Genomic DNA, 72,089 nt, shown 5'->3' with positions numbered 1-72,089 from the left:
CGGGGACAGAATGCTGCGGCCGTCACATTGTTGAGGCCAGAGGTGATGGCAGCTGGGATGGAGGCCGGGGTGTTGAAGGGAAAGAGTAACCCATGGCATTGAGGGACGTTTGGAATGTGGTTACTTGATCTCAGAGAAAGAATGAAATGTGATGTGTTAGACACTCTAATTGCTTCATTCTAGTTCTTATGACATCCCTGTGAGGTAGGTGTGGTTTCCAGAGGTCAAGCAACATGTCCACAATTAGGAAGAGGCACAATTCAAACCCAGGTCTGTCTGTCCCCAAGCACCTTGTTTTTCACTATAAGATCATACTGCTTTCCTAAATGAAACGTAAGGATTCATTGTGTGTCATGTTTAAATGAAGGACCATGGAAGTTATACTAATTCTGAAAGATTTAAGTCAACTGATGTAATGCAGACTGAAGAAAGTTGATGGTTGAGATCCTTTTTAAATTTATTTTTATTGATTTCAGAGAGGAAAGGAGAGGGATAGAGAGATAGAAACATCAATGATGAGAGAGAATCACTGATCAGCTGCCTCCTGCACACCCCCCACCAGGGGTCGAGCCCACAACCCGGGCATGTGCCCCGACCTGGAATTGAACTGTGACCTCCTGGTCCATAGGTCGACACTCAACCACTGAGCCATGCTGGCTGGGCTGATTTGCCCTTTTTTATGCCATGTGTTGTCACTTCTGTGTCCCGTGAAATCATTCTTTCTGTTTGTGTCCCCTCTTCCCTATGGAGCCAAGACTGCACAGCAGTGTCCCCTTCCTATGTATTAAATGGCATTCTGTTCTTCCTTAGCTATTGTTCTCCTGGCTCTTTTGCACAAATTACATATTCCTCTTAGCCTGGCTTTAATCATCACAACCTCGAATCCTCATCAAACTCTCTGCCCTATTGCAAACCAGTGCTTAGGGGACACTCTTATCCCCAGAAGAAATGGTATAATTTTCATAAACATGGGTCATTCCTCCATTGCATCAATGTCAAATATGAAACCACCACTTAACAAGATGTACCAGAAATGAAGAATGTCTGAACAAAGACCGAGGACAGTAGTTCATTGTTGTTGTTGTTTTTTTTCTTCTCCTTTTTGTAGTTCTGTGAAATGGCTCTCCCAAAATATTCCTGGTGCTTTATTTACTTCAGCTTTGGGTTTATTTTGGGAAAACTTTCCTGAACCTGACTCTTAGGATGTGATTCTTATCCTGGTCACATCCTGGGGAGTTGTTTTGTGATTTGTTTGAATGGGCTCTGGTTTTTCCAGGGAGCCCCTGGCACTGAGGAAGAGGCAGGGACCAGAGGATGTCAGCCCCCGTCGCAGTACAAAGACAGAGATGACAAACCGTGAGCTCGGGTGGAAGTACCCGTCTCCCCCCAAAGGAAGGCCCGTGTCTCCTGGGCTCACACGCTCCAGACAATGGCAGAAGCGAACCCAGCTCAGACTTTATCTATTCCAGGGACTGATGTGTCTCAGGGTTTCCAGCATCTGAGTGATGTGTGAATATTAGGAATTCAGACACTGGATGATTAAAGCCGCCAGTGCTGGGAATTTTCTCATTTCAGGAAATTTTGATGTGAGGCATGCTGGAACCTCACCAGCAGGCGGACAAGAAGGGGAGGCAGTCCAGACGGGGTGGGAACAGGACTGTGAGAACTGACCTGAAGGCAGTGCAAGCACTTAGCTTTCCTGGTAGACAGTTCTGTGTGGGAATCCTGCTTCGGTCTCAGTTTCTTCACTGGCAAAATGGGGATGATAATATCTAAGTTTCAGGGGTGCTATGAGCATTAAATTTGATAATATCATGCCGGACACACAGTCAGGTCTTGGGACCTGTGAGTTCATGTGTCAACAGGCGTGAGGTGCACTGAAGTATCACCCAGGCCAGGTTGGTCTAGTTTGAGGACAGATGGTGGTCTGTGGTCCATCTAAGCCAGAACCTGGAGTTCAAGGGATTGGGCCTGACTCTGAGAAGTAAGGGAAAGAGGCTGGCCAAGGTCAGGTAGGTGGTGGAGGTCAGAAGTGGTCTGGGCTTAGGGTGGGTTTTTAATCTGAACTTTGATCCATGAGGAAGCTCATATAGATCCAAGTGTATCCCAAACAGTATTGTATAGAGCAGCAGTTTTCAAAATGTGGCCTAAGGATCTGGGAGGAATCTGATACACTTTTAGGGGTTCCTAGGATCAAAATGATTTTCACGTTATGACTAAGATACTATTTGCCTTTTCATTGAGTTGGTGTTTGAGTTGATGATGCAAAAGCAGCAGAGGGTAAAATTGCTGTGCTTTGGTATGAAACAAGGTGGTGGTACCAAACCACAGTAGTGATCATTACAGGATTCACCACCACACGTGTACAGCAAACACAAAACCAAAACCAAACCAAACCAAAGCAAAAAAACCCAGTTTCATTTAAGAATGTCCTGATGAAGTGGTAAAAAGAATCACATTTATTAAATTTCAACCCTGGGTGCTGATCTTTTTAATTTCGGTGTGATGAAATTGCACACAAGCATTTCTGCTGGAGACCAAGGTACAGAGACAGTCTTCAGGAAAGCGCTGGCACAGCGATTTGAGTTGGGGGATGAACATTTTTTCATGGAACACCATTTTCCCTAGAAAGGACGACTGATACATACACTGTGGCTCTTCAGACGTGGGTAGTTGGCAGATATTTTTCTCTCCCAAATGATGAAGTTAGGGCTGTTACTTTAAGGAAACAAGTGATGGTATCTGCTGCCAACGATGAGAATTTGATTTCAAACCAAAAAATGAGAATGTTGGAAAGCTTGTATCCTGCATGATGAGCTTTCAGATTTTTCTCGTCTTTAAGAAACCAAACACCACTTGTCAAGTTTGGGTGCAGTAGTCAGACATCATAAAGATTTCAATAACATGAAATAATGCCCTTCTTGCTAATGGATATAGAAATTTTTTAAAATTTAAAAGTATGTTATTTAGAAGAACATGTAGTGATTTATTATTGTTATTTTAAAGGAATTATTTATTTATTTAATGTTTAGAAGCGTTCTCAATTTTAAGCTCTAATACAGTAACTCTCACGACGTGGCCCACATAAATGAAATTCTGTAGTGCAGTGGTTCTCAAACTTCTGGCCCTATAAAACAGTTCCTCATGTTGTGACCCCCAACCATAAAATTATTTTCGTTGCTACTTCATAACTGTAATTTTGCTCCTTTTAGGAATTGTAATGTAAATATCTGATATGCAGAATAGTCTTAGGCGACCCCTGTGAGAGGGTCATTCGACCACCAAAGGGGTCGCGACCCACAGGTTGAGAACCTCTGCTGTAGTGTCTTCAGTCATTTTCAAGAGGGTTAGAAAGCTTCAGCTCAAATCTCAGTTCTGCTCTCCTTGGCAAATTACTCAACCTCTCTGTGCCTCATTCTCCTCCCGACTGTGGAGATAATTTTAACCTACCTCATAAAGGTAGGTTGTGAGGATTAAAGGAAGCTTAACGTATGTCAAGTGACTAAAACCATTTCTGTCACAAAACAAGTGCTATAGAAGTATTTTAATAATAGTCACTATAACAAGCTCTAATAGTGTGATGGTCTATGTCCCCACCAGGCTCTGAGGCCCTCCAGCATTTGTCTCTGATTCATTCATCTCCGTAGCCCAGCACAAAGCTTAGAACCCACCAGATGGTCACAACATTTGGAGAGTGAACAAATGAGAAGCTGGGAGAGAAGGCAGGGCAGATCCTAGCTCTATTCCCCATAGGTAACCAAATTCATGAACCAGGAAGCTCAAGGCCAAAGTGGTAAGAGTGAAACTTTAAACAGGAGGGGGAGCCATGAACCAGACCTGGATTGAGGTGGGAGCAGGTGGGGGTGAGAGAGGAGGGTCCCAGATGTTTCCAGGCATTTTAAGTGGGCAGCTTTCTATGAGCTGCTGTGTGGTGCAGGCCAGTCAGTGTACCAGGCTCTGTGAAGAGACAGGGTGGAGACCGGCCCCACCTACTGGTGGGGCTGGGTAACACAACCTGCCTGACTCAACCAGGATTGCAAGCCAGACTTGCTAACAATGGGGATTTCTGATTCTGCTGCTGGATGGGGTGGGGAGGTGGGAGCAGAAGGGATTAAGGATAAGAGCATCAGTTAGGGGTTTCTCCTAATTTTTGGACCCTGAGTTTTACACAATTCAGTACGTGCTTGACCTTTTTGTCTTTGTCAATTGTTATTCTGAGTTATTTTTGGACATCCAGGAAGGAAGGGAAAATGTCATTCGGTGTCTGCTGTGTGCCAGGTGCTTTATTTGTGCTTCCCTGTTTAATCCTCACAATTGCCTTGTGAAGAATATGCCAGTGTCCCCATTTTGGATATGGGAAAACTGAGGCTCGGGGAGTGTCAGTCATGTCTCTGTGCTCACATGGCCCATCAGAAGCCTACCTGGGATTTGAAGCCAAGTATATGTGAATACCAAGTCCATAACCTTTTAAAAAACAAATTTTGTATTTTTTTATTACATAAGTAATGCATTTTTTTTGGTCTAAAAAGGAGAAAATACTGATAACAAGTCAAAAATAAAAATTACCCATAAATTGTACCAGTCAAATATAAGAACTATGGTCACATTGGTAAGTCTTCAGGTTTTTTTCCATGTATATACTTGTAACCTTCTCCTCTGCTTAACAATATATTACAGACATCTCTCTATGTCTACAAATGTGTCTCTATATCATTTAAAAAGACCACATGGCATTTCATTATATAAATGTACCATTTATTTAACCAGTCTTCTGTTAAATATTTAGCTTATATTTAATTTTCCACTAGTATTTAAAAAAATGTTGCAAGAAATATCCTTGCAGCTTAATCTTTGTGTACATATTTACTTCCTTGGGATAAATTCCTAGAAATGAAATTGATTATTTACAGTGCATTTGAGTTTTAAAGACACTTCAATATACTATACTGACAGTTTATTCCCTAGGGAAGTTACCAAAATTTTATTTCCCACCAGCAGGGTGGACAATCCTGTTTCCCTGCTCCCTCAACAAGGGAGTCTAAGAAGACCTCTTCCAGTTGGATAGCCCAATGCAAAATACCTGCTTTAGAATCCCATATTCTTTCAATTCCATTTTCTTGCTTCTTGATCCAGTTCTCGTAATGTTCTATACTAGGATCCGGAAAATTTGAATATGTTAGTTACCCAAGGAGACAATCTCTATTTCCTGCCTGAGCTGGGTGGGGTGGCAGTGGCCAGGGAGCCAGGTGGGAGGGAAGGTATGGGTCTCAGTTTTGTTAGGCAATGGAACAGGTTGGATGGAGAGGAATGGGGTGCTGGTAATTATTCTCACACACAGGGTGTTGATTAGTGGTTAGAGGCTGGCCCAACTGCCCTGTGAGTGCTGCCAGGGGTGCTTGCGCCCCTCCCTTCCCAGAACTGTGGCGGGCAGTCCAGATGGAGAGCAGGTGCCAATAAGCGCACCAGGGCAGGTGAGGTCTATGGGAGGAGGGATGGGCAGGCACCCCGATAAGGGGCAGACAGCAGGGAGTACAGACATGCACCCCTGTAGGCAGCAGCTTCAAGAGGACCAGGTAGTAGTGGGATTTCAAATGTAGGGAAGAGTGCTCTGGGCAGCTGAATATCCTACCCAATGGCCCCCAGCGGTCACCGCCGAAGGGTCTGTCTCACAGCGTGACATTCGCTCCTTTGGTGAATTCTTCATAATCCTGCGGGCTTTTAGGCTTCCGCATCTCCTTTGGGAGGTTTCTGGCAGCGTATCTGTGACTCAGGGGTAGATGCTGCTCCTGAGATAGAAGGAGGTCTCAGAAGCCAGATTGTTCATGTAACTTTCTAAATCAAGATTACAGGGATGGAATGCTCTCTTTGGCATCATACGCGTATGCGTTCCCTGCAAGCAGACCTACCGGGAAGGCTGTGTGGTAAGCACGACATAGGAGCGAGGAGAAATAGACAAAGTGTTGAATAGCGTCTTTGTAAGGCTTCTGAATTATTTGTCACGCAGCAGGGGCAGTCCTGCCAATGAGGCTGTAATATTACAAGTTTGACTACGTCTTCGGGCACTGTCCTTAGGTTTGACTTTGTGACCTTCTCTTTTTTCAATGGAAACGGTTGGCCAGCTGTGCTGCAGTGTGACTCATCTTTTTTAGGAAGCCACGGGGGTTTTCAGCCTCTCCTGCCTGTGGGATCTTGGAAAGCTATTTCACTCCTCGGAGCTTCAGGGAGTTGCTGAGAAGATTCAGAGGGAATAGTTGGGCTCTACTTTATTTATTTATTTATTTATTTATTTTTAAATATGTATATTTTTTATTGATTTCAGAGAGGAAGGAAGAGGGAGATAGAGACATCAATGATGAGAGAGAATTATTGATTGGCTGCCTCCTGCACATCCCCCAGTGGAGATCAAGCCTGCAACCCAGGCATGTGCCCTGACCGGGAATCAAATGAACCATGATCTCCTGGCCCATAGGTTGACAATCAACCACTGAGCCATGCCGTTCAGGCTGCTCTGGTTTTCACGGGTGAAGAATCTGCCACTCAGGGAAGGCATAACTTCTCTGGTTCTCTACTTGCTTGCCATCTATGTGGCAGACTCCTGTCTGTCTAACTTCAAAAGATGCTCAGTATGGTTTGATGACTTGCTAACGATCCCACAGCCCCGTGGCAAGGAACTAAACCTGGACCTTCTGGCTCCATAGTCTGTGCTCTTTCTATTATACACACACCACCTCCCCAACACCCTAATTTCAGCTGCTTGCCAAAGAAGGTGCCTTTTACAAAGGGGCCCAAGAAATGTCATCGAGTGAACAAGACAAGTGCCTGCTTGTCCTCGGGGTAGTTCTGACCTTTGCCCTGTGCTTCCACTGCTGGGCTATTTTGAGCCTCGGGGTATGAGGAGGGTCTGTGGTGGGAAGCACTGCTGCTTACTGCTTCACTCGGCCAAGAACCACCGAAGGGAGAACTCTGGAACTGCGACCTGCCGAGGGCCTGAGAGCCTCCTGGCTTTCTGGACAGCAGAGGATCCCACATTCATGGTAGACAACAGAGAAGTGGAAATCTTTCCATGAGGCATTCTGGAATGAAGGCAAGTGGGAACAGAAGCCAGCCTGCGTTCCAGAAGACCTCACTGCTGTGGAACACGGAAGAGGAAGTGGGCATCAGAGGCCGGGCATTGGGGAGTGAGACAGGGGTGGGCTTGGTGCTCGGGTGGCCTCCGTAGGGAGTCAAGTTCCTGTACAAACAGACGTTCATTTGGCCTCAGGATCTCTGGGGACTGTCTGGGTGTGAGGGTTCAGGCTAGAAAAACATCTCCTTGGCTGCGAGCTCGCAGTGGCTACTAGCTATTTCCCACATCTCCAACCAGGGCAGGCTGTGAGTTCAAGGACCCAGCCTCGCCGACAGTGATGGTGGAGGGAGTCCCAGGTGCCTCATCCCCAAAGTCTGTGAACTTCAGCAAGGTCCAGGCCTGTGGAGGTTCACCAGCTGAAAACACAGTGAAATCACTTAATTTTTTTTCCTCACAGAAAGATGAGAAGTTAAAGAAGCAGGACTAGACTCCAATCAGGAGCACTTTGTCTCTGATATTAAGTAATTACCAATCGATACAATCACCATTTACGAAGTGTCCACCATGTGTCGGATGTGATTCTTGGTGACAGGGACGCAGGAAAAAAGGAAGACATAGGCCCTGCCTCAGGAGAGTCTTGTGAGGGAGACAGATATCTAAACAGATGAGTAGGCAGCCCTGGTCCTGCAGGGCCTGTGTTCAGACCAAGGAGCTGGTGGTGTAGGAAACCACTGAGGGGTTCCCAGCAGGCAAATGGTAGGGTCTCTGGCCACTTTTGAAGGTGAATTTGAGTGGAACAAACCTGGGAGCAGGGAGACCCCAGATTTCAGAAACATGCAAGAATTTAAGAATGCTACCCAGAAGTCACACTATTATAGGCAAAGTAATCTAGGAAGCACTGACACTCAACTTAAATGAGAACCTGATTGATTTGTCACTTGACTCTTCATGAAACACATGTACAGCTGTTTGAGCCTCCTAAAACTCCTGGCATCACCAAGGTCTCCCGAAAAGTTTACTAGGAGGGGACTCAAGCTCTATTCCCAGGAGGTTCAGGGTATCTTCCTTTGAAAGTGGGATGGGTGAGTTCTCCTCTCTTGAAGGAGGGGCACCATCCTGCCCCTTCCAAATGTCCCTGAGACTTCTCCTCAGCTCTCCTTACTCTTTTCCTGCTCTGGAAGTTGGGTGGCCTCATCAGCATATAACTCAGGAAGGGTGAGATAGATGACTGTGAGGCCTCCAGGGCATAGCCAAACCGGGAGACATTCAGGCTGGGAGGAGACACCAGAAAGTTGTTAGCTGGGAGGCAATCACAGTATCTATAGCTGAAGGAAGGGTTTGGAGGGTCAAGGTCATTAGGCAAGGTGGAGATATAAATGGAAAAAGGGCAATGGGCTCAGAATCTAGGAGGATCAAGAGCAGGTGGAGTGAGGTTGGAGGAAGAGAGAAGGACAGAGAGTTGGGGACCCAGTACACAGAGGACAAGATTTGTGCTGTGTACCCTCTTTTTGCGGTTCCATGTACTAGAGGTTCAGGCATGTGGTTCAGCAGAACCACACAGAGCATTGAAGCAAAACAAAATATGAATAGGAATGTAGGTCTAATAGTGTTTTAGAGAAGGCAGCGCAAAAAAAGTAAAGAAAAATAAGTGTCTAGCAAGAAGCAGAAAAAAAAGGGGGACAAGGAGGGTTAACACCCACTTGTGTTAATGAACTCGAGTGGCTGAGAATACATGGCTTTTAAATAATTTTAAGCAATAAACCTCTACTAAGATTACATAGACACAGAAACAGGAGGAACTGTAAAGTGCAGGCCTAATATAATGAGACCCAGGAAAAGAGAAGCTGGAGGGGGTTTTGTGAAAATATGTAAATTCAAACCAGCCAGCTTGAAGCCTCTAAAAACTTTGTTTTTTCTTGATGTGCAGAAGTTTCCAGCTGAGCGTGTTGATGTGAGCATATTCATAACCCTGCTCTGCCTCACTCCATGGATGCAAGGGTGGGTTTCTAGAAGGGGAGAGATCATTTTGGCTACTTGTTCCTAACCTGGATTGGGATGATAATGTTATGGCCACCTTGATTATTCTCCTTGCCTCTTGCTATCACCAGGGCTGATTGAGACCAGCTGGAGGCCTCTATTATTTTTAAAGAGGCCACCATGACCCAGCAAAGGTAGCAGAGGTGTTCCTTGTGCAAGGACGCTTAGCTGACGGGACAAGGTGCAGCCCATGCTCAGCTGGCTAAACCATGTGCTCTGACATAGAGGAAGGGGTGCTTTTCTTTAGTTTACATAAAACATCACACATGCCAGTGGTGGCTTGTCCTGACCTCAAGCATGATATTCTCAGCCAATCACATTTTCTGTGTATAACAACATATGTTCCCCAATATAGAGTTGAGAAGGAAGGGCAGAGAATTTAACAGACTGACTTGGGCTAGTGTCTCAGTTTGTTAGAGACTGAAGTTAAATCAGCGGATGCTTGAGCTCATATCTAATGTTCTTTCACTGTGCCTCCCACTAGCACAGTGGTTCTCAACCTTGGCTGCACATTAGAATCACCTGGGAATCTTTTTAAAATCCTGATTCCTGGGCCCCATCCTCTGGAAATTCTGTTTCTTTGTTACTAATGTTGTGGCCCCACCCCATAACAAAGAAACAGAATTTCCGGAGGATGGGGCCCAGAAATCAGGATTTTAAAAAGATTCCCAGGTGATTCTAATGTGCAGCCAAGGTTGAGAACCACTGCCTAGCACCTTTCCCTCTCCAGACTCCCATCATGGAAATTTCCAGCAAGCACACCTAAGACTCAGAGGGGCTGCCAGAACAGCAATCCTCACTTGGCAGGTAAGAGCTTGCCTAGTCCTTCTCGGAAACACAGTACCAGGCAGTGGGTGGGATGTGTGTGTGGGGGGGGGGGAGGGGTGGCGGGGGGGTGGGGGTGGAGAGCTTATTTGGGATGTCCTCACTGAACATCTGACCCAGTCTGCCTGAAATTCTGTCTCGACCCTTGCTTAGCCACTTTAGGCTGTGTCCTTGCAGAGGGGGCGAAGAGAGGCAAAGGGAGCTAGGAGGGCAGGGATTAGGTGGGTTTGCAAAATATTAATAAGTATAATCTGTGCCTTTCCCCTGACCCAGCTTGGGCAGCTGCACTGGTCTGAAATTCCACATTCCATTGTTCTTCTAAGAAAACAAAACTGGCTCTATTTAGCCCTAGGAATTGTCTGTGGAGACTTGTTGAAGAGAATTTGCAAACCAGATGGATTTATTGTTTACTGTGTGTAGTTCAAGAGAAAAGTATTATTTCGGAAGGTCATCAGCCACATGTTCTGAAAGGTTTCCCAACCACTGTTCACATTCGAGTCACTATGCTGGGTTCATGTAGTTTTCTCATTTCTTATTTACCTGTATGCTCACTTCTTGCACACCAGCCTTAGTAGTCAGCTATTGGGTTTACTATTCATTTTCCTTCTCTCGGAACTCTGCTTCCTTATGAATCTCTGTGGTTACAAGGATGGGGCTCTGATGGCTACTGCACAGTTCCATCCATGCCACTGTCCTAGTCACAGGTAATTGCACCAGGAATGTGCATCCCACTCAAGCAAGCTTCTGGGAATTAGAACTGGGACAGCGAGAGGGGTCCAGTCTTTCCTTGGGCTCCTGGCTCTGCACGGTATAACCTTGGAAGGTGCTCCTTCCGTGTTTCCTATCACTGGTCAGGAGGGCAGATTCAGAAGCTAGAATAAATACAGGGAGAAGAATAAGACTCATTTCAAAGAGAAGCAGATGAAAGCTGGAGGTAGAAGCCTGTCTCTGTTCCAGATCTAGTTGAGATCCGATTATATTCCTTCCTTTGGGCTTTAGGACATTCCCTTATATACGTGTGATAAATAGCTCATTTTTTTTGCACAAATTACCTCCAGTTGGATTTTATTAACTGCAATTAAGAGTCCTTTCTGATACTTTAGCAAAATATTCCCCAAAGTGAAATCCCTGGACCAGCATCAGCATCTTCACTGGGGGACTTGTTAGAAATGCAAATTCTCAGGCTTCATCCCAGACCTACTGAATCAGAAAATCTGGGGGTGAGGCCTAGCAGTCTAGATTTTAACAGTCCCTGCAGGTACTGTCAAGTTTGAGAACCACTTACCTAGCCATCTCTTGGTAGTGGGTGGCAAGAGCATGGGTGGCTTGACATTGAGTCCTGGATCCATGAACTAGTGATGTGACTCTGGGCAGTTTACCCCACCTCTTGGAGATTCAGTTTTCTCAGTGGTAAATGGAGGATAGTTACATTTATATTCTATAACAGATGTAAAAAAAAGACCAAAGCACACCCCTTTCAACCCTTGAGAAGAATCTGTTTTGTTTTTATCTCTATGGACCCTGTTCTGACATAAGAAGAGAAGTAGCATTGAACTTGGTCGCTCACCGTGGAGACACAACCTGAGCTTTTAAAGAACAACCCATTGCCTAAATAGAACAGGTTAATGTTCAGAGCTCATATGAATCTGTGCACCTAGATCTTAGTACGGGGGTCAGGGTCTTCTATGGCATAGGGCCTATGCTGTCAATGAGCAGTTGGAAATTAAACCCATTTAATTTGAAACTCACTTTGACCTCCTGGGTTTTACTGACCTGTTTTTCTGCTGGTTTGTAAAACCATGCAATATGGATCATCCTAGAATAAAAACAAGGAAATCAACAAGTTTATATTTGAAGAAGGAAAGCACAGGCTTCCATTCCTTAATTTATTCATTCACTCATTCATTCACAAACTCATTTATTCATCCATCTAACACTCATGGAGTTATTTCTTGGTCTAGACCAGCCGTGGGCAAACTATGGCCCGCGGGCTGGATCCGGCCAGTTTGAAATGAATAAAACTAAAAAAAAAAAAAAAAAAAAGACCGTACCCTTTTATGTAATGATGTTTACTTTGAATTTATATTAGTTCACACAAACACTCCATCCATGCTTTTGTTCCGGCCCTCCGGTCCAGTTTAAGAACCCATTGTGGCCCTCGAGTCAAAAAGTTTGCCCACCCCTGATCTAGACAATGTGCTAGATGCTAGGGATTTATAGGTAAGGCCCTTGTGTCTTCTCCCTCCCCTGTCAATTGTTGACAGATAAGAGTATCTGCATGGAGGTGGGAAATGGACAGGGCATGAGGGAATTAGAGTCAGGAGCTATATCTTGCTGAAACAAAGGGTGGGTGTTTGGAAGTACTAAGGCATGAAAGTTAAAGCTGGTAGAGAATGAAAAAGCGAGGAGTCAACATCTGCTTTGGTTTCAACAGCATACTGTTCTGTAATTAACAGCAGCGGATGTTTTGCAAAGACCTCCCAGTTCTTTGGGCCACATTTGAGCCGATTCCAGATGGATGACCCTATAGTAGGTAGATTCAGCGGCCAAATACCATTCATGTTGTTCTTATTCTACAGGGGGTGGGCTGGTTAGCCCTCATTAAAAAAGAATTCTGTGTCTGCTACTACTTGACAGCTAAGTCAATCCAATTCCAAGTGAACTCCTTCTGGTATCCAGAAAGTCTGGCTATTTTTTTGGATGAATCTCCACCCAGTTCTTGGCTTTCATATCACTAAAACTTCCAGTGATATGTAAGATGGGGCAAAAACATGGAACCTCTTTGCAGACAGCTCTTCAACAAATACATGCAATTGGATGCTTCCTCAGACACAGCCTTTAGGGAAGTCAGGGTCTAGTATTTCGCACACAGAAGAGCTATGGATGGTCTGGGAGAGAAGACGGCTACTCAGTGCTTGAGTCTTAAACCACGCCTGATATTTGAAGAGTGGTTTTTCTGTTTGCGTCAATTTTAAAAAATGGCTTAATGAGAGTCATATTGTGTCTTTTTTATTCCCAGACTTTAGATATTAAACAAAACCCAAACCAGAAATAATGACTAGCATGTCATATGGGGTTGATGACACCCTCAACCTCATTTGACTCTTGCCACTACCCTAGAGGAGGAGTTAATAGCATTTTGTTCCTACTTAATAGATGACAAGGTGAAGTTCATTTAATCAAAGTGCCTGAGCTTGTTCTTAATCCCAGTTCCTTGACTCTAGATTTTATACTCACTCTACTGCACCAGGCTGTTCCCAAGGAAAACCACTGTTGCCAGTACATGGGATGACAAAGAACTTGCTGGGAGAACTCAAAAATATGGAAACAAGATTATCCTCTGAGAGTTAAAGTTTAAGATAGGCACAAGAGGATTAGTGAGGAGACAGGATGGCTCCCAGGACTGGGAACGTCAGCTGATCTTAATCCAACCATAGATTTCAAATATATTTGAAGAAGGAAGGACAGCAGAGTCACAGAGGGAAATGTTGGCATTCTGTCCATGCTGTGTGCTAGGAATCACATGGGGTTATCTTAATTGGGTGCTATTAGATAGTTTATGCATCTAGTTCCCCTTGCGCTGATACCCAGCTCACTGGACAGCCTTCGGCGTGTGTGATATGACATCCCAGCAGTGTGGTTGCAGGCAGGGAATGAATGTACTAGTTGTGCCGATGTGTGGGTTCCACTTCCCTATGATTGTGCCTTCTCATTCTCACCGCACAACAACACATAAGGAATCTGGTTCCAGGAAAGAAGGATCAGCTGCTGGGGGCTGACAAAACCAGATTTCTGAGCCTGTGACATTGTAGGATAAATAGAAAATGTGGACAAATTGAGTACAGAAGTCAATAAAAATGCTCCCCTGGGAGGCCTCTTAGAAGCCTGAACTGTCTGCTGCCTTCCCCAGTAGGGCATCTTCTTTGCCTCACAGACCAAAGCCTTAATCAGGGCCCATGACTGTGCTTGTACCTTGGCCTTGTTCTTTAACTGAAGGCCAGTGGTGCCTGCACATTCAGGCCTTATGTAAATTCCTGCCCAAGTCATTGGCTGATCATCTAGTCAATTCAAGACCAGGTCCCAGGAACTTTGAGGAAGGTAGGATGAGCGAGACAGGATCCCTCCAATTCCAGTGCCTCATCTTGCAGGAGAGATGGATTTGTGCATAAGTAACTTTAATAATTTCAGTGGTTTCCTGTATTCCTCAAATTCATTAGCTAATATACAAAATATCATATACATGACGTCACTTGTGTACTTGTTTGTCACAACTGACCTGTGAACAGATGCTGGATGCTCAGCAAATAAAGGGGTTTGCTACACGTCACAGAGCCATCACATGACAGAATGCAGATTCAACCCCAAGATAAGCTGCGGGAAAGGCTGTCATTGGAGGTTCATATGGGTGGGAGTTTCAGGCATGGGCCCAAGTTCTCCTGGTAATTTCCTCTCATACTCCAGTTCTTTCCTGGGAACTCATCAAAAAGAGGGCCCCTAGGCAGCTGGAGGAGCACCATCATCTCCTTCGTTGGGTCTAGCAGAGATTTGGACAAGCAATCAGATCCCAATCTGGAGTTCTAGTCTAATATGAATTAACAAAGAGAGTCTAAGAACTATTTTCAGTAGCAAAAATTACAATAGAAATTATATATTTATCTTTGATAATGCTGTGCACACTGACTAAACTGTTTTGGCTGGACTTTTAACTATTCAGTCTAGTTATACTGGTAATCTCATGCTTTTCAGGAGCTCTGGGTAACTGGTAAGTATCAGTTCATTGAACTTCAATAAACACACCTCAGGTACCTACCTGCTATGTGTAGGGCACTGACCTGTGGTCTAGGCATAAAGAGACAAAGAAGACATTATTCCTACTTCAAGAGACTTGCAGCCCAGGGAGGGAAGCATATCTTAAAACATTGTAACAACATTGTCTTCTCATTGTGGACAATTCAAATAGTAGAGAAGCATTTATTGTTCAGATGCTGGAGAGCCATTGAAGGAATTATACTGGGCCTCACGCAGTAGGATTGGTATTTGGAAAGACCCTCCTGGCTGCAGTGTGGAGGCTGGCCTAGGGCTAGGCTGGCTGGAGGCAGGAAGCCTGGGGGACCAGCAAGGAGGCCCTGGTGGGATTGCCCCAGTGATGAGGGGGCCCGAACTAGGGCAGAAGCCGCTGAGGTGGATTTGAGAGATCTTTGGGAGAGAAGTATGTGTTGGGTGGCTGAAGAGTAGGGAAAATAAAACAACTTTGGCTTAAGAAATGGGCCTTGGTTGACAAACCTTTTCACAAGCTAGTCTCTTGGAAGGAGAGAGTGCAGCTAACCAAACAACCTCCCTCCTAGCAAGGGCTCCCACCAGGTGAACGGTTTGCCATGTTTCCGATTCCAGGAACTGGCTGGAATAACACTTATGCAATGGGAACACACAAGGCCCACATCCAGGAGCCTGGCTGGTGGAGAACTTGGCAAGTCCGGGTCCTCTGTGGGGTGGAAAGTCCTGCTGATCTGCTTCAAGTGAACTGCCCTTGGATGTCTGACTTCAGGGGAACTTCAGGGGAAATCAGAGCTGGCTGTGTGATGGCTGCGTGGGTAACTGTGTGGGTAGCTATGTGGCCCTGGACCACTGGCGACGAGGAGCTGGGGGGCATGCAGGGAGGGGTGTGATCATGGTTCATGGTCACTTCTATGGTAAAATAAACATAGAGGACGCCGTACAGGAGGAAGCCCTGTTCTCTTTCCTATGCAGCAAATAAAGTGAGGGCCTACGAGCCAAAATAACCTGCTCCATCACTGCAGCACTGTGTGAGCCTGGGCAAATCACTAACTTCTTTGATCCTCAGTGTTCTTGCCTGTGAAATGGGGACATGTATAGTAGGCATCTTCTAGGGTTGTTGCAAGAATAAGAGAAAAAATGAGTGAAAATTGCTAAGACTGTGTCCAGGACCTTGGAGAAAGAAAATAAATGATAGTTAGTGCTGGAAGGGTCAGCTCCCAGGAGGCTGGGGTTTGGGATGTGTGTGGGGGAGAGGGGGGAGGGGGAGGGGAAGTGTCAAATCAAGGGACAAGTAAAGAGTTCTTATCAATAAAGGCAGACTAACATTATGCATCTGGGGTGAGTAGGCTCCTAAGTATTTGTTGGCAAACCAAATGCATGGAAATCGAATCCTTCTCAGAGCCTGCAGGAGGTTTCTTAAGCACAGGTCTCCTAATGGGAGTCCTCTTGTGAAACTGATGTTGCTGCTGATGACAGCACAGTGTTCCTGTCTCATCTGGAGCTCTTAGAGGAAAGAGATTATCTGTGTAACTTCAGCACCTCTTTCTTCTTTATTAAACCCAATGGTTTGTAGAATCTCATATTTACATAGTGTTCCTTAAGCAATCCAGAAGTGTGAGTTAGGGTTGGATTCACATCCCTGTTTTATAGGCGTGGAAACTGACGCTCAGAGGAATCATGAAGTCTGACTATACTCACTCAGCTGGGAAGAGGTGCATATAGAATCCCAAACCATATCTTTTGACTCTCAGTCTGGCATTTGCTCTTCTCAGCTGTTAGCTCTTTCCAGGGACTCTCTCCTGCATTCGTGTAAAAGGCGTGGCATGGAAAACCCCCGGAAAGTGGGCAGGAGAGGAGATTGCACCATTTGGCATGGATGTTTCATGACTGATGGCAAGTATGTAGGACAAATACTTAGATGAGGAGACTCCCTTTCCTTGCTAGCCACCCTGGCTAAGTGTGTGGGAGGGAATTCTGAGCCGCCATTAGAATATTAATAACACATTCTTCAGGGAACAGCCTAAAAGTCCTCCCACCCAACTCATCACCAAGTAAGGGTTCTAGCAAGAGTTCTAGCAAGGGTTAGTGAGAAAAGTCCTCCCAAACCTCCTCTGCTAGCCTCTCCTGGCCTGGGTGCCTCTCCTTTAGTGACTCACACCCCAGGAACCTGACTACTCACCTGCTCCATCCAGAGGCAGGACTCCTACCCTTCAGGTAATGCTCAATGCTAATGGTCATGATCAATGAGTGGTTTTCAAATTTGTGACAAGTGATGGGAAATTTACTCCTATTTTATTTTACAAGACCTAAAAGCATTGGAAATAGTTTCCCCATAGACCCTCCGAAGAAGGATGGTCTAGCTTTGAATTCTGGTGCTCCTGTCTCAGGGGAGTGGGGTACTTTATAATGGGGGCTGGAGAAGGTTCTTGGAGAAGGTGACATTTGAGCTGAGACGTGAGTGAAGAGAAGGAGCTAGCATGTAAAGAGATGGGGAAGCACATTGGAGAAGAATGGAACAATGGGTACCCAGGCCTCAAGGCAGGAATAACTTTGGAGTGTTCAAGGAACAGAAAGAAAGTGAGTGTAGCTGGAACCCAGCACATGGCGAGCAAGTGAGGAATGGAGAGGAGCTAATGAGGCAGGAGAGGCAGCTGGGGCAGACACTGCAGGACTCTGGGTTTCTCATTGGTAAGTGCAGATAATCTCCCTCCCACTAAGATTCCAGACAGCTGGAAGACCTTTGCAAACTGAGACAGCAAGCCAAGGCTAGGTCAGATTGTCTGGGTACTGTTGTCCAAGGACTAGTGGAATACTCCAGTACAAGGCTCGCTGTGGGCTGCCCTGTTTTCCTGATTTTCCTATCACCTGACAGGCAAGTGAGCCAACAGCAAAACCAAAAGCGTTTGATTTGGCAAGAGTGCCCTGCTTGTGGCCATCTTATAATTAGCATGCGGGTATGGAGTGAGGTATGCAGGCAGGAACGTGATCGCTGCCATCTCCAGCACCATCATTTTAGGATTGCAAGAGCCTGGGGAAGGGCTGAGAGAATTGAACCTGACACCAGGCCCTTCGGAGTGGCCCATTCCTCCTACTGTCTGCAGGTGGGTAGTCTTCCCTCTTTCAGCATTCTGTGACACAATGGGTCCTCTGACCAAGGCAAAGCTCACTTAGCTTTGTACAATTTTTCAAAACAATCTTTTTCCGACAATCAAGTCCAAGGAAGGTGGAGAGGAAGACAACCTTGTAAGGCTGACTAGGGACCGAATGATTCCAGATTAAAAAATACTATTGGTGCCCAGTCAGTGTGGCTCAGTCAACCTATGAACCAGGAATCATGGTTCAGTTCCAGGTCAGGGCACATACCAGGGTTGTGGGCTCGATCCCCAGTAGGGGGCGTACAGGAGGCAGCTGATCAATGATTCTCTCTCATCATTGATGTTTCTATTTCTCTCCCTATCCCTTCCTCTCTGAAATAAATAAAAATATTTTATTTATTTATTTATTATTCCTCTCTGAAATAAATAAAAGTATATTTAAAAAATACCATTGGCTTGCTTTCCTCTTATCCATGGAGCTTACAGTCAGGCAATTGCATTTGAGCTCTGGTTCCTGGGCTAGTTCAAATATCTCAAAAATTAAAGGCACTTTCTCAGAAACATGCTAAAGTATCTCCCCTGCAGTGTCTCTGAGCCTAGCTATGTCCCACGTGCTACTTAAAGAGGAATCCCACTGTTTGTTTCCTTCTCATGGACATCTTCTGAGCCACCTGGCATGGCCCTTTCTGTGTTCTTGGTTCACATTGCTTTCAATGGACCTGCCTTGCCCTTGAACCCTGATAATCAGCTTTATTTATTCTGCCAACACTGGGGCTTCCTCTCAACAATGAATTCCAGTACCTTGTAGTTTGACTTGTGTCTGGGACCCCATCAACCTTGGTGTTCACCCCGCTTGAGGCCCACAAGCAAGAACTAACAGGCAGAAGTACCCGGTTTGTCACTAGTCTGCCCCATGACCCATTCAGTTCATACTCCAGTGTGTGGTATCTTACTCTAGCTCTAAAGGAATGCATTCACTCAACATGCACACGCACATTATTCAGCACTGTACTGGGCTAGGATTTCAAAGGCTTGTCATAACAGAGAGGAATAGGCTGGAGTTAGAGATTTCTGATTTCAAAATAAAACTGAACTAACTAGTCATGTGACCTTGGAAAAATTCCTTGACTTTTTGAGCCTCAGTTGTCTCATCTGTATAATGGAGATAATCACTACCTTACATGCTTATGGGTAGCTTAGAAATTCAGTGGGATAAAGTACTTAACATACTTGGCATTCAGGTGTTGCTGAATGAAAGATAGCTATGTGAAAACACAGGCATATCCACAGACACACTGGTATATTTTGAAAAGAAAAAACAAAACAAAGCATTAGCCTCAAATCTTGAGAAATTACCTAATGTTTCTCCTGCTTTTTTCAACTGCCCCCCACCATCTTCTTCCTTCTCCCTATCTACAAGCATGTAACATGTGTTTATCAAATGAGGTAGCCAATATGGAATTATTAATTCACTTGTAAACAAGCTTTCTAAAAGGGCTCCAGTGTGCTGCTTTGTAAGAGCTGCTACAAAAGAGCACTGCATGTGCCCATGGTGATGTGCTTGTGTCTGTCTGATAAAACTAAACACTATGTGTGTGACACTAGGGAGGGTCCTTTTACAGGTATTCTCCTGTTTGCATTTATTTTTAAATTGTGGCAAAACTTACCATCTTCACTATTTCTCAGTGCAAGTTCAGTAGTGTTAAGCATATTCACATGTCGTGCAACCAATCTCCAGACCTTTTTCACCTTGGAAAACTGAAACTCTATCCACCCATTAAACACCTCTGGCTTTTCCCCTCTTCCAACCCCTGGCAGCCACCATTTCACTTTCTATTCCTATGAATTTGATTGCTCAAGATACCTCATCTAAGTGAAATCATGCAGTATTTGTATTTTTGACTGGCTATGTATTCTCCTATTTAACCCTCACAACCAACCTATGAAATATGCTTTATTATTATTTCTATCTGATAAAGAGGAAATGAAATCTCAAGGACATAAGATACCATGTACAGGGAGGAGCTAACTCATGTTCAGGTTGTAGTCTACAGGTATGCATGCATGAGTATATACTAAACATTTGTGTAGAAAAATAGACAAGCATACATGTATGCAAACATTGAACTCTCTCCTTACATATAAATATTCACTTATTTATAAATATATCACTATATGTGGCAGCATCTTAAAGAGGAAAGACTTGTTTGGCTCCAAATCTGTCTTGCATGATTGTTGTGAACTTAGAAATAAGGAATATAAAATCACCCCTGGTTACTGCCACGTTTTGCAAGTTCATCTGGGGAAATCTCTGTAGTGAATGGAAAGAAGGCAGACATGGGAGCTTCAACATCCACTAGCTGGGGAGCTCAGGTTCCCTGTCAGTCCTCTTTCAGATGATAATCCTTACTCCCTAGGGTGGCTGGGAGGGTCCTGGGAACAGGCATGTGTGAGGGTCCAGCCCTGTTTCTTCCCTATCCCTACCTCCACACCATACCCATCTCTCAGGAAGCTCCTTCCTGCCTCATCTCTGTGCGCTGGGGCTAAGGAAGACTTGTTTTTCCCTTCCTTTCCTTTTCCTCTCTCCCTCCTTCCTTCCCCTCCCTCCCAACTTTTCTCCTTCCCCTCTTTCTATCTTTCCTTTCCTCTCACACAAATTGTCTCACTTCTTGTGCCCATGAAGGATTTCACTAAGAAAATTCCACCTTCAGGCAGACTGCAGAACTCCCACTGCTGTCAGGGAGATTTCTGGGCCTTTAATGAGGAGAGAATTTGATCCTAAGACTCCTGTTAAGATAAAGACCTGGCTGGTTTATTAACTCTATCCAGCTGGGTACAAACTCACAGAGAAATAATTAAACACTCCCAGCCTAAGAAAGGTCAGGGTCTCAGAGAAAATCTGGCCTGGATCTTGTGAGAAAGGGAAGAAGGGTGATCATTTACCTCTATTAGAAATCATCTCTTAAGAAAGTACTCTCTTCCTTTGTCTTCCACATACCTGGACCTTATTCTGAAGTGCATCTTAGAATATCAGAGTTCATTTATTCATTCAACTGTCAACAAAAGATTGCTGCCACCAATCCAATGCCAACAGGAGTTCCCATTCTGGGGTGCAGTAAAAAGATGCTTTATTCAGGTGAACAGTTTGCAAACTGGGGAAATGCATTCTCAGGTGGAAACTGACAGTGCATTCCTCCAAGATAAATGGGAGGCCTGATTATGTAGAGAAAGTACCTGGTCCCCTATTAGTCTATTTTTAAGCAAATAAATAATCCAAATTTGCATAGTTTGATTGGTCTGCATATCACTGTCTTGATTGCTCAGAATTTTGTATCCTCATTGGCTGTTTTGGAGCCACTCTGATTGATCAGTAAAGATGCAAATGGGGGGATATAGCTGTGCAGTTCTGTTTGGCTGGGGCAAGTCTTAGCCCATTCATTGGTCAAAATATGATTCCAGGGACTCCTTTATAAGGGTTGGATCAAATGTCAGGAACATAGTGCAGGAGGCTTGATAGCCTCATCTGTGGCTTTTTCCTGAAATGCAGCATGTGTAGGAGGCCCCCTGTAAATAACAGCTGCTAGACTCTGATTATGAATTTGGGCCCAGTTAACCACAATAAGTTCTTTTTAACAGGTATATTCCTTTTGGGGGTCAACATAACAATATTCGTTGAATACCTACTATGTGCCAGACATTTTGCTAAGTTTGGGATGAGGATGGGGTACTTGGAGGACATCTAGCTCATTAATACCATTTTTATAGACCCAGAGTAAAGAGACTAATCTAGGATAACAGAGTCAGTGAGGACTTGGTCCTGTTCTCACTGCCATAAAGTGCTCCCTCATGCCAAGCAGCTCTGCCCCCCTTCCTGTCTCCTCTACCCTCCCTGAGCTCTACTGGGAGTTTGGTCTCTCCTTTTTGTAGTTAGCACCTCAGAGTTTTAGCTGTGATAGTACAAGTCCTCTGCAGGTGAAACAATGCCTATCCCCTCATGGCTGGTCCCTTAGCCACTATTGCAGGTAAACTATTTATTAAAATACATAAAATTCAATGAATAACAGAGGGTAAGGGGTAACTTTATTCAACAGGAAGAATTTAAATTGTTTTAGAAGGAAGAACCGTGTTCAAGAGAGAGAGATTAAGGATTAGATAGGGGCATGTGGTATGTGTATATACCATCCAGGAAGGAGGTGATAGTTTAAGGGGATACTGATAAAGCCTGGTCTGTTTGCAGAATGGGAATTAAAGGCCTGGACTTGAAGGGGTATTTAGGAGGCAGGCAAGTGGGGAGGAAGGCAGAAGGGGATGGCCTCGGGGTTGATGTGGGGTGGTAGAGTTCAAATTGCTGTTGTATTAATTTGCTAGCTGTGTGACTTTGGGCAAGTCACTCATCTCAGTTTGTTTGCTCTTCTGTAAAATGATATAACTATTGCAAGGGGGTTGCAAGCATTAAGTGCAGCTATGCAGTTCAATAGCACGTGGCCCATTCCCAGATGGCATGAGGTGCGCAGGATAAATTGGTATCATCTTTACATAGTGGAAAGAGCTGTTCTGTGGGTCTGTACTGCAAAGTCTATAAGACAGCTGAGGGTTAATCACGAAGCATAAAGTGAGAGACTGAAGAATTTGAATAGTGTCTCCAAGCCAGAAGATGTTGGAGGTTTGTGAGAAGTGAGCAAATACTTGTTTTGTTTGCTTTTGTCTGTCTGTTTTTAGAAAATTGTGGTGAGGATATGTAATAAATAGGTGTCTAGATGCAGATCAGGGAGGCGTTTGCTTAAAGGACTGAAGTCAAAAGAGAAATCCCCTAGAATGATGTGGGAATTATTGGAGGGAAAAGGTAGAAATGAATTATAAAAGAACAATAATAGTAATTAACATTCCTTGAGTACTTGCTATGTACTAGATACTGTTCTAAGCACTTCAAACGTTTAGTACATTTAATGTATCAAGTATATTAACTTGTCCTATATTCATTACACATCTCAGGTGAAAATTGTTCTTAACACCATTCAGCGGTAGGGAAACTGAGGCACTGAGAGGTTAAAGTACAAAGAAGGCATGCCTCTCCCTCAGAGCACTTTTAGAATGGACTTTTACAAATTCTCTAAAAAGCATGCCCACCTTATAGAAAATTCAACAAAGATATTAATTCTCTATCTCTTTCATATCCTATGTGAGTATGTTGGTGCTTCCTTTTAGAGTGTTTTAGACTATTTTAGCCACAACTTACATGTAATTGTAATAATGTGCATTTATAGATGTCCTGAGTGTATTGCCCCTTGCCTTTATGATGATAATTTAAAATGGTGGTTTAATATTTTATTGAATGAATACACCAGAGCTATTTTTTTCTGCTCATATGAACATCTTGGGACATAAGTGTTTGACAGCACCTCTTATTATGCTTTAAATTTCCTGATGTTGAATTACTGAATGAGAAAGAGTGGCCAATTTCATGGATCTTAACTCATATTGGCAATTTGCTTTTCTCACAGAGGTGGACATATTCACAATGTCCTTGACAGTATAGGAGGCCATCAATTTCTGTTACTTGCCAGCCTTGAGTATCATTATCATTATTGGTAGATTCATTGGGGGAAATATGGTCAACCACTTTAATTTAAATTTGCATGTCTTCAGTTATTATTGGGGTTGACCATTTTTCCTCACAAGAGATTGATACTTGTGGTTCCATTTTAATGATATATTTGTGTGTGTATGTGTGTGTGTGTGTGTGTGTGTGTGAAGATTATTTTTTTCAAAGCACAATTTTGCATGTGAATGAGTGAGGAGAGGGGAACTGGGAGCTTCTGAGCCCAGCAAACTTGGAGATAGGCTGGGCCTATTCCCAATGGAATATTTGCAACCAGTTTCAATGCTGTTGGGGAAAAGGTGAGGCTTTCTGTCTTCAGCAATAATATCTTCTTTCCCCCTCTTATTATACAAATAAAATGTGTTCATTTCAGAAAAAAAGATAATAATTGAAAAGGAAAATCATCTTGTCATCATTCAGAAATAAGTCCTTTATAATTTTATTATATATGTTTACAAAGTCTCTGAATATATATATATATATATATATAATACATATATATAATATATATATAATATAATATATAGATAATATATATATGGCATGTATACTACTACACACACACATACACACACATACCCCTCTGTGCAATAGAATCTATTTTGAGCTTTTATCCTCCCATCAAGGTGTTTCTATCTCTTCCTATCTATCCCTCTTCTTTCTATCTCTCATAATTGAAATGCCTTTGATCTAGTAGTTGTTTGCATTCTCTATTCAGACTCACTTAAGAGGTCTGTGACCTGGGGTTACACCTTTAAGGTCCTAGGGGAATTCTGTCTGTGACTCTGAATCAAGTGACGCAGTTGACTGCAGTTATTTCTGTTTTGTTTTCTTTTTAAAACAAACCTGATTCTATTAGCGGCCATGTCCTTTTAACCGGCAGAGGACAGCTTGGCTCGATTTGGAAGTAGAAACATGGGCTACATCTTTTGTGATCACTTTGGTGCAACTTTAGTCTACTTTCTCCAAAGACGTGATGAAAATGTCCATGTTGGGCTGACCTCATTATTTCTGTGTTTAAGAATTGAAGTTCCAAGGGAAGATTTCTTTATAGGCCCATTTTATTATGAAAGAGGAGTTCCATTCTGTTCTGAAAAAACTGGGAAAGTGAGCCCCATGGATAACCAGAGGAAGCACATTCCGGGCAGAGGGAACAGCACCTGTGTGAGCGCAGAGGTGGGAATGTGCTTGTTGGAGGCACAGGGAGGAGGGCATGTAGGATAGGCTTTAACGAGAGAGAGTGTGGTGGGGGAAGACAGGAGAGAAGTGCTGACTGTTTAGAGCCTGTAGGACAATGTAAGGACTTTTTAGCTTCTACTGAGCGAAATAGGAAATCATGGAAGGATTTGAGTAGAGAACTGATACATGATCACATTTTATAAAGAATCATCATGGCTGCTGATGAGAAAAGGGTGGAATCTGGAAAACCAGCTGGGAGGTGATGACAGCAATAGTCCAAGCAAAGGGTGACAGGAACGTGCGTCTTGGTGGTAATGGGGTGGGTGGTGAGAAGAGGTGGAACCGTGGAAGGTGGAGCAAGCAGGCTTTGCTGATGGATGGAAGTGGGGTGTGCAAGGACAATATGACTTGAAAGTCTTGTACCCAAGCAACTAGTAAAATGGATTGCCATTTGTGAAAGGGGAAGTCAGGGCAGAGCAGAAATTGAGAGTTTAATGTGGGGCACATTAACTTTGAGATGTCCACTACATGGCCTAGTTGGGAATGTCAGGTATGTTATTAAATATTTGGGTCTAGGGCTGTGGTTCTCAACCTTCCTAATGCCACGACCCTTTAATACAGTTCCTCATGTTGTGGTGACCCCCATTTCATTGTTACAAATTGAATGCAATTGTAGCATAGTGATTAATCACAAAAACAATATGTAATTATATATGTGTTTTCTGATGGTCTTAGGCAACCCCTGTGAAAGGGTCGTTCGACCCCCAAAGGGGTCGTGACCCACAGGTTGAGAACCACTGGTCTAGGGTTTGGTGAGAGTTCTTGGATAGTGAACCATTTAAGAGCCATTGGCAAATACGTAGTGTTTAAAACCATGGGTAAGATTATCAAGGAATTGATATAGACAGGGAAACAAAAAGTGGCCTGAGGACTAAGCTCTCTAGCCATCAAGATGGCACAGGTGAGGGGGACCCTCTGCCGAGGAGGAAATCAAAGGTTGGTAGCTAAGCAATTTGCTCCCCAGTGAGTAGCAGAGATGGGAACCCAAGCTCCATGGGTCTGACTCTGAGTCTGTGTTATTTATCCCTTAGCACTCCTCCAAGTGCAGGAGCAAAGAGGTCTTTTCCTGGAGACATAAAACATGAGTGGCTTGCCAGGGCCTCCCCTCTCACTGCACTGGGAGAGCCAGTGAAGCCCTCCTGTGTGAGCAAACAAGACACTTCGCCTGTGGGTGGAACCAGATGACAGATCCATCAGCTCCACCTGGTGTAGTACTCAGGGACCTCAGGGGAGCAAGAAAGGGCTGGTAATTAAGAAAGATTCCTTTCCTGAGCTGCAGTGGGTCACAGTGACTGTCAGGGTTGAAAGATTGATGGCTTAATAAAGACCACCTGAAAAGGCAATTGACCAGCAAGAGAAAAAAATCATTGCCACCCACCCACCCACTGCCAGTGGCGTCTCAGAGACCCACCGTGAAAGCAGAGCTGCTTGGAACCATCTGCACCGACAGGGCTTGGCCCCATTTTCTGGTTGTGAACAGTCCTCCACCAACCACAGGAGGCATTCCTTAACTCACTGATAAACAGGACCATCTGCCCAGTTCCTTGACTGGACATGTAGAGAGAAATAAGACCCAGGCCCTTGCTCTCAGGAGTTCAGAATACCATGGAGGTCAGGACTACTTTCAAGATTTGGAACAAGGCAAGTGTCCCACTTTTTAATACTGCGTGTGTGTTTTAAAAATGCATTTCTAGTATGTATGGAGAATTAGAGCCCAGCTTGTAGTAAATCCCCAATAAGTTATTCACTGAGGTGTGTGTGGAGAAAGGGCCCAGAATTAGGACAACGTTATAGCTACAGCTTTGCTAAAAAAATTATAAATACCTTCATGACTTCAGGTAAGTCACTCTTCTCTGCATCTTAGTTTGCCCATCTGTTGAAAACGGGTTGAATGAAATCATCCTTGCCGATCTCTTAGATCAAAGACTAGAATTTGTTGAAAAGTCTGAAAAGCCCCAGTTAAAACTCCCTTTTCTAAAATGCTGCTAAATGCCACGATTTGTTTCACAGTAGAGGCGTTCTAGAGGGTTCGAGAAAGAAAGTAGTGGCACCTGCATGCGTGCCAGGTGCTACTGGCCTTTCTGTCTGTGGTGACACCCCTTCCCTGGTGTTCTTCGGATCGTTTTTCAGGTGTTCAGCACGATGGGGACCTTGGCTGGGCAGGTTGCCATACAGCAGCCCAACAGTGGCAAGGTGGAGAGCCTGTGAGTCACCTTTGCCTTTTTCAGTGCCTGCCAGCATCGGGACAGATGCTGGCCAGGAGTGTGCCTGCTGTAGCATTTCCTCATGCCTTGAGCCAAATGGCTGGTTCCCTAGCCCAGAATTCAGGCAAATGGAAGATGTGCCGCAAAAAGGAAAGCCGCTCTCTTTAATACCTCCTGAAAGAGGGCTTGCTGCGTAGTCACGGTCAGTACAGAAAGTTCTTGTTTGGGAGGCCCTTAGGGTTGAGTTTTCCTGAGGAAGACGTGCCCTTGAGGCTGCTCTCTCTATCCTTGTCCTCATCCCATTGGTTCTGGCCCTGGATTTTTCTCCACAGGACAATGCCATAGAAGCCAACGAGCGTCTGTCTTCAGCCTCCTTCCAGTCCATTTTCCATGAAGGAGCTAGAGTTACCTTTTTAGCAAGGGAGAAAAAGAAAAAAAGAAAGAAAAAAGAAAATACTCCAAACCAATGAGGTCATGTCATCCTCTTGCTCATGAGCCCCCAAAGGCTCTGCTGCACTTAGAGTCAATACACACACCCAGCGTGCCGGCAAGGCCCAGACAGTGTGGCCCATTCACCTTGCCAGTCCCTTCTTGTCCAGTCATGTTGCTGTCTTTTCAATCACTGATTCCATCTGGTTTCGATTTCTTGAATTTGCCATGTTTCTTCCCACCTCAGGGGTTTTACCTAATCTTTTCTCTCCACTCAGGGTTCTCTACTCTCTGCCCTTCCCCTCCTCCTCCTCTGATTTTTTTCACCTCCTCAGAGAATCCTTCCCTGACCATTTTATCTAAAGTGAAAGCACTCGCTCTTTTTTTTTTTTTTTTAAAAAAAAAGGTTTTAATTAATTTCAGAGAGGAAGGGAAGGGGAGAGATGAATAGAAACATCAATGATGAGAGAGAATTATTGATGGGCTGCCTCCTGCACACCCCCTACTGGGGATGGAGTCTGCAACCCAAGCATGGGCCCTGACAGGGCATCAAACGTGACCTCCTGGTTCATAGGTTGACACTCAACCACTGAGCCACACCGGCTGGGCGAAAACACTCTTTTTTAGCTTAGCTAATTGTACATTATGATGTGCAGATATTTTATTCATGTGTTTCTCTCTTTCTTTGCCCCACCACTCCTATTAAACTATAAAACTGTAAACTCCCAGGAGAGCGGAAACCATTTCTGTGTTATTTACAGTTGCCTGCCTCTCCAGTGCTTACCTTAGTACCAAGCACATGGTAGGTGCTTAATAAATGTTTGCTCACTGGCCCATCTGGTTCTGCTCAACTTCCTAAAACTACCCCCCCCACCCCTCTGACCCCCCTGGACCACAGTGCTTGTGTGCTCCTAACAGCAGCGTTCTTCCTAGCCTGTGCTCCTGTGCCTGCTCTGTTCCTTCTGCCTGAAACCCCCTTCCTTCTGATTTTCCTCCCGTAAAAGCTCATTCATCCTTCAGTACAGCTCAAATATCATCTCCTTTTTGATGCTTGTCATGACCCCTTTTTCCACAGTCTGTGCACATCTGAACCATAACCTTTGTCGCTCTGCCTTACCTGATCTGTTATATCTAGAGAGACTTCTTGGGAGCAAGGAAGAGATCTAATTCACCTGGCATCCTCGCTTCTTAAAAGTGTTTGTCACATAGTAAGGGGTCGATGAATGTTGAGGAAATGCATATGTTCTGGGAAATTTCCCAGTATGGACTCTTCCTCTCTGAGAGCCCCCTATGTGCATGCCTGCTGTTTGGATATTCTCTCTTGGAAATTTTCTCTGGGGCCCCTGGTTCAAAAAGACCATCTCTCTGAGTTTTGTCTTCTAGGATGAGGCAGTTGGTTTGGTTTAGAAAGCAGTTTATTATTGCCTGCTTTGAAAGGAACCAGCACTTAGCATAGGTCCCCTGATGGGTAGAGTAGTGAGGAGCCAATATTCCCAGGGTAGGACTGGTTGTTAAGGATTCATTCATTCATTCACTATCTATCCAGTTTTCTCCTGCTATGTGTCAGGCACTGTGTTGGGGCTGCGGTCACACAGATGCAAGAGGTCCTGCTCCTAAATTGTTTCTTGTAGAATGGGAAGCCCAGACAGACAGACAGACAGACAGCATAGTGTGCTCAGTGCTCTGATGCAATATGTGTTCGCGGAACCATGTGGGAGCGGGAGAAAGGAGAGCTTTCATCTACCAGAGTGGGGGTTAAGGAAGTCTTCTGAGTGCAGGGGTGCTTTATGTTGACCTTTGATAGGTGAGCAGAATTGGTTTGGTGGGTAAGGGAGGTGAGCAGGGAAGGAAAGGAAGACGAGGGAAGGCAGAGAAAACAGCACTCACAGAGGCATGCAGCCAGGAGTAGCAGGTGTGGTTGGGAAATTCCGAGGAGCTCACTGAGGTCCAGAGCTTTGCCGCTCCCTCTGGCCTGAGGACCAGCAGTCCCGGCATCACGGGAACTTGACAAAACAGCAGCATGTGGAGCTCCACCCTGCACCAACGAGCTCAAAATAATTTTCGCAGGGTCTCCAGGTGGTCCCTGCCCCCATTAAAATTTAAGAAACAGTGGAAAATGAGTTCTTCACACTGCAACATGTATCCCAGTTACTCGGAAGATTTGTTAAAAGAAAAAGCACAGATCACTGGGCCCCACCTCAGAGTTCCTCAGTCAGGAGTTCTGAGTGGGGCCTGAAAATCTGTTTCTCAGAAGTTCCTGGGTGATGCTGTTGCTGCGGGTCCAGAACCCACACTTTGAGGACCACTGGGGGATCGTGAGAAGGGCTCGTCTCTGGGAAATGAGCTTGGGCACTAGCAGGACTCAGGTCCTGAAGGGCTCTGATTGGGAGGGGTGGACTTTCTCCTGGAGCATGGTGGACCACTGTGGAGCTTTTATTTATTTTTATTATTTGTTAAAAAATAATTTTACCATTTTATTTATTTATTTATTTATTTATTTATAATTTTTTAAATCCTCACCTGAGGATTTTTTTTAATTTTAATTATTTATTTTTTTAAACATATTTTATTGATTTTTCACAGAGAGGAGGGGAGAGGGATAGAGAGTTAGAAACATCGATGAGAGAGAAACATCAATCAGCTGCCTCCTGCACACCCCCCAGTGGGGATGTGCCTGCAACCAAGCTATATGCCCTTGACTGGAATTGAACCTGGGACCATTCAGTCCGCAGGCTGACGCTTTATCCACTGAGCCAAACCAGTTAGGGCAGGATATTTTTTCCATTGATTTTTAGAGAGAGTGAGGAGAGAAGGGAGAAACAGAGAGAGCGAGGAACATCTATGTGAGAGAGACACATCAATTGGTTGCCTCCCACATGCACCCGGACCAGGGCTGGGAGCCTGCAACCGAGGAATGTGCCCTTGACCAGAATTGAACCCAGGACCCTTTAGTCCGCAGGTTGAGGCTCTATCCACTGAGCCAAAATGGCTAGGCCTGTGGAGATTTTATACTGGAGTGAGTGGTCAGACTTTTACGTTGGGATGATCACCCTGGCGGCATGTGGAAGGTGGGCTGGATAATGACGAGGTGACTGACTGTCTCTGGATTCCAGGTGGGACTGATGTATTCTGAACCAAGGCAGTGGAGATGGCTTCAGGATAAATTTGGGGGTTAAAATCTATGGGAGCAGAGACTGAATGATTGACTGTGGGGTGAGAATCACACACCCTCCTCCTCCCCAGGACCTGCTGCAGAGCATAGCTGGTGGCGCTCTCGCTGCCTGTGGCGGTTGCCCTTTCATGCCCAGAAAGCAGCCCGTTTTATTTGCCTTCTCTTCCCAAGTCCGCCTGTGGCTTTATCTGACAGGTTTCAGCCTGCAGTGTTTGAAGAAAGGGGTGCAGTAAACCATTCAGAAATAGGATTTATTAATGGGAGGCATGTAATTACTGCCAGACACGGCAATCTGAAGAGTTTATGGCCTAAGTGTTTGGTGTCATTCATTAAAACAAAGTGGGCTCTTGGCATGGACACTGTCACCCTGTGACCAGACCTGCCTGTTTCTGTAATAGCCCATCCCCCCATGTCTGCAAGTCGAGCCCGGCTGAGGAGGCAAAGGCAGATAAATCACCAGGGCAGGGATCTGGCTCCGTGGACGATGGGCCTCTCCTGGTCCCCTTGGAGGGGCGGGTCCTTGGAGGGGATCATGGCCTGTCTGCTTTTTGTCTCCTGGGTTTCTGATTCCATAGGAACATGTCAGCAGGCCCTTTCTCAAAGACAGTCCTGCACACGCGTGTCTATTTCACATCTCAGCAGACCCTCGCGGAAGCCTGCAAAGCGGACAGTGGAAGTTAGCATCGCCTCTTGACCATTGAGGAACTGAGGCCCAGAGAGCTTTCGTGCGTGCCCCAGAGCCACATGGCTGAGGGGACAAGCTCCTACAAAGCCACCTCCACCTGCAGCCAGCCAGGCCAGGCTGTCTTAGGTCTGCGATGAGAACACTGGTTTGTTGTGAGGACAGACCTGGCTGTCAGAGGTACCGGCTGCTGCAGGACTTGGGTTCAAGCCCAAGATTTCTCTTGACTGGTTCTGCATATGTGGGAAAAACGCTCTAAGCCTCAGTTTCTTCAAACAGAAAGCGAAGAGAGGGAAGTAGGCCAGCCCGGGCCCCTCTGGGGCACGTGAGGATGAAGGCTCTCTTTCCCTGACTTGTGAGCACCTCTGGGTCTCACGGAGAGCGGAGGATGACTTGCACAGCGATCCTGATGCTCAGATGAGATAACAGGGAATACGCTTTGGAAAATCCACACACACCATTCAAATGTGAGGTAATAATAGAAACAGAGGATCTGCCACAGCCCTGCCAAAAAAACCCAGCAAATTTTGAGACAAAAAGCAGACCTGAATTCTAGAATTCTCATCATCGTGATTGCTCTTGGACGGAGAAACTTTTCTGCCCTTTCAAACATCTATCTCAAAAGGTTATGTTATTTCGAGAGACTGTGTAAAGCACAAGATGGGAGCCACAGTAGGCAGCGGATACCTGGTGGGATCAGCATGCTAATTAGGAGGCTCCACGGACTAGGAAGTATTCCAGGGGACTGACGTCTTATTTATTTTCCTATTCCCTTGGGGCCAGCACAGAGTCTGGCATATGGTAGGTGCTCAGCGATTATTTATTAAACGGAACCATATTGGCTTCTCTCATAGTCCATGGGTTCTCTGAAGGCAGAGCCTATGTTTTCCTCATTTCTCTCTTTCCACGTCCAAGCCCGGTGTCTGGCACTGAGTAGGTGCTTAGTAAATTCAGACTGGATGGAAATGAAGAATAAGGCAGACATATCCAGTGTCTGCCCTGCACCGCAGGGGAGCCCAGGCCTCCAGGTAGGAAAGGAGTCTGGGGTTTGTAGCCTGAGTAGGAACCGGTCAGATGACAGGCTCACTTCAAAGGCACGTGGTGGGAAGGGACCAGGATGTGGTTTCTCAAACGCCTTTTTGGCTGTGTGGGAGCTTCAGCTGGCGGCAGAGGTGGGGCAGGGGGTGGTTGGCAGCCTAGTGAGGCCTCAGCCGGGACTACAGAGATGGAACAAATGAGCCAGCGGAGAGGAAGCAACTGAAATGGAGACAAAACGTGCTTAAAACCTCTTCCCCTCTCTGCATCTGTGGGGCCAGTGTGGCAGCAGTGTGTGTGTGTATGTGTGTGTGTGTGTGTTAGAAGGAAGAAAGGCTTTGCAGCTAAATAAATCTGAGAGTAGGTCCCCCCAGTGCAAGCCAAACCAAGGCTATGGGAGCCTGAATGTTTTTTCTTTCTTTCTTTTCCCTCTGAATCTCCATTTCCTCATCTTAAAAAATGGCATCAGTGATTCTTACCTTACAGGGTTGATGTGGATATCAAAAGAGTGTTTTGTAAGCAATAAAACAGCCATTTATTAAGCACCTGCTCTCTCCTAGGCACGGAGCCTCGTAGCTACATGGATTTAGTCTGTGATCCCCTTAATCATCTTGCGAGGTAGTTATTATCATCTCCACTCTCCACTTCAGAGCAGAGGAAACTGATGTTCGAGGTATTGAGTAATTTGCTCAAGTGATAGTGCCCAAAATCCAACTGGATTCATTGTGTAAAGATTACATGATGAATATGTGCACGATGATTATATTTTGTGAATCTCAGTCAAGCCTAAAACTCTCCCACAGGGGCAGTTTTTCTTTACTGTCAGCACTTTTCCTCCCTCATCTCCCTTTTTTTTTTTTTCTTCAAAAAATAAAACCCCTGAAAACTTTGGCTAACCTGGCAGTCGACAGGAGAAGGGTGAGTCCGCTAAGCCACTTAAACATGATTTGCTTCTCTGTCCAGGCCTCTCTGGCTTCAATGGGACATAGATCAGGAAATTATTTCTAGGAGTTTATATGAGGGAGAGCTGCTGAAAGTTAAACTCTTGGATGACCCAACAACATCTGAAATATCAAACTACCCTTCCAAAAGAAAACCATCAACTCTTTGGACATTTTTTTGGAGGCTTCCTTTGAAGCGCTAGCCAAAGAGGAGATAAATGTAGAAGATCAGGAAAGCCAATTAACTTTTATTGAACTCTACCACGTGCCTGTGTCTCGACGTATTGTCTTCTCTGTTCCTTATAGTCCCCTGTTTGGTAGGTATTGTTAGATCCATTGGCCACATAAAGATCTTCCAAAGGTAATCATGTATCTGAGCTTAGGCAGTGATCAGGCCTCAACCCAGATTCAAACCTTAGCTGGTTTGGTCCTAAAGCACAGACTTTTATAGCCTACTCTCTGCTTCTCAGTGTGTGAGTCTCCTGATGAGAGCTGTTGCTTCCCCTACACTCCATCTTTAAGGAGCCCGTCCCTTTGTCCTGTGTAGTTCCAGGAAGATCTGGAGAAGACGTCCTACCTGCAGTGTTCGAAGAAAAAGGACTTCACCTTTGAGACTGCAGGAGACCACACCCAAAGGCTGTAGCAGCAACTCGGGTGAGCCCGGCTTTTGGAAGGTGCTCTTTGTGAAATGAACACCGGCTAGATATTTCTATTTTTGGATGTGTGTTCAGGCATCGGGAATAGGCTGATTTTTTTCTTGGCAGGGTGGTTTGGGCTTGGGGAGAGGAGGAAGCAAGAAACAGGGGAGGGGGAGCGCCTTTCAGTTCATCCAATTCAAAGATAGTGTCATGGGTTTAAGCAACCCATGTGCAGAGTCCATTCTTCAGTTCTGTAAAATGGATGCCCTACCTGTCCCACCTCATTTAATTTTTAATGAACTCTTAACTGTGTCTGAGAAAAATCCAAACAAGCTACCAAACCCTTGGTTTGCAATGCCTTCTTCAGAGTTCTCCTTCTGGGGTTGTAGCAAGCTCACAGACCTTGGAGTTCACAAGATACTGGTTTTCCTTTCAGCCACATCACTGATCTGTGTGGCCTTGGGTAAGCCATCTAACATCTCTGGCCTCAGTTTCCTCATCTGCAACATGAGTATATTCATGCCGCTTGTTAAGGTTGGCATGGTTGTAAAGTGCTTGATACTTAGCACACACTCCTTACACATCCGTTACTTTTTCCTCCCTGTGTTTCGAAGTGCAAATTCTTTATCTATGTTCTTTTAAGAAGGGAGGTGGGCATGAGTGATGACCTGTAATTTTTAGGACAACTTGGATCCACCCCGATTGTTGGCAGGGACCATCCACCGCAGTGTGAGACCTAAGCCAATGCCCATTATGTCATTATGGAGCCTGCAGAAGTGATTACTAATGTTACTTTTCCAGTTCACTGCTGAGCAGAGAGGGGAGAGTTTTTCACACTGCTGGCGTTTTGTTGGAGCACAGCGATACAAATCACAGATGGCTTCCCCGGCAGATGTGGCTCTGTGGAACTGCCGTGTGGGTTTACAAGGGGTTTAATGAAAACCTGGCGGCCTTCCAGGCTTAAATCAATCCTCTGGGGTCCTCAGCTCGTGCACACACAGGCCAAGCAGCCAATGTCCACCCTGTTGATGGGGTGGGGAATGCTAGGGTGAAAAGTTTTTACCTGGGAAACAAAGCCAAACTTATCTGGCTGAGTTCACAGGCTTGGGGCCTGGGAGATGGAACAGTGACGTGGAAGGGAAGCTGGTAGGAGGAGGAGGCCTACATCTGGAAGATGTCCAGGTGGCTGCTGCCCAGCTGGGGGTGATCTGGGTCCAGGATAGAACAATGGCTTTCCCAGCTGGTTGGGGCTCACACTCTTTTCTCCCTTACCTTGGACTAGTCTAAAAGGAGTGAGCAGGAGCCACAAGTGGGGGGTATGGAATAAGGAAATCATTTCAGTTTAGTTGATGGTGTGGACTGGACCTCAACTATTGTTACCTTTGCTTGAAATGCTTTTGTTTTTCAAATAGTCAGTTTGGCTATTTTTCATCTCTTTTATTTAGGCTTTAATGTCACCTCCTTGAGAAGCCTTCCTTGATCACCTCTCTGAAGAGAACCTCCCAGCACTTTGCCATATTCTGTCTTAGCTGTGCCTTTGTTTCATAACAGATATTTGCCTGTTTGCTTTCTGTCTTGGTTCTTTAGTAGAATGTAAGCTCCTTGAAGGCAGGAGCTCTGTTCATCTTTTCAACTAATGCAGCCCAGTGGCTAGTGGTGTACCTGGAACATAGCAGACTTTCAATAAGTGTTATTAGATAAAGGAATACATTTTGGGGCAAGGATAAGATAGATTCGTGTTTGCAGCTTAATACCACCATTTATAAGCTGTATAATTGTCTAAATTATTTAATATTTCTTAGAATGAGAATCTTCAGCTATAAGGAGGGATAAAATACAATACAGGATATCTGTTTATATAGAGTAGTGTCAGGCACATAAGAAATATTCAATGAATCAGAGCTATTATCTAGTCACTGAGGAATTAAGTTAACCATGAACAGATATTTTTTTTTTTTGCCACACCCCATAGTAATCATTTTTATATGCGTTATCTTATGGATTCTTTTTTTAAAAAATATATTTTTTATTGATTTCAGACAGGAAGGGAGAGGGAGAGGGAGAGATAGAAACATCAGTGATGAGAGAGACTCATTGATGGGCTGCCACCTGCACACCCCACACCTGGTATTGAGCCTGCAACTCGGGCATGTGCCCTAACCGGGAATCAAACTGTAACCTCCTGGGTCATAGGTCAATACTCAATCACTGAGCCACTCCCGGCTGGGCTCTTATGTGATTCTTCACAAAAACCCTGTGAGACTCTTCCCATTTTAGAATAAAAATCAACAAACAATAGCAGCAACAAAAACAAAGACTTGGAGAGATGAAGTGGCTTGAACAGCTTGTATAGCTACTCAGTGGCAGAGGCAGTATCAATGCATTTCTATTTTTAAAGCCATAATTTCCCCCCATAATTCCAGGCTGCTTCCTATTAGCACTCAGTCTGGATAAATAAACATAAGGAAGCCACATTCTCGGTTCTCTGGGGACTCTGGTTTAGGTGATAAGACATATGTCAGAGTAAAACGAACACTAATAAAAACCAACTTATTTTTAATGCTGCTTTGAAGTTTACAAAGCTTGTTCCAATATTTACAACACATTCAAGTTTTAAAAGATTATTACCCAGGATATATAAATAATTCAAACAAGTCAATAAGAAAAAGACAACTCAATGGAAAAATTGACAGATTATGAACAGGCAATTTAAATGGCCAATAATTACATGAAAAGATGTTTGACATTACTAGTCATGGGGGAATTCAAATGAGAACAGTGAGATAGCATTTCTTATCCATCAGACTGGCAAAAAGAACAGAAAATACCAAAGGTTGATGAGGATAAGGAGACACGGGAACTATCTTACCATACTAGTAGTATTATAAATTGATAAAACCAGTTTTGGAAGCAACTGGCAGTGCTCAATAGAGGTGAAATTGGATACACCATTGGAACCAGGGCTCCTCTAGGAAGTAAAAACCTTGCCGTGGAGAAGCTCTTGTACATGTGCAGAAGAAGATGTACAAAAATGTTCCATGTCAGTATTTTATATAGTAGTAAATTATTGGAAATGATCTAAAAGTACATTCATAGGCAAATGGATAAACAAACTGGTCATTTGTAGATGAAATGTTAAAAAGGAGCTGAAGGAACAAGTTAAAGCTGCACTGAGCAATGTGGATGAATTGCAGACACCCACTGTTAGATATAAAAGAGCAAGTTGAAGAAAGACATGGGTAACTTGACATCATTTATGTACATTTGAAAACCATGTCTAACTCTTGGTATCCACTCCATAAACAACAATTACTATTAGCATCATCATTCAATTTGTTTCAACCATTCTTCAATAACTTGTTTTATTCCTCTCTCTTCACACCTCCCCCCTCTCCCCAACCAAAAACCTGGGCAGATTTCTGTGGGCAAGCACTTGGTTTATCCCTGTTTAGGAATTGGTCTCAGCATTCCAATTAAGCCTGACAAGCCCAGGGACAAGCAGAAAGGCCACCTCCATATCTCTGGAATCCTTGCTCCTGTGAGTGCAGACTGGGATCCTAAGCATTGCTTTTGGGCCCTTTAAGAACAGAGTTGAAATAAATGATGTGTGTGTGTGTGTGTGTGTGTGTGTGTGTGTGTGTGTATCTCTATCTCTATTTCCATTGGAGTCTTTGATAGTTAATTTCATATGTCAACTTAACTAGTCAAATATTATTCTGGGTTTTTAAACTTTGAATAAAGCAGATTTCTATTCATAATGAAGTGGGACTCACCAAATCAGTTGAGGGCCTGACTAGAAAAAAGATTCATTTCCTCTGAGCAACAGGGAATTCTCCGACAGGTAGCTTTTGGACTAGAATTGCAATGTCAGCTCTTTCTGGGTCTCCAGGCTGCTGGCCTACCCTGTCGAATTTGGGCATGCCAGCCTGCATATCTATGTGAGCCAATTCCTTAAAGAAATCCTATATATATATCCTATGGATTTTGTTTTTCTGGAGAACCCTGACTAGTACAGACTCTGACATGTCCAGTTCAGATCCAATCCTCACTGGGCTCTTCTTGCTCATCTTGTATCTCTCATCTTTTACAGTAAAAACCCAGGTTTCCAATAAAGTTAATATATTTACTCATTTGTTCTAATCCAAATACACATAACAATTCAACTATTCTGGATTCTTAAAAAAATGTCAATGTCATAAAAAAAAGAAAAAGAAAAAAAGGGAGAAGGAATGTTGTATATTATGTAAAATTAAGAGACATGACAACCAAATGCACTGCATGGTACTCCTTTGGATTCTAGATTGTAAAAGAGAAAACCATTCATAAAAGACATTATGAAATTCTGAATATGAAATGTATATTAGATAATACTAAATTTTGGAGGAATGATGATATCATTTGAAAGAATATAATTGCAAGAGGTAAGAGATGCATGCTAATTTAGAGATACCGTTTTTTGATGTTGGCAAGTTATACTTAGATGGTTCACACAACATATACAAATATGTACTAACATATAAGGAGAGATTGATAGGGAGAGAGAAAGAGTGGTGTGTGTTTGTGTGTGTGTGTGTGTGAGAGAGAGAGAGAGAGAGAGAGATAGAGAAAGACAGAGAGAGAGAGAAAGAAAGAATGAGAGAGAGAAAGAAAGAGTAAATGTGGCAAAATATTAACAGTTGGTAAACCTAAGCGTAGAAAAAGTAGGAGTTCATAGGATTATTAACTTTTCTGTTGAAATCTTTTGGTTTGAAACTTTTTGAAATAAAAAGATGGGTAAAATTGTAGCAGGTATTATATATCAACTATTGTATATGTAGTAGCAAGAGCATTATATATCAAGTATTAAGTGTTAGTAGCGAGTATTCTATATTAAGCCCTGACTTTATGCTAGGCTTGTGCTTAGTACTTTACATACAGCATTAATTTATTAAATTCTTATTGTAATCCTTTGAGGTAGCTAACATTACTTTACAGTTGAGGAATCTGCAGCTCAGAGAGGTATACACACTTGCATTATGGAGGCTGGCAGGAGGCCCAGAGAGAGGCGTGGCCTGCCCAGGCCACCAGCTAGATAGTGGCCATGGCAGGATTAGGACTGAGGCATATGATTCTTCTGGGGCTTGTCTATTATACCAGAAAGGTTCTTCCTCCTTGTTTTCTTAACCACTGGAGCTCTATTTAGAGGGAGTTTCTGCCAGCTCATTCTAAAGAGAAAAGGTTCTGTTTCCCCATTCTGCTTTGAAAAAGATAAGGCATCCAGCTTCCTGTCCTTGGCTCTTACCCAGATCTTTTATACTCATTCTCAGCAATGCACGCTCTTCCTGGTTTTTGGGTCACAACTTGATCAGATTCCAGAGATGTGAAAACTCAAACAGGCAGCAGACGCTTCGGACTAAGGGCAAGCATTCCCATTCATTAACCGAGGGACAGTGATTCTTTGTCTGTCTCTAGCTGTTCTCACGCTATTCACTTTAAACACAAGCATAGAGTTAGCCTGGTGCAGTGCTCTGCAAACTGAGGGCCATGACCCACTAGTGGGTCTTGAAATCAATTTAGATGGTGGCTGTCAGCATTTAAAAAGCAATTTAGAATCAAGTTAGATAGAAGAGAAAATATCAGTGTATGCTCACTTTAAAGGCAGGGATTGTTTTGTGAATGCACACACACATATACCGAGAAACACACACATATATGTTTGTTTCGAGTGATGGTGTAAATTTCATTTCTTATTATCAGTCACAGTTAAAACAATTCAAAAGCGACTGGATTAGGACAGGGGTCAGCCAATGTCTATTTTGTGAACAAAGTTTATTGGATCACAGTCATACCCATTTGTGTGTGTATTGTCTTTGGCTGTGCTCACACTACAGTGGCAGAGTTGAGCAGTGAAACACCATGTGGCCTGCAAAACCTAAAATATTTGCTATTGGCCCTTCACAGAAAATTGTGCTGGCCTCTATGGCCTAACATATTGAGGCAGAAACTTCTACATTCAAAGTCAAATAAAGCTCCCATTGTATATAATCTCCAGAGTTTCTCCCCCAATAACTAAGTTATAGTAGCCACAGATACATATGCAAATACAGAAAAATAGGCATAAAAAAGCAATTGTTGCCTAAATATCTATTTCTAACCTAATACCTGGCATATTCAGATGCAATGTCCTGCTAGCACACAGCAAACAGGATGACCTTTCCATTCTAGGAAAATATTTCAGTGTTTAAACTCATTGCACTCAACCAGACGTTTCCTCGCACAAATTTTCAAGTGAAATAATTCAATCCTGCATTCATCTTGGGGGCCACATGTCTTATCCAAGTTAAATATTTCCAGAAAATAAATGTCTAGACACCGTCTCATATAAATTAAGCACCCGGTTTTTAAAAGATTTCTAGCAGACCTTGCTTTTGGTGTGTGGGTGAGTATAATTCTACTCCTGTGAGAAATTATGAGTAAATCTGATGAGCCTGTGTCAGTGCACCTGCAGGTGGCTAATGAGCGCTGCCCAGTCATTAATGGACAGTGCATGGGGGGGATGGGGGAAGATGGGGCACACGAGACTCAGGAATATATTTCATAGAAGAGTGAAGAGTTCCCTTTACTTTGATGATATCATCTTTTATAAGAATCTTGGATGAAAAGTACATGTATGTTAAAATCTACCTCAGGGAGGCTTGCCATATTTGTTGAATCTTCTCATTGCAAAATAAAGAATTTGTGAATGACCATACATGAAGGTAAGATTCTGAGGTATCTCTTTGATTGTCCATTTTATTCATTTGAGGTTTTTCAAACCATGGGCTTTGTTTAATTGAAGTGCTTTTGATATTTTAATGCTTTTGATATTTATATTTTCTTTAATATACACTTCTGTGTCTCTGTGTTTTAATTTAGTTTTTTTCACTAAGAATGAAAATTTTAAGAAAGATCCAATATGTAAAAGAAAAGTCAAAACATATTTTTAAATCTACTCTTATTATATTTTATAATATATATTTATATTTTATATAAATATTGTATTTACTTAAATATAAGTTTTTTACTATGTACATATGAAATTATTAAACATTTCTATAAATATAATAAATATATCATAAGTATCAATATTTTATATCATATAAATATACAAATATATATTTTATATACAAATGAATTACATGTATTTTATTATATATATTCTTATTACATATTTTAGCTACATTTATTATTATAAAGAAAAGAATTCTATATGAGGGAATTTATAGTGGAATATACTGACCCACCTGAAATTCTATGGAGAAGTAACTCAAGAAGCAGTCATTATTTTTCCTTTTCTAGGATTTTACAACATCATGCACAGTACTCTTTTGTGCATCATGTTTTTTAATAAGGAGAAAGTTTGGCCTGGTTAGTGTGGCTCAGTAGTTGAGTGTTGACCTATGAACCAGGAGGTCATGGTTTGATTACCGGTCAGGGTACATGCCCCAATTGAAGGCTCGATCTCCAGTTTGGGGCATGCAGGAGGCAGCCGATCAATGATTCTCTCTCATCATTGATGTTTCTATCTCTTTCCCTCTCCCTTCCTCTCTGAAATCAATAAAAAATAAGAGGAGAAAGTTTGGGAGAGTATTAAGGGAAGGGATAAGAGAAAGAGAGTTTACATTTCATTGAGATATATGTAAATGTCCTTTATTCTCCTTAGCTCAAATCTCACAAACAAGAAACAAAAAGATTTCTTGGTATGGCACCATTTCCACTTATTCCTTCAGTGACTGTATTATGGATGTCTACTAAGTGCCAGGCACTAGGTGCCAGAGAGCAGAAAGTGCAAGGCCTACAGTCTAACAGGAAAGACAGAAAATAAGCAAGGTAATCTCAGACAGTGGTGAGGATGTGGAGATGATAACCCATTCTGGAAGATGTGAAATATCACATTGGGTTTTGATTTGCATTTCCCTAATGATTAATGATATTGTGCATCTTTTCATATGTCCATTGGCCTTCTGTATATTCTCTCTGGATAAATATCTGTTCAGGTCCCCTGCCCATTTTTAATCAGATTGGTGTGTGTGTGTGTGTGTGTGTGTGTTAAGTTGCATGAGTTCCTTTTTATTTTGATATTAACCCCTTATCAGATGTATCATTGGAAATTATCTTCTCCCATTCAGTAGGTCTTTTTTGTTTTGTTTCACCAACTTATCTTTTAAAACCCATCTCCAGAATCATCCCATGCTTGAAGTCTTTGGTGACTCATCTGAGAGAACTGGCCATATCCCCTTGATTCTCCCACTCAACAAACTGTGACATTGGACTCTAAGCTCCTTGAAGACAGTGGCTGTGATTCTGCCTCCAAATCATCAGTTTTAGTAAATGTTCAGCAAATGAATGAATAGATGCATTTATCATATCACATTGTAATTAATCTGCCTGCATGTCACTATCATTGTGCATCATTGTGTATCACGAGCCCCTTGAGGGCAGAGACTTAGTCTTCTCATCTATTCAATCTTGTTTTTTCCCGTTTTCTCTCTTCAGTACTGCTACTCACTGAGAAGGAGGAGATGTTTGTTAGATGAGTGAGTCAGGACTCAGAAAACTCATCTGCCTGCATTTGGGTTATTTTTTTTTACCTTTAAGTAAAGTGAGATGACACAAGAGAGTCTATGGTGGAGTGAAAAGAACACCTTATAAGAAGCCCTATGCTCCGGGCTTTACTATGACCTTGACCAGCCACTTCCTGAATTTGAATCTATTTTCTGGGAATGACTAGTCAGCTGGACCAGTGATTTTGAAGACTGAACAAGTCAGTATACATGAAATGCTTGGCACTTGGTGGTGCTCAACCAATGTTAATTTCCTTTTACTTGGTTAGTGTCATAACATGGCTTTGATTTGGGTAGTTCCTTAAAAGCAAGATTCTGTAGGTCTTTAAGCACAATAGACAGTCTAGGTTATGTCCCTCCCTCAGCTGGATATCAAATGGTTCCCTTGAAACCTGACACTAGACTTTGCCAAGAATATATTAGTTTACGTCCAACTTCTACTATTTTAGGACTTGATGACTTTGGAAAGAAGATAACAGCTGACTTTTATGCAGATAGAGAATGGCTGTGCTCTGGAAGAAAGTGCCAAAACCTCAACTAATGCCACTTGGAATAAGCTCAGCATGCTCTGAAGTTGGGCATTCAAAGGCTATTATTTTTATGCCAACATGAGAGTTTATTCAGGAAGTTGCAAGGAAAAAAATCAAATCTTATAGCAGTGAACTCCAAGGAAACTGGAAAATTTTGTAACTGCTGCTTATACATGTTCAACAGTCAGGAAGATGGAAAAAAAGTTGTATTTGTCAGGATAGTCTTGGTAATGCTGTTGTTACTAATAACTTCAAAATTTCAGCGACTTAAAAGAGCAATGGTTTATTTATCTTTATTAATACTACATATGGATTATGTGTGAGCAGGTTTCTGCTGTTCTCACTTCAGAATCAAAGGTGTTGGGGCTGCTACCAGATGCAGTATCACTAGTTATTGTGGCAGGTGATAAAGGTCATGGTGAGTTATGCACCAAATCTCCCAGCTTCCGCTTGACAGTGACATATGTTATATCTGCACACATTTCATTGGCCAGCAAATCATATGGCCTTACCAAGTTCATAAAATGAGGAAGTATAATCTACTATGAGCCCTGAAAAAAGAGTACCAGAAATATCAGCAAACCACAATAAAACGGAGGAAGTAGATTCAAGAGATAATTGGGAAGTAGAGTTAATAGGGTCTGGTTGAAGGATAAAAAGAAATGAAGGAGTCTAGGTATCTGGCTTGGATGTCTGAGTAAAGATGGTGCAATTTGCTGAAAAATATGCTCAGTTTTGGACATGTAGCATTTGCCCTGGCTGAAGGCAACCACGAAGTGGGAATATTAAATAAGGAGTTGAATATATGCAGCTGCAGCTTAGGAGTAAGATATAAGCTGGAGATAAATGTTGGTGTCATCAGCTCAGAAGTGGTGGTTGAAGCTAAGGGAGAGTGGATAGAGTAAAAAATAACTCAGAAAAGTATGACAATATCAAGTGTTGTAATTGAATATTTATGCAATGACAATGGATATGCAGGTTGATCAAATTGTTTTGAAAAACAATATTTAATTACCTATTAAAGATGTGCAAACCCTCTCACTCAGAAATACTGGCTCTGGTTATATATTTTAAATAATTTCAGAGACAATATATAAAAAAAGTGCATAGCAGCATTGCTGTAATAACAAAAAATGGGAAACCACCCAATTATCCATCAACAGGAGAAAGGCTAAATAAATTGTGGAATAGTTTTAAAATGGGATGATGCAGCAATGAAAAATAATGAAGCAGAGCCTCAGAAACAATGTGGATTAACTTCAAGAATATTATGTTAAGTAGAAAAGGAAAGTTACAGAAGAGAACATCTTAAATGATTCTTTTATATATGCTTTTCAAAGGCTTATAAAACTAAACAATAATGGTAAAACTTAAAAAATAAGCAAGGACATTATAAGCACAAAAATCAGGATAGTGGTTATCTCTTTAAGAAAAGGGTAGGGAATAAGATCCAAAAAGTGCACACAGGGGTTTCAAAGATGATTATCTTATTCTATTTCTTCACAAAGGTGGTAGATGAGGATGGCAAGTTGTGCTTGTTTCTTTTTTAACCTAGATCTATTTCACAGTTTTTTGTTTCTGGTCAATACTAATTTTTAAAGTAATAATCTAACATGTAGAAACAAAAGTAGACACATAGACCAGTGGAACAGAATAGAGAACTCAGAATTAAACCTTTGCATATGTGGTCAGCTAATATTCAACAAGGGAGCCAAGAATACCAATGGGGAAAGGATAGTCTTTTCAACACATGGTGCTGGGAAACACGTGGGGAACAATGGAATGGGACCCCTATCTTATACTACTCACAAAAGTCAACTTGAGATGAGTCAAAGACTTTAACATAGACCTAATACTATAAAACTATTAGAAGAAAATGTAGAAAAGTTTCCTCACATTGGTTTTGGCAATGGTTTTTGGATATGACACAAAAAGCACAACCAATGAAAGAAAAATCAATAATTATGACTACATCATACTTAAAAGCTTCTGCACTGCACAAACTATATTGGATGAGTGGTTAATATCCACAGTGTATAAAAAAATGCATACAACTCAACAACAACAACAAAAAACAATCTAATTAAAAAAGGTCAGAAGAACTAACTAGAGTTTTTATAAAGTAAATAAAAAGATGCTCAAAATCATTAATCATCAGGGAAATGCAAATCAAAACTACAATGAGGTATCATCTTACACCTGTTAGAATTACTATCATTAAGAAGACAAGTGATAACAAGTGCTGGTGAGGATGTGGAGAAAAAGGAATACTTGTACACTGTTTGTAGAAATGTAAATTGGTCCAACTAATATGGAAAACAATATGGAGGTTCCTAAAAAAACTAAAATAAATCTACCAAATGATCTAGCAATTCCACTTCCTTTCCTTTCAAAGGTAAGGAAAACAGGATTTGAAAAGATGTATGTACTCCCATGTTTATTGCAGCATTATTCACTATAGTCAAGATGTAGAAACAACCTAAGTGCCCATTGATGAATGAATGGATAAATAAAATGTCATATCCTATATAATAAAAGCCTAATATGTGAAGTGTTCAACCATTCGACCATTTGACCAGTTGCTATGATGCGCACTGACTACTAGGGGGCAGACGTTCCGACTGGTAGATTAGCTTGCTGTTGGAGTTCGGCTGATTGGGACTGGGTGAGACGGGCTGGACATGCCCTGGAGCCCTCCTGTGGTCCCTCCTGGGCCCCTATTGTGCACCAGTGGGGTCCCTCGGCCTGACCTGTGCCCTCTTGCAATCTGGGACCCCTCGGGGGATGTCAGAGAGCTGGTTTCGGCCCAACCCCCACAGGCCAGGCCAAGGGACCCCACCGGTGCACTGGGCCTCTAGAATATACATACATATGTATATATGTGTAATATTATTCAGCCATTAAAATGGAGGACATCTTGCCATTCGAGACAATATGGATAGACCTTGAGCTTATAATACTAAACTAGAAGCCCGGTGCCAAAATTTGTGCTCTGGGGCGGGGGGTGGGTGTCCCTCAGCCCAGCTTGCACCTTCTCCAATTTGGGACTCCTCAGAGGATGTCCAACTGCTGGTTTAGGCCTGATGCCACAGGGACTGGGCCTAAACTGGCAGTTGGACATCCCTCTCACAATTCAGGACTGCTGGCTCCCAACCGCTCGCCTGCCTGCTGGCCTGATTGCCCCTAACCACTTCTGCCTGCCAGCCTGACCACCCCCTAACCACTGCCCTGCTAGCCTGATTGACACCTAACTGCTCCCCTGCCAGCCCAATTGCCCCCAACTGCCCTCTCCTGCTGGCCTGATTGCTCACAAGTGCCTTCCCCTGCTGGCCATCTTGTGGTGGCCATCTTCTGATGACATGTAGCAATCTTCTGATCACCATTGTAGCAATAATTAGCACCTCTATCATATTACATAATTATACATTTTTAGTGGTTGAAATAATTCATTTCTAGTTTTAGCAAGTTTGAGGATGATTATAATACAATATAATTGTCTTATATTGTATAAGTGGTGCAGCCATCTTGTGACCACTTGGGGACAGCCATCTTGTGACCATGTGGGGGTGGCCATCTTGTGCGAGGGTGTGATGGTCAATTTGCATATTACCTCTTTATTATATTATATAGGATGAGATAAGTTAGACAGGGAAAGACAAGCACTATATGCATCATTTATATGTGGAATCTAAAAAAGCCGAACTTGTAAAACCAGAGGACAAAATGAAGTTTACCAGGAGATGGGATGTGGGGGGATAGGACAGATGTTGTTTAAAGGTACAAACTTACAATGAGTAGTAATTAAGTTCTAGAAACCTAATGCACAGTATAGTGAATGTAGACAATTATATTGTATTATAATCATCCTCAAACTTGCTAAAACTAGAAATGAATTATTTCAACCACTAAAAATGTATAATTATGTAATATGATAGAGGTGCTAATTATTGCTACAATGGTGATCATATTACAATATATCAATGTAACAAATTAATATTGTGTATTTGAGTCTTTGTTTATATAATCATATACTAGGATAATGAAAAGATCCACTTCGGGTCAAATAATTTTATTCCATAGCTTAAAACACTTCTATAATTTTCTATAATCTTTGAGATTAAAGTCCAAACTCTCTAGCCTGGCTCCTTAGATCTTTCGTGATTCAACACTTAATATTCTGTCCAGTCTCATCTCTCACTACTTCTCTCACCAGGTTTTAAACTTGTGGTTTTCCATGCCTGGCACTCTTATTGATTCTACTCCTAGTTTCCACCACTCTTATTCCCCAGAATATTCTTCCTTCATACACTAATCTGGCTAAGCCATATTTGACTTTGGTGACTTAAGTCACATGAGAACTCCTCCGGATGCCTTTCCCCTCCCTGTACTCCTCCACCCAAGGGCTGTGTTCCATAAAGTTTGTCTGAGTGCCCATGTACCCCATTAGACCTTGATCATTGCATCTATTTTACCATATGGAGCGATTTCCTTCTATTTTTTTTTTAATTTTCAGAACATGGATTATTCATCTTTGTGGTTTTAAAATATATATATTTAGAGCACTGGTAAGAACCTAGGGGGTGTCATTAAATATTTGTTGAAGGGAGACCTGAGGATCACACAATTTATAGTTTATGGAAGGAAAATTCTCTCCAAACTGTTCCTCAATAAAATGAGATATTCCCCTACACCCTCTCCCCATCTCCAATGTTTAGCACAGAGGCTTGAACAGAGAAGGGATTTAATCAATGTTGACATCTTTGTTGAAATGTGCATTTAAGAGAGGTAGTCTTTTCCCTGGTCAGTGTGTCCCAGTTGGTTGACTGTTGTCCCATGCACCAAAAGGTTGTAGTTTGATTCCAGGTCAGGACACATTTCCAGGTTGTAGGCTCGATCCCAGGTAGCGTATGTGCAGGAGTTAGCCGATAGATATTATGCTCTCACATCAATGTTTCTCTCTCTCTCTAAAAATTGATAAACTATTCTTTAAAAGAGAGAGAGAGATTTCCTTTAGTACTTCTTTTTATTTTAAAGTCAAAGACTTCAGTTCTAGTTTTGGTTCTGTTAACCTTGTGAGCTTGGATAATAACTTTTGCCTTTCTTGGACTCACATTCTGCATCTAAATAATGGGAATGATAAAATGTACCACATAGGATTATTTTGATAATTAAATGATACATCATCCAGAGCTATAAACTTTTTGTTGTATTTGATATTGTCAAACAGGGTTTTTGCAAAGGGTGATACACTTGTCCCGAGGTATTCAAGTCCTGATAACCTGGAGACGCTTTTTCAAAAAGGTTTTGTAGGCCCTAACTGGTTTGGCTCAGTGGATAGAGTGTCAGCCTGAGGACTGAAGGGTCCCAGGTTCGATTCCGGTTGTGGGCGCATCCCCAGTGGGGGGTTTGCAGGAGGCACCTGATTGATGTTTCTAACTCTCTATCCCTCTCCTTTTCTCTCTGTGAAAAATCAATGAAATACATTTAAAAAAAAAAAAGGTTTCATAGGAAAGGTCCATGGCTGATAATCTTGGAGAAAACAGAATGATTATGGCATAGCAGGGAGAGGCCATATCTTTCTCCCCTCCTCTTTCTTTCTTCTGACACTTCTATTCACATCTGGCTTAGGTCATCAAGTAAAATGAATTTGTTGGTCTCATCCTGTTGACATCTGCCTCTGTCAATACAAGCCACAGGCAGTTTGGTACAAGTGTCAGCCTTCTCCCCAGTGAAGCCCAGAGAATATTCCTAGAAGGAGAGGGGAATTTGGAAAATGAGATAAAAGCAATTTCATGGTGTCATCTGGGAATATTTTAGGTGCACTAAATTTCAAACTTTGAGCAAGGACTACCTCTGATTTTATGATAGGCATTAATCTTCTCATTTGCAAATAGAAATAAAAAAAGCCACCCAATTACTTTGGTTTCTTTCTTGTTTAAAGTGGAAAAAGGTGGATAAGAAAGTAATGATAATCCACTATTGTATTTTAAATACACACAGTCTTTTCTCTGTGAAAATATTTATTATCTTATTTGATCCTCACAGCAACTTCTTAGGGGTAGACAGGACAAGGAAAGAAATATTCAAGCCCACAAAGGTTAAATAATCTGTTCAAGGTCATGAGCTCAGAAGTAGGAGGCATGGGACTTGAATACTTGTCTTCTGATTCTAAACCCTCTTTGAAAGCACAAGGCTGCTTCATCTTCCACGCCTTTGCTCAGATTGTGCCCTCTGCCTGAAACAATATAAAGGGAATGAAGAACTTTCTAACCATGTTTTCTATTAAGGAAGGAGGCAATGAGCTCCTCCTTGATGGAGAAGGGTAAGCAGGGATGTTGGAGATGAGATCCTAACACTGAACAGTAGATCGGACTTGATAGCCCCAAAGTCCCTTCCCCAAATATGTGATTCAGTATCATTAACCTGAAAGCACTAAAGTGAGCAATATAATCCATGGACATGGAAGCCAAGCTGGGAGAGCAGAGTATGAGGTATTTGAGAGATCCTTTAATTCACTGAATCCCAGAGCATCATAAACAGAGGGGACCTTGGCCCAGCTCCCTGCACCAGTTGTAAACCTCTCCTCCCCCTTTACCACCTGCTAATTAGGACAGTCCCAGAAATTGGAAAAAATAAGAACCTCAAGTTCTCTTCTGGCTCTAAGAATCTAGGAAAAGGGCAGTTTGATGGGCCCTGGAGTGGACCAGGCCTGGAGCAGGTCCTAGGAAGGACTCTCCCAGATTCCAGCTGCACTGGACCCCCTCATGACACATAGGACCAAAGACAATTGACCTAATGATTCAGCCTGGTAACTTACAGGGCTCTGGCTAAAGAGGATTGAGAGAAATAATACACCTCAAAAATTAACCAGTGAAAAACATACGCATATGATCAACCAGTGAGCAATGGGCCAAATCCATTCTAGGTTTTGATTTCTGGAGCAGAGGTAAAGTGGCAGGGCCTGGACAGACAGTACATAGAATTAAATAGCTTGGAGTTGAAATTCTGGTTCTGTCACCTGTCTTGCTCTGTATCCTTATCTGTAACTTGGAAAACATGCACGCCCTCCTCTCAGAAGAATGAAATCACAGATGTACATACACACACAGAGCACATCGTAGGTGTTCAATTCCAATTTCTTTCCCTCTTCCCAGAGAGAAACAGAATGTCCGATGATTGAAAAGAAAAATGTTGTGTGCCATCATGAATACAAAAAAATAATTTAGGGAATTATCTGCTGCTTTTCTTGGACTATCTGAGTGAGGACCAAAGGCTAATGTTTATCATCCATCACTTAGTGAATTTGACACACAAGTGGGAATCTGTGGGTCATTAATCTAGCTCAAGGGGTCACCCTGGTCAAGGCCAAACCAGTTGCTCTTTACAGCTTTGCTCTACGCAGGGTTTTCCCTGCACTCTGGGAGCTCCTTCCCCCACCCCACGTCCCCTGTCAACGTGACTGATGAATTCAATATCCCCCTCTCTCCAGCTGACAGCCCAATCAGCAGGGCCCCTGGTTGCCTGACTCTGGCCTCCCCAGTAAGAGGCGGGGTCTGCCAGGGACAGACAGACAGGTCTGGAGAGGCTGGTAAGTGAGAACTCCCTGAGTGCCTCTGCCAAGAACAGATTTGATGAGGCTGCCATTCACCCTGTCAGGCCGCAGGTGGGATCCAGGACCCAGCCTGTCTCTCCTTCAACCCCATCAGTGTGCCCTAAAGGACTTTTCTTTAACCTCGATCGCTCTGAGGGCATTGGTAAACCCACCACTTTGTGATCCATCAATGCCTGACAGCCTGTTATGCCAAAAGCATTCATGCCCTAAACCAGAAGAGTGGGAGTGGGAAAGGCTGCTCCGTGCCATCATAGGGCAGAGATTCACTGGTTTATTGACTCATCCCACAAATATTTACTCAACCTGCTGTTTAACTACAGAGATGAGCTGAGGAGGAGGATTGCTGCTAGGCCTCCCTATAAAGAAATCCCACTCAGTGGGATGGAATCCGGAAATTCACACTGAAGGACTGCGAATATTGACTTGATATTGAACATAGGACTCTGAGTCAGACACCTTACATATATCACCTACTTGACTCCATGATGTCCCTGTATGTAATACTACTGCCTTCATTTCATAGATGGGGAAACTGAGGCTCATGGATGCTCAGTGACTCATTTAAGTTCCATGAATACAAAGTGTCAGAAATGGGACCAAACCAGTCAGGCTCCAAATCCCGTAACCTTAACCATTTTTCATGCATTGCCTGTTCCCACACCTTTTTTCAGTTGTTGGTAGGATAAAAGGAAGATGAAGCTGTTTATGGAAGCACATTGAATACTATAAAGCACTCTGCTGTAAGAGAAGAGTACTGTGTTGGGTGTAACTTTTAGTGGGTAATAGAGCATTTGGTCGACTGACCTCTCCTTCAAGTTCAAGAGGCCTCTCAGGTTTCAGTCATCAAGCTGCCTTGGGGCACTGGGATTCTGAAATATTTACTTGTGTTTCTCCTGGGCTGAGCCTCGAGTGTGGCCTGAACCTGGTAGTGCCCTGCCGCCCACAGAGAGGGGAGGTCAGCTGCCACTGCCCTGGGGTTTTAATCCAAATAACTACTGGAAAACGCTATATTCAAACTGGTATATTTTTTATACAAGGCTGAATGGTATAAAAACGATCATTTATACGATAGTATATTTCTTATTCGAAATAAGCTTCCCCGCCCCAAAGGATCCCCACTAAAATAGGAAGTAACCAGCGGCTTTTCTATGTTCAGAGAGATTTCTCTTGCCCTTCTTAGCTATTCGCTGTAGAGGTTGAGTTGTTCAGATCCGGAAGACAAGGAGATGGGGCATTAAGACACAATGTGCAGTAGCAGAAAATGCCCTGAGCTGGGGGTCTGAGTCCCATCTATTCAGTGATTCACTCCCTGTATACCTTTAGGTAAGTTGCTTACCTTCTTTTTGTTTCCATTTCTCCAGCTATTAATTGGGGGTGATAATACTTTTTCATCTTATATAATTATTGTTCAAGAAAATGGGATCGTAATGTTGCTTATTGATTCTTTCATTCATTCAGTAGCTGTAAGAAACTTGATATATAGTGATGACTAAAACAGTCATGGCCTATGCTTATAGGCTGTTTAATTACATATCAACCACTATTCCATATTTTTTATGCACCTTCCTCAAATTCCTTCACACCAGGCATTCATAGTCCTGTTTTACAGATGAGGAAACTGCATGCAGAGAGATGAAATCTCAAGCCCAAGGCCCTGTAGCTGGCAAGTGGGTTTGCACCCAGTTTGCTCTGACTTCAGAGTTTGCTCTCAATGGGTGGGCAAGGTGCCTCCACTGACAGAACACCATAGAGAGTTGTCTCAGCTCATGTTTATAGAATACTGGCTCTGTGCCAGCACTCCCGGATGCTGTTACAAAACTTTAATTTTAGCTTTACTATGTAACTTGGGTGAGTTATTTAACCCTTCTGGGTTTCTGTTACCTCGTCTGTAAAATGGGAATAATAATACTTACCTCAGTGGACTGAGGTGAGGATTAAGTGAGATAAGCAATGCAAAGCACTTAACAGTTATTAATTGAGAAAACTGAGGCACAATGCAGATGTTTTGATTGTGGTAACAGAACAGGTAAGGGGCAATACTAAATGCCTAGCTCAGCTCTCTGATAGCTTTCCATGCTTATAATCCTTGAAAGCAGGATGTAATAATGATTGGGGTAAATACCAACAGGGTCACAGAGATCTACACATGGTAGTATAGGAGCATGCCCTGCCCTTGAGCACTCCCTGACCCAGAGTTATAGCCCAACCTGACATGATTTTCTGATCAATGACTGTTGAAGTTGTTGGATCTCAGCCACGCAGAGGGTTACATTTAACCAACTAGAAGAATCAGAGCTAGGTTGTACTGTGCAATGGTTTGTGGTCATAGGTTTTAATATAATGTTTAGGGAAAAATTAAACTGTAAGAAGTTCCATTGTGAAATGAAAGCTTTTATTTGTGTATGTTCTCCCACATTGTCAAACCGTTGTACAGGCTATTCTGCTGGTCGAAAATGCATGTATTGTATTTTCAATATTCCTTACATGTATGATTGTAGAACATGTACTCTTCTTTCAATTCTCAGTTCAAATACTATACAACCTTCCCTGACCTCCCTAGGCGATTTTTATTTTATTTTATTTCTAATATTTTTATTGATTTTTTTACAGAGAGGAAGGGGGAGGGATAGAGAGTTAGACACATCGATGAGAGAGAAACATCGATCAGCTGCCTCCTGCACAACCCCCACTGGGGATGTGCCCGCAACCAAGGTACATCCCTTGACTGGAATCAAACCTGGGACACTTCAGTCCGCAGGCCAACGCTCTATCCACTGAGCCAAACTGGTCAGGGTGTACCTAGGCGGATTTTATATTCTTTGTTTGAGTCCCTTCATTTGGCAAGTCCTGCCATTTTCAAAATTACTTTGTTTTATTTCATCTCTCAATTTGTCTGTGTCTCCCATTAGACTGTGAACTCTGCATCAGCAGAACTACACCTCCTTTTTTATTATGGTATTCCTAACAGTGCCAGGAACTGTTAGTGCTCAATAAATGGTTTCGGATAAGTAAATGAATGAATGGACATTGGTAATATAAGGTAAAGTGATATACATAAAGACCCTTGCTCATAGTAGGACCTCCTTTGTGTCAACGTGAGTTTTAGGGGCATACATGAAGTCTTACTTACTCTCTCTATTTAACTTTATTTATTATTAGAGTATGTAATAGAGTCTCAGAAAATGCTGGTTGGATGAACAAATAAGTTTAGAAACTTAGTTACTTTATTTGTTGAATGAAATGGTTAGGTTTAGATATCATAGTCACTCAATCAATATTTCCCAAACCTCTGCCATGTGCCAGACACTGAGACTGCATCAGTCATGGACAATGTCCTCAAGAAGCCTATGGACTAATAGAATTGAGACGAGGGCTATAATGCAGGGTAGAAAGTAAGCGGTCATGTCTTGGTATGTAGCTGACACTGAAGGGGTGGATGGACTTAAACCTAGGTTTAAGTAGAATGGGCCTGGTTTTCAGAAAATGGTACAGCTGTGAGAACCAGATTCAAATATCTTCTCTGTACCTTTCAGCCAGAAGTAACATTTTTTTCCCATTAAAAAATGTTCTTCTTCTCTAAATAAACCTCTTTTAGGACATTAAGTCCTTTCTTGGAGGATGCCATGATCAATTTGATGCTTCACCTGGACCACAGGCTGTCCTGATCTTTAGCCAAACATTATTCTTGGGTGTGTCTATGAGGGTGTTTTTCTTCTTTCCTTTCTTCCTTCCTTCCTTTTTTTCTTCCTTCCTTCCTTCCTTTTTTTCTTCCTTCCTTCCTTCCTTCCTTCCTTCCTTCCTTCCTTCCTTCCTTCCTTCCTCCCTCCCTCCCTCCCTCCCTCCCTCCTCCCTCCCTCTTTCTTTCTTTCTTTCTTTCTTTCTTTCTTTCTTTCTTTCTTTCTTTCTTTCTTTCTTTCTTTCTTTCTTCCTTCCTTCCTTCCTTCCTTCCTTCCTTCCTTCCTTCCTTCCTTTTTTTCTTTCTTTCTTTCTTTCTTTCTTTCTTTCTTTCTTTCTTTCTTTCTTTCTTTCTTTCTTTCTTTCTTTCTTTCTATATATTTTTATTGATTTCAGAGAGGAAGGGAGAGGGAGAGAGAGATAGAAACATCACTGATGAGAATCATCGATCGGCTGCCTCCTGCACGCCCCCTACTGGGGATCGAGCCCACAACCTGGGTATGTGCCCTTGACCAGACTCAAACCCGGGACCCTTTAGTCCATAGGCTGATGCTTTATCCACAGAGCCAAACCAGCTGCTAGGGCCATGAGGGTGTTTTTCAATGAGACTAATATTTTTGAATTGGTAGATTGTGTAAAGCTGACTGTCCTTCCTAATGTGGGTGGGCCTCATCCAGTTGACTGAACAAAAAGGTTGAATAGGAGGGGAACTCCTCCTGCCTAACTGCTGAGCTGGGACATCAGTCTTTGCCTGTTCTCAGATACAAAGTGAACAATTAGCTCTTGGGTTTCAAGACTGTTGGCTTTTGAATTGGAACCATGCCATCAGTTCTTCCGGTTCTCAGGTCTTCAGACTTGGACTGGAAGTACACCCTTAGTTCTCCCGAGTTTCTAGCTTGCTGACTGTAGATCTTGGGACTTTTCAATCTCCATAACTGCATGAGCCAATTCCTTATAAGCAATCTCAATATCGATCTCTCTCTCTCTGTCTATCTTGGTTCTGTTTTTCTGGAATACCTTGACTAATACAGAGGCTTAGAAGGAAACTTCCCTTTCCTGAGCCTGAATATAACAGGAACTGGGTGAGGTGCTTAATATCCATTACGTCACTCATTTCACACAACACCCCTCTGAGCATGGATGCGATTTCCAGCTCACAGATGAGAACAATGAGGCTCAGAGAGGTAAAGCACCGTTCCCAAGGTCACACAACTAGCAAATGACAAAATCAGGTTAAAATCGCATTCTCTTTAGCTCAGTAGACCATGTTGTTTCTCCTCCACTCAATCACAACCTTCCCTGCATGTTTTATCTCTCTGTTAGTAAGTTCTTTGTGGGCAGAAACCAGGCATATGGGATATTTTCCCTTTATTTTCCCATCTGTAATTCTTGTGCTTAGTACAGTATCTGGCACAGGTGCTGAGAGTGGGACTTGTTGAGGGATCTGCCTGGACCATGGGATTTCTCTGTAGGAAAGGACTTTGGAGACCATCTAGGTCTACTCATTCTTTTTTCTCGTGTTTCTAGTTCAATTCTCTTTCTCCTACATGTTGTTGTTAATTATTATATAGCCATATATTCCCCATGGGAATGCCAGGGTTTCCTAAAAAATTTCCAGAAAGGTTGCAGAGCACACCTCCACAGCAGATTCTAAGGCCCTGTTGGCACTCTGACTCTCCTGTGCACCTGGGCCTGGAGCCAGCTCTGCAGTTGGGCTGCAGCAGGGAGGAGTGCGAGCTGAAGAGGACAGTGGACCCTGACAGGCTCGTGGGGTTCCTGCTGATTGAACTCTGGCTATAAATGGAAGAATACTAAATGGAATGTCTTTTTAATATGCACATGGTATTCATTTATTTAATGAAGAATTTTCCCGGAAAAAAGAGTGGAGCTATTTTTGAGTAGAATGTGAAAGAAAAACTCAAGGGAATTATTTGCTATTTGGATGTATGCTTTTGCCATGTGGAGGGGTCACTGGGGAGAGAGGGGGGCATCTGTAATACTTTCCACAAGAAAGATAAATGTAAAACAATGGGCCACATCAGGAGGCAATACTACAGGGGCAGAAATAAGATCAGTGTTTGACATGGGCTGGAGGTGGGAGCAAGACATTGAAAGGGGCATAAAGGAACTTTCTGGGGTGATGGCAGCATTCTGTATCATATTGTGGTAATAGCCACATGCCTACACATGTTTGTCAAAACTCATAAACTGTTTACCTAAAATGAGTGAATTTTACTGTATAGTAGTCTCCTCTCATCCATGGGAGATATGTTTCAAGATCCCTAGTGGATACCTGAAACCACGGATAGTACTGAACCCTACACCTATTTAAAATGTTTTTCCTATACATACATACCTATGATAAAGTTTAATTTATAAACTAGGCACAGTAAAAGATTAATAATAATAACTAACAATAAAATAGAAAAGTCATAACAATATCCTATATAATAAAAGCCTAATATGCTAAGTGTCCAGTCGTCTGTTCAACCAAAGTGTAATATGCTAATGATATGCTACGGCTGCTCAACTGCTCGCTATGATGTGCACTGACCACCAGGGGTCAGACAGTTGACCAGTCGACCAGTCGCTATGATGTGCACTGACTACCAGGGGGCAGAGGCTCTGACTAGTAGATTAGCTGCTGCTGGGGTCCGACTGATCGGGGATTGGGACTGAGCGAGATGGGCCTGACACACTGTAGAGCCCTTCTGCAGTCCCTCCCCTGTGCACCAGTGGAGTTCCCTCGGCCTGGCCTGCACCCTCTTGCAATCTGGGACCCCTTGGGGAATGTCAGAGAGCTGATTTCAGCCCGACCCTGCTCAACGCAGGAGCTGCCCCCTGGTGGTCAGTGCGCTCCCACAGGGGGAGCGCTGCTCAGACAGAAGCCAGATTCATGGCTGGTGAGTGCAGCAGTGGTGGCAGGAGCCTCTCCTGCCTCTGCAGCAGTTGGACATCCCCTGAGGGCTCCCGGACTGAGAGAGGGTGCAGGCTGGGCTAAGGGATCCACCCCCCTCCCCCCACCTGAGTGCATGAATTTTTTGCCCTGGGCCTCTAGTATTCTAATAAAAGTTATGTGAATGTGGCAAATTTAATGCCTTTTTTATATTAACTAAGCACTTATCATGCACTATGTCCTTACCTGGTGCAATTAGAGGTGTAACAGCAAAACCAGCCTAAATTTCCTTTTCCTTTTTCACAATTTTACAGATAGGAGATTTGTTCTTATTGTAGATCTTAGCAACCTCAGCACCTTTTACTTAAAGCAAGCATGTCAAACTGGCAGCCCGAGGGCCACATGTGGCCCACAATGAATATTTTTGCAGCCTAGGCAATATAACGGTATATAAAAAACGTTTTAATAAAAATTTTGTAACTTAATTTTTACAATGTCCTGTTATACATAATTATTAAAAACGAACTACAACATTTGCTAATGACTGATTACTATAATCATGTTGCATTCATTTCCCTTACACGCCTTACGCGCAGGTGCACTATTTCTCTCCACTGATACTAGCAGCAAATATTTTAGCAGCCGATTGCCACATCATTAGTCTTGGACTGACTTGTTCGGTGTGTGCAACAGGAAATATTTCGCTTTTGGAAAACAAGAAAAATAGATTTATTTGCGTTGCGCTTATTAATTTGTGCAGTTATTAAGTGTCTGGTAAGTTAATGTTCAAGAAAAAATATTAATTTTTATTAAAATGTTCTATTATTTTATGTTAATGATAACTCGTTTATTTCAGCCCTTTGTATTCAGCATGTCACTATCGAAATAAGCATACGTTTCTATAAAAATTGAAGCTTTTGTTTTTTTGCGGCCCACATAAACTTAAACCTTGTTTATTTGGCCCGTGTTAGCGTTTGAGTTTGACATGCTTAACTTAAAGGAAGCACTTTAGAACTTCTCTTTGGCATATCCAAATCGCCAGCATCACTGCTCTTGTGCTTTGGGGCCATTACTAAGTAAGATAAGCGTTGAACACAAGCACTGCAATACTGCGACAGCTGATCTGATCACTGAGATGGCCTCTAAGTGACCATGGGGGCAGGGGAGGGTAGTATATTCAATGTGGACACACTGAACAAGGAATGAATCATGTCCTGGGTGGGAGGGCATGAGATATCATCGCACTATGCTGGACAGCACACAATTTAAAACATGAATTGTTTCTTTCTGGAATTTTTCACTGAGTATTTTTGGACCGAGGTTGATCGCGGCTAACCAAAACCGCAGAAAGTGAAACCATGGATAAGGAGGGACTACTGTATGTAAATTATAACTCGACAACTCTGAATTATAAACAACATATCACAATGTTTCTTTCAAGGGAGGCAGGAAAAGAGTGGGGAATGGATGCTGTCCAATACCTATTTTGTATGGAGTTCTCTGAAGCTTCTTTCTTTTTTGCTTTCATATTTTTATTACATTTATTGGGTGACATTGGTTAATAAAATTACATAAGTTTCAAGTGTACAATTCTATCACACATCATCTTTATATTGCATTGTATGTTTACTATACAAAATCAAATCTCCTTCCATTATCAATATTTGACCACCTTTATCCTTTACAATCTCCTACCCCCCTTTCCCTCTGTTAACCACCATACATACAGTTGTCTGTGTCTATGAGTTTTTGTTTGTTCATTTGTTTTTTTCAGTTTTATATCCCACATATGATTAAAATTCTATGGTCCTTGACTATTTCTGTCTGACTTATTTTGCTTAGCATGATGGTCTCAAGATCCACCCATATTGTCATAATATTTCATCTTCTTTTCTGAAGCTTCTTTAGGTATCTAACCTTATTTAATACTCCCCAAACCACAATGAGCTAGACTTCATTGTCCACATTTTACAGATAAAACACCTGAGGTTGGGAAAGCCAAAGTTGGTTGCCCATGGTCACACATAAGCTCCTACTGGGCTTCACAGAGGTTTTAGAATTCCATAGTGACTTCCTCCTATCCACCCGGGTGTTCAGGAAGAGGTGACCTAGCCATCTTTGGTAATGGACAGACTGAGTTTTCCTTCTTCCATGAAATGCTTCAGGCAGCTTCATGCTTTCTCTCAAAAATGTTCCTCCATTCTGTATTCTTTGGCTGTTTCTGGCTGCATCCGGGAAAAGGTCTTAATAAGGTGCTAATGGTCTTTAACAGCTTTGTTTAGTACCCTTGGACCTCCCTTTTTATTTCATGTGCTTAACTTTGGGCAGACTTAGGAATCTGAAAGGGGGTGAGGTGTTTTGTGTGGGGCCTGCCATCATTCCTGGATCCCAGTTCCCATGGCTGATGTCATTAATCAATCATGATCTTCTATGAACCTTGTCGTGCTCTTGTAATCCTTCATGACATTGTCCTCTGGGCAGTAAATTGCTAACGCATTTGAGTTGGCACTCAAAAGTAAAAGCCTATTTTTCATTGTACATGTTTTGCCAGACCTAATAGAGGCACATTTATTCACTGAGGATGAAATCTTACTCTTGTCTGTCCTTGAACCTGAAACCCTGAGAAGAGTTGATGTCTGAATCTAGAGGCAAAAGTAGAAGGAACATGATTAGATTGATTGGGGTGATCACTTTGTAAGTTATGTAAATGTCTAATCACTATTTTGTACACCTGAGACTGATATAAAATGGTGTGTCAATAGTAACTGAAAAAAAAAAAAGTAGAAGAAACATGGATTAGAAAATTAGAATTGGAATTAGGTATCAACTCTGTACCACTTCCCCCTATCTCACCTCCAAGTCTCATTTTCTTTATCTGTGAAATGGGGATAGTAACAATAATAAGCTTAAGTTAAATGAGATTGCACATAGGAAACAAAACTCATTCTATCCCAGGCTCTGTGCTAAGGACTTTTACATCCATTATCTTATTCAAACTTGACAGCAAAGTTATGCATAAGAAATTTTAAAATCTGCATTTATAGATAATACTTAATTTGTTCAAATGACTCAGTAAAAAGTGAGGTCAAAAACGGAATTCAGGCCTGACTCCAAAAATTCTGTAGGGGCTGGCATCTTATGATTGTTAGTTATAAAGCATATTGCTCTCGTTCCAGGCATGGGGCAGAAGGATCTGGGATGCTGCATCTTTTATTGCAAGACCCAATGGACTGGCAAGGAATCAGACCAGGAACTGGCTCAGACCTTAGACTGGTACAGCCAGTAAAGAGATGAAAAAGCCACCTGTGGCAGAGCAGTCTTGGAGTGGTAACAGGTACCAGTACCATTTTGAGGATCCTGCTATAGCGAATGTGGTGCCTTTGTCCAAGTTAGGGAAAAGTGCTCACTCTGGGCAGATGAATTACAAAAGTCACTCCTTCTAGGAAGACACAGAACAATAGGAGGCAGAACTTAGAGCATTTGGATGGAAAAAAAGGAGGGGGCTCCTTTCCTCTGGGTGGAGGAATTATTACAGGATGGAGTCTCAGAAACATTCAGTCTTTTGGCTGGTGTCTGTGCAGCACACAACTTGTGCAACAGTGCAAAGTAGCCTGTATCCTGATAGAAGGAGAGAGCATCTTGTAGGATCTGGGAGCAGGTGAAAGGTGAACGTCCAGAGAGATAATGTTATCAGACTGATAATATCATTGGCTGAACCAGAATTACAATCAACCTTTGAATGATTCTAAAGCCATTGTGACTACTAATAAGAATCACTTGGGGAACTCCGTAAAAAGGCAGATGACCAGGTCCTTCCCCTAAATAATCCAACTCAGTGAATCCGGAGTGAGTAATTCTTACAAAAAGTTTAGAAAATACTGCTCTATGCCATGCTCATCACGCTACAGTATTGCAACTGTCTCTATTAGCAGCCTGGTGACCATCTGGCCTGCTGGACTGTCTCCTGAGGGCAGGGCTTTGTCTGGTTCAAGGCCACGTCTCTAGCACTTAGAGCAAGTCCCGGCACATGAAATAAAAAGAAAAAGAGAGTCAATCAACAGAGAAATGATCCATTAATTACATGACTTCATAGTCCATCTAAGAATTCTGGCTTACTCATGCTATTACCCCCTCTGCCAAATTAGCTGCAACTATGTATATTCCTTCCCTGCTTCCTCCATTTTCGTATTTTCCTAATCACCATCTGTTCCTCCCCCTCCTCCAACAGGACAGGACCCACCAATCTGGGAGGTCCTTTCAGACTTATCTGAGTTCAATTCTCAACCTTATTCTTTACTGTGTGACTTGAACAAATTAAGTAGTACCTATAAAATGCATATTTAAAAAGTTTCTTATGCATAGCTTTGCTGTAAGGGTTGAGCAAAATAATGCATATTTTTCCTGATGTCCACACCTACATTTGGGTTTGGGCTCTGCTTCTAACTCATTGCCCGTAGGCATTTTTAGGCCTCAGTTACCCCTCTGTAAAAACAGAATGATTTGACAGTATGATTTCTGTGGTCTCTTCAAACTCTAACATGCTAGAAATCTCTTACTGGAATCTAGAATTTCTGGTAACTTCTGTAAGATGAGACAACCTTACTTGACGCCTTCCTATTGGCATCATAGAGCCTGTTGGTTGAAGCCTGAGCAGTGAGCAGCTGCAGTCTGGGATTTTCCTGAGGTCTGCTTTGCTGGTGGGAGGCTTTCTTTAATGGACATGCTCCAGCAGGCGCTGGCCACCTCCATGGGCAACTCAAGAAATACTGGCTGCCTGATGGTTGTGTTGGATGAGGAATGTGCGAGGAGTCCTGGAAAACTCAGTTCAAAGGCAGAGGGCTGTGCTGAGGTTTCCAAATGCACCAACTCTCTGAGGCTTTGAATGCAAGCTCTATCGGAAAAACACAAGTGTCTGATTCCAGGGGAATAGCTTCAAGTAATAATAATAAAAAGGGGCTTTGAAGGCTTCTTGGAAATCAGCTTCTACAGAATAGTGTTTGAGAAATTGGGTACAAGTCAAGCAGAAACATGGATTGAACTTCTCCCTTTGCATACTCATTCTTTTAAAATATTTGACTTATAAATATGAAAATAATGTGTGCATATGGTTAAAGAATCCAAACAGCACAGAAAAGTACAAAATACAAAGCCAAAATCTCCCTTCTTTTCTCTCTTTTCATCTTTTATCCCAAGAGGTCACAATTTCTTTCTTGTGTGCGATTACTATGTAAGTTTATAAAAATTAAAAAATATATTACGGTAAAATATGCACAACAAAGTTTGCCATCTTAAACATTTTCAAGTGTATAGTTCAGTGGCATTAAGTACATTCACATTGTTGTGCAACCATCACCACCATTTGTCTCCAGGACTTTTCCATTATCCCAAAGACAGAGTCTGTATGCATTAGACACTAACTACCCAACTCTCCTTCCCACCCCAGCCTCTGGTAATTACCCTTCTACTTTTTGTCTCTATCAATTTGCCTACCCCAGGTACCTTGTCTAAGTGGAATCACATACTATTTGTCATTTTATGACTGGCTTATTTCACTTAATTTCTTTTGAAGTATTTTTTATTTTATTTTAATTAGGTGACCGTCATAACTCTAATTTATATGTTTAGGTGGTGTTAGTCTCTTAAACTCTTCACACTCTCCATCTCTCATCCTATTATTTTATCTCTCCAATATTTTTAGTTCTTCAAGTAGGTGGTTGTCTCTGCTACAACTATAGACTCTTACATCCAACTGCCTGCTTGATGTGTCCACTTGAATATCTAACATACATCTCAAGCTTAAAACATCCCAAACTTAATTCAAGGTCTTTGGCTCTACTTCCCTCTGTCCCTTCTCCAACCTGCTTGCCCACAGTCTAACCACTCAGTAAATGCCAAATTCATCTTTGTGGTTGTTTGGGCCCAAGATCTTATAATCACTCTCACTTCTTTTAGTCCCCTTCACATGCAAAGTGATGGAAAATCCTGTTGACTTTACCTTAAAACATATCCAGACTCTGACCACTTCTTTTCTTTTTAAATATATTTTATTGATTTTTTACAGAGAGAAAGGGAGAGAGATAGAGAGTTAGAAACATCGATCAGCTGCCTCCTGCACATCTCCCACTGGGGATGTGCCCGCAACCCAGGTACATGCCCTTGACTGGAATCGAACCTGGGACCTTTCAGTCCGCAGGCCAATGCTCTATCCACTGAGCCAAACCGGTTTTGGCTCTGACCACTTCTTAATACCTTCCCTTGTCCAAGTTATCATCATCTCTCATGTGGAATATTGAAATGTCCTAACTTGTCTCCCTCCTGGCTCCCTTGCCCTCCTACAGTCTAATGACAAAATAGTAGCTAAAGAAGTTCCTTAAAAATGAATATTAGATCTCATCACTCCTCAAAATCAGCCCATGGCTTTTGTGCTCATTCAGAATAAAAGCCAAAAACTTTATGGCAGTGGCTCAGGAGGCTCCCTATCAGTGCTTTTCACACTTTAATGTGCAATATTGCTCACCTGGGGGTCTTGTTAAAGTGCAGATTCTGGTCCTAGGTGACCTGATGCTGCTGGCTCAAGGACCACACTTTCATTGCAAAACTACAGGGCCTTTCCCACAGCCCTCTTCCTCATCTGTCCTTGCCGCTCAGGCCTGTCTTCTATTACACCCCTCCTCCTTTTTGCTCCAGCCTCCCACTTCAGTCTTTGTACTTGTTTTCTGCTAAGAACACTCTTCCCAAGATATTTTTAAGGCTCACTCCCCTCTTCTTCAGGTCATTTCCCAAGTTTCTTCTGAGGCTTTCTCTCAATTCCTTATTTAAAATGGTCTTTCCATTGTATGTGGTGCCTTTCTATAAGTTATCAACTCCTGCTTGCTTTTTCTTGGTTTTTTTTTTTTTTTACATTTTTTTATTGTTTTATTGCTTAAAGTATTACAAAGAGTATTATATATGTCTCCTTTTTTTTCTCGCCCCTTGACCTTCCTGCTTTTTCTTTATAACAAGGGTATACAAACTATGGCCTACAGGCCATAGGTCAGATCCAGCCCACTGCTTATTTTTGTAAACAAAGTTTTATTAGAACAAAGCCACATGCATTTGTTTATATATTTTTGTATGGCTGTTTTCCTGCTTCCATGGCAAAGTTAAGTACAAGTGGGCCCTGACTTAATGATGGTTTGACATACAATTTTTTGACTTTATGATGATGCAAAGGCGATATGCATAATGAATTCCGTGAGACAGCCAACCCTTTCTTATAAAAGGCTTTGCAGTTGATGATTCTGCCCAACTCTAGGCTAATGTAATTGTTCTGAGCACATTTAAGGTAAGCTGGACTAAGTTATGATATCTGTATCTTTGACAGAGACCTAATAGCCTGCAAAATCTACAATATTTATCACCTGTCTGGTTCTTTACAGGAAAGGTTTGCTGGCCCCTGCTTTGCAGCACTGATCGCCATCTGACTTACTAGATAAGTCACTCATTTATTTGCTTATAATCTGTCTCTCCTCACTAGAGAGTGGACTCTGTGCTCTAAAGGTTTTGTCTATTTTGTTCACTGCTATATTCCTAATATTCCAGAGGGTGCCTAGCACAGAGTCACTCAATGGATATTTGTTAAATGTAAGATTGATTGTCTTTAAGGAATTATCGCAGATGACAATACTGATATGAAATGTTATTTAAAAAGTTAAGTTATACTAAAGATATTTTTAACAAAAAGTAAATAAACTTTTATCAGTCATTCAGACTGTGTGTACTGAGTCCTCACCGTGTAAAATGAGGGCACTGCTCGGCCTGTGCTTCCAGCCCTTCCCAGGGCTCTGTCACTGCAGCCTTCTGCTTGTGCCTGCCACTGACCTCTTGTGCTCTGGATTATGCCTCGATGGTCCCATTGGCTTCCATCCTTCTGAAATTTGTGTGGAGAGCACTCCTTATTTGTTTTTGAAATCTGAACCATCAAGGATTTGTGCATTCTGTTTTGTACATCTTTGTTGTCTGTTCAATGGAATCTTATCGGGGAGGGATGGCCAGTCTGCCATCTGGAGCCATAAACCCGAAATTTTAAAAGTCTAAACACAATTTAATTTAAAGGGCATAACTTGTATCATCCCCTCTTAGAAGCATTTTTTCTTCTCTTTCTGCCCACCCAGATTGTTCAGGGCCTTTCCTTGGGACCCCGACAAGAGCATTTTGTGCTTCTTTTTCATCATGTCATTATGCTATTATTTATTTTGCCTCTCTGTGTTGGCTGTGGCTCCAGGCTGTAGGGTCACTGAGTGTAGGGTACATGTTCATCTCTAGATTCCTAGTGCTGCACACACAATAGATGTTCAGTGAATATTTCAGACTGCCTGTGCCTGTGTACCTACTCTATGCACATGGGAATCCAAGGTTATACAATAGAGCTTTTAGTTTTTGAGAAATTCAAAGCACAGTGGGGAAATCAGACAATACAGTGATAATTCTACATGTAAATAGAATGGAGCAAAATGTATGGTCCCACAGACAAAGGAGCAGATAACCGTGCTTGGGGTGGGCAGAAAGATTAGGAAAAGCCTTAAAAAGCAGATTATATGTATGTTAGTTATGAAGAGCACATGAGCCTCTTGGATCGTGCCAGATGTATTAAAGCATTCCAGAAACAAAAGAGACGTTCACAGTTAATTATGTCTGGGGTCCAAAACATAAGGCGTGTAGTGACAGAGCAGGAGGAAATTGAAGAGATAGGCAGGGGTCAGAACATGCCAAGGGTCAGCTGCCAAGATAAGCATCTTGTACTTGATTCTGAGGGGATATTTTAAGCAAGGAGTAGTATAAGCATGCTGTAGTATAGGCATGCTAACATATTATAAAGATGTTGACTGCCATTTAGGGATGGATGGCAGAGTCCTAAAGATATGGGACATCACTGTAGTAGCCTAGGTGAGAGAAGTGACGAGGGCTTGATTGGGAGAATAAATGCTGAGGAAAAGTTAGAGAGATGGGTTTGGGAAATGGCAGGAGGCCAGAACTGGTGGGATTTCATGACTGTGTGATGTAGAGTGTTGATGGACAGGGAATAGGCAAGCTTTCTGAGGGGCCTTCCAGTGCTGGGGTTCTAGAACCCAATGATTGAAGGAAAGGACATGAGCTTTTTTGGGGGCGGGGGAAGGAGGTACATCTCAAGTGAAAGGCTGTGACAGAGTAATTTATGAGAGTCCACTGGGCTGTTTAAATCCTTTTTGAAACTGCAGATTCCAGCTGAAATGAGGAAAAGGGGTGTTTTCAGTTCTGTTTATGACAGCCAGGCTGCCCATTTCCTTCCCAGGAAATCGACCCGGAGTGGGATGTTCTGCGAAGATACATGAGATCAGCTTCGTGTCAAGCTCGGATTAATTTTTTAAAGATTGGATTAGCCTCCAACTGAAATGAATGTCAACTGCTCGGAATGTGTCTTTGGATCTGAGTGATTTTGATATGAACCAAATGTGATGGCCTAGTAAAGTTTTTAATTTTTTATTTAGGCAGAATCATCTTGATGTCTTAACCACGTCCCAAGTTTAACCTTTAGGAGCAGCCCCCCTCCTACGTCACTCCCGCCCCCCACCCCTCAAGGAAAGGAACACAGGTCATCTGTTTTGCCTTTGTGCATTTCTACTTCTTAAAACTGTTTTATCATGCTCCTCACTGGTTCTTAACCATAACAATCAACCCAAAAGTGTTCAGGAAAAGGGGGGGCATAGGTCTTACCATATGCTGAGTGCCTCCTCTGTTAGGCTTGTCCACTAATATTATTGCATAGACCTTCACAACAACATGAGACCTAAGAATTATTATCCCCATTTGACAGATGTGGAAATAAGACCTTATAAGGGGTCTCTAAGTGAGTACATGGGAGAGGGGACTCCAATTCAGACCCATCTGATATACTGAGTACCTATCATGGCCTGACATTATACCTGCTCTACTCCATTTAATTCTCCAGCAACGTTAATATATAAAGACTTAGAGAGGCTTAATGAAAAGAAGCTTAGCAAGATTAAATAACCCCTCCAAGGTCACTCACCAGAGAGACCTGAGATTTTGGTTCCCTTTTTTACTTGCAGGCCAAAGATATACATTATATGCCTAACAGAGAGTTGAGAAATATATGGGCAATATTAGATGTCATTGCTAGGAAAACTCATCATGATGCTATTCAGAGAGAGAGAAACTTCTTTAGAAATCTGTTTGCTCGGCAGTCATTCCCACAGGCTTTAGAGATGGGGAACAGGGAAGGGGAATGACTCACTCCAGGTCTGGTAATAGACTGCTCCATACGCCACACGTAATTCTGATACATACTCCAAACAGCCCTTTGGGGGTGGGTGTCATGATTCCTGTTTCTTAGATGAAGAAACTGCAGTTCAGAAAGGTTAAATAAAGGTTAAATAGCTTGCCCAAGGCTCCCGCCCATATCTGGCAGGTTTTCAGGATAGTGCTAATCCACTTCCAGGGCAGTTATTTAGAGAAACATGGAAGGAGGTGATCAGAATGCAAGCTCTTCGTTGGTATTGCACTTGGCCCATGAAGTTTCCCTGGGCAGGGGAAGTACCTCCGTTCCCAGGGAAATAAATGCCCTTTGATGACATTTACAGATGATTCTCAATCGAGCCTCCAGTAAATATGAGCAACACAAAAAAGTGATATCAGTGATCCCAAATGAGGGAGGTTAGAAGAGCAGGCAGGAAATAACAAGATGAAGCTGATTACTACACAGGACACTCTGAGTTAAAAACATCTGGGCAGACCACGTGACTCACATAAGCAACTTTGAGGAGCTTGAAGCTCTGCAGGTGGAAGGGAGTGAGTGATCACTGTATCTAGTTCCTGCATCTATAGATGAGGAAACTCAGACTCAGATAGGAGAAGGAAATGATTCAAGGCCACAATCAAATTAATGACCCAAGGTCTCCTGTCTCATAAATTGACACCTCCTTCCACATGGCCCATGGGTTTTGGAGTCAAAGGTACTTAACCCTAACTCTACCATTTAGATGCTGTGTATCTTCAAGCATGTTACTTAACATTCTGGAAATTCAGTGTTATTATCTGGAAAAATGGTAAAGTGGTACATATTCTTTGGGGTTATTTTGGAAAATAAGTGAAAAAGGGATTGATACCTGACTAATCCTTGAATCCTTGGGGTTCAAGAAAGATTAATTCCCTCTTTTATTTACAGCAGAGAAATGCCTTAAGGGCAATAGCTCTAGTGCAGGGTATTTTGTATCCATATGCCGTGAATGAATGGATGGTGAAGGCTCTTATAGGAAGATTGGCAATGAATACAGTGGGGATAGGTAATATGAAGCAGCTGCAGTCGACAGTCTCTTCAAATAAATAAAAAAATCAATCATAGAGGGTCTCTTGCATGCAAGGCAGACTTTGTGCCACCTCGTAGCTCAGGCAGCGAGGGATGCAGGCAGGCAGAGCAGAGAGACATCCCCTTGTGCTGACCATCAGGGAAGATAGCCTGAAGGAGCCAGACTAGACCTGGAGAGAATCATTTTCATAAGATCTCATTTGAGAAATGATTTCTACATTGTACATTGGCTAATGTGAAAAGTGGGGGCACACAACTTGTTTGTATGATGGGAGTGGGCCATCCCACCAAAAGCACCTTAAGAAGCTGCATTCACCTTATGTAGACTTTACAAAGGAGATAGCCCAAAGTCGATTCTGTGGCTCTTGGCTCCTACATTCAGATGGGTCTGCAGTGGGCTAAAAACAGGGGTTAAAGCATTAAAAAAAGAACTGGAGCCTTGAAGTCCCTGCCTCCAGCACCATTTCAAATGTTTTTCTTATCCTGAGCATCAGAGTAGATGTCCCAAAAGTACCTCTGTTCCCAGGGAAAGGCCGGGGATAACTCTGCTGGGAACTACAAAGGATAAGTAGACTTATTTCCAGAGAAATTGGAGAGGGCAAGTGGAGGTCATTCCATGAGAAGTGTGTCTGTGGGCTCTTCTACATGTGAACATGATGCTTGTTCTGGTTGGGTATACCTTTTATTCTTTCCCCCGGTACTGAGGAGCCGGCACAGTACAAGGGTAGAACACTGGACTGGAACGTGGGTGAGAGCCCTGGGGATGGGAACCTCGCTCTGACCTGCTTTGGGTCCACCCCTCTGGATCTCATTTTCCCAAATTAATAAGAGTGGGCTGGGCATCTGGCATGTAAAGGTCCTTCCTGTTCTATATCCCATGGTCTTAATTTACTATATTTTATTTTAACTTCCCATGCTGTAGTAAGGATGATTCAGGCCTAGCTTTGGGAGAGAGAGAGGGATTCCAGACTAATATTTCTAACATGTAAATTTAATCATATCACATCATGCTTAGCCCTCTAGTATGGCATTTTTTGCAGGTTTCCCTGTTAAGGAGCCCATTTATTCTAGGCACTGTCTAAATAAGGTAGGTGTTCAAGTTATTTAATTAGGTGGAGTGTGTGTGTGTGTGTGTGTGTGTGTGTGTGTGTGTTTACCTAAAAGGCAGAGTCCCCATTGGTAAACGCAGTTATTTCACTGCATTTTCCCAAGTCTACCCAGAGCTAACTTTGAACATTTGAATAAGTTATTAACCTCTCTAAGCTTCAGTATCATCCTCTGGTAAAGAGAGTAATAATAGTACCTACCTGATGGGGTTGTTATGAGGAGTAAGTGAATTCATTTCTGTAAAGCACTTAGAAGTGAACACTCAATGACATCAGTTATTTTTATGAATTCTTATCAACTCTCTCATTTTACACTTGGGAAAATGGACCCTCAGGAAGTTTAAGTAACTTGCTCAAGGTAAACATGTGCTAGAAAGAGGGGTGAGAGTTTTAGGCCACGCTGAGTGTATTTCAGTCTGGGTCTCGGAAATGCCTGGGTTGTGCCCTGATGCTCATGGCCCTTTCTAACCTTGATCAGTTTCTGCCCTGAACCTAAGGCAAGTGGGCAAGGAGGGAAGCAGAAAGAACCTGTGCCACCCTCAAGGCACAGCCCTCAACCCCAGAACAGCACATGCCATGAATAGCCTGGGACTTGACTGTTGCACTAAAGGTTCTTCCTGGGAGCCATGTAGCTGGTGAAATGGGGATCAGCAGAGGGTGGGGCATGGGGAGAGCATGGTCTCTCCCAATAGCAGCTATTTCACTGCATCTTGTTGTGTTCAAGGGCATTCACAAACTGGCCCCACACTCACTTTTCAACTTCATCTCCATGCTATTGTCGACATAAGAAATTTCCAAACCTGTAAGAACTCATTTGAGTTTATGTGAGCCCAACTGATGACAATTGCTGGGAAGCAAAATCTCAATGGATTGCGAAAATGCTCCAGAGAGTGGCAGTTTTGTACATTATTTTATACATTAGAGTCAAAGGAGAAGATGTAAGGGGGTTACATGAAATCCATTGGTGATAGATTAGAGAGGCAGGAGAAAACAAAGGGTGGGGGAATCTCTGGGATTGGATAAAAAAATAAAAGGAATAGACACATATTTCTTTTACATTGGTGGGTAGGGGATAGCTAACAGTCACCAATTAACATGACAACAATAACAATGAGGGGTTCTGTGGTCTTCTGCTCTGGTGGGAGATTGTGCCCTGAGAGGTCTGGAAAAAAGAAATTACCCTGACTTTCCAAAGGTATGTTATCATAGATGCAAAAAGACAATAGACAGGCTCACTTAGGTAAAGGTTGACCTTTGTCAAGGAAGATACCGGCCTAGGACGTGACTACCCACCATGACTCGCTTTTAGCTAGGAAGCTTTAATTTCAGACCATACCATGTGTTCACCTTAGATCTCTGAGCTTGTCAGGTTTAGCATGAGGCCCCTTTTTTGTTCAAACTATTTGTGTCTCAGTCTCATCTGGTTATTTTGCATCCTACGCCCTGTATATACAGTTTTGCTCCAGCAAAAAAGCAAGGTGGCTGAACCCTATCCCCCATTTTAATACTTTCTATTGCGACAAGCAAAAACCTGATTACATTTTCCATCTCATTGTTAATTTGGATTAAGCCTGACCAGAGCATCACAATGTGTTAGCATCACTGGAAACTAACTTTATCCCAGGGTATATTGAACTTAGATGAAGCAATCACCATGAAATAAAACTGACAATGGCTCAAGCGGCAAATGGCTTAAACTACAAATGCTAATTTTTGTCATAACAACCCCCCAAAAAGGAATAAAGTTTTTTGTCAAAATTAGATCTGCAATACTTGATGTAAGCATTGGATTTGGTAGAAATGATAGCCACAAAATAAAATCAACAATGACTGAATCTATAATAATATGGGCTAGAGAAAATAAGTGGATTCAAATCTACAGGGTGTCCCCAAAACATGTATACACACTTTAACAGCTGATAGCTCAATTGATGTTTCTTTCTTCTCAACCAGAGTAAGCTTTGAACAAAGGAAGTTCATCCTAAAATGCTACTGGAAGTTTAAAAACACAGTTGAAGTACAAACACTGCCTTTATAATTTTTCAAAATGTGTATACATTTTTTGGGGGACACCCTGTGAGAGCTGATAACTCACTTAATTTTCACTCCTTTTCATGTTGAACTGATTTGAAATAATGGGTGAAGCCAGGTTAAGCTTTGAACAAAAAACATTTATCCACTGGACATTTTTATGGGGATACATAAAAGATAAAGTTTACGGTACAAAACCAGTAACAGTTGATGAATTGAGGGAATACAAATACTGAATGAAATGATTCTTTTTTAAATTAAATTTAATTTTTTTATTGTCTATAGTTTTCGAAATGATTCTTGATGTTTGCGATTCCATTGCTTCAAGTTATCAGCAGTGCCTGGACCAGAATGGTCATCAGTTTGAAAATAGGCATTGAAAAAAAAGTATTCATTTCTGTAGATTCTTTTACATTTTGAAAATGGACTATATGTTAATAAACACTAACTTTATAATCATCCAACATGTGTGTATCCATTTTTTGGGACACCCTACATAAATATATGATGGAAATTACGATTTCATTTTGAAGAACATACAATAAAAGTGAAAACAGAAAGACTAAGCACAATTG

Source organism: Myotis yumanensis, unplaced genomic scaffold (genome assembly GCF_028538775.1).
Source record: "Myotis yumanensis isolate MYYU_CA2020_CCGP unplaced genomic scaffold, mMyoYum1.0.hap1 SCAF_2, whole genome shotgun sequence".
NCBI lineage: Eukaryota > Metazoa > Chordata > Mammalia > Chiroptera > Vespertilionidae > Myotis > Myotis yumanensis.
Note: the sequence above shows the minus strand (reverse complement) of the source record.